Consider the following 60,948-nt stretch of genomic DNA (forward strand, 5'->3'; position numbering starts at 1 on the left):
ATTCACAGTTATGCCCTTTATAAAGTAATGCCCACACGGTTTACCAATTAACAAAAAAAATCCCTAATACTCCCCTCTGTCTTCCCTTCGTATCCTTTCAGTCTTCGGTGCAGGACGATCGGCGGTGACGTCATCACATCTCGTCTCCTGCTCCCGGCTGCTGTATTGAGCCGCATGAAGCAGGAGACGCGATGTAGTCCTGCTCTGTGTAGTGCTGCAGGGACCTGACGGCTCCGTGCACCATTACACTATCCATCTCTGTGTCCTGATGACACAGATAGAGATGAGTGAAAAAAATCTCCCCAGACAGCGGGACCAGCTGATCTGGGGAGATCCGGGGCTCCGGTCAAAAGACCCGGGGCACGAGCCACGGATCTTTTGACCTAGCGACGCCCCTGTGTGATGCCACAGAAAATGTGATATATATGGAGGAAGTTTTTTAGAATATATACCAGCAGTGAATATCTGTCTGGAATGTGCGACGTCAACACAGAAAATACAGTAAATGCTAATACTTTACTCCTGGAGACTGTATGTAATTGTGAGGCATCATCACAGCAAATCTTGAGGATGGGGGGGGGGGGGGTGACACAAGAGCTTACAGTCTATGAAGAGGAGGGATGCTCCTATGTCCAAGAATTATAACTACTATAATACTGCCCCCTATGTCCAAGAATTATAACTACTATAATACTGCCCCCTATGTACAAGAATATAACTACTATAATACTGCCCCTATGTACAGGAATATAACTACTATAATACTGCCCTCTATGTACAAGAATATAACTACTATAATACTGCCCCCTATGTACAGGAATATAACTACTATAATACTGCCCCCTATGTACAAGAATATAACTACTATAATACTGCCCCCTATGTACAGGAATATAACTACTATAATACTGCCCCCTATGTACAGGAATATAACTACTATAATACTGCCCCCTATGTACAGGAATATAACTACTATAATACTGCCCCCTCTGTACAAGAATATAACTACTATAATACTGCCCCTATGTACAGGAATATAACTACTATAATACTGCCCCTATGTACAAGAATATAACTACTATAATACTGCCCCCTATGTACAGGGATATAACTACTATAATACTGCCCCCTATGTACAGGAATATAACTACTATAATACTGCCCCCTATGTACAGGAATATAACTACTATAATACTGCCCCCTATGTACAGGAATATAACTACTATAATACTGCCCCCTATGTACAGGATATAACTGCTATAATACTGCCCCCTATGTACAAGAATATAACTACTATAATACTGCCCCCTGTGTACAAGAATATAACTACTATAATACTGCCCCCTGTGTACAGGAATGTAACTACTATAATACTGCCCCCTATGTACTGGAGTATAACTACTATAATACTGCCCCCTATGTACAAGAATATAACTACTATAATACTGCCCCCTATGTACAGGAATATAACTACTATAATACTGCCCCCTATATACAGGAATATAACTACTATAATACTGCCCCCTATGTACAAGAATATAACTACTATAATACTGCCCCCTATGTACAGGAATATAACTACTATAATACTGCCCCCTATGTACAGAGATATAACTACTATAATACTGCCCCCTATGTACAGGAATATAACTACCATAATACTGCCCCCTATGTACAGGAATATAACTACTATAATACTGCCCCCTATGTACAAGAATATAACTACTATAATACTGCCCCCTATGTACAGGAATATAACTACTATAATACTGCCCCCTATGTACAAGAATATAACTACTATAATACTGCCCCCTATGTACAGGAGTATAACTACTATAATACTGCCCCCTATGTACAAGAATATAACTACTATAATACTGCCCCCTATGTACAAGAATATAACTACTATAATACTGCCCCCTATGTACAGGAATATAACTACTATAATACTGCCCCCTATGTACAAGAATATAACTACTATAATACTGCCCCCTATGTACAAGAATATAACTACTATAATACTGCCCCCTATGTACAGGGATATAACTACTATAATACTGCCCCCTATGTACAGGGATATAACTACTATAATACTGCCCCCTATGTACAGGAATATAACTACTATAATACTGCCCCCTATGTACAAGAATATTACTATAATACTGCCCCCTATGTACAGGAGTATAACTACTATAATACTGCCCCCTATGTACAAGAATATAACTACTATAATACTGCCCCCTATGTACAAGAATATAACTACTATAATACTGCCCCCTATGTACAAGAATATAACTACTATAATACTGCCCCCTATGTACAGGAATATAACTACTATAATACTGCCCCCTCTGTACAAGAATATAACTACTATAATACTGCCCCCTATGTACAAGAATATAACTACTATAATACTGCCCCCTATGTACAAGAATATAACTACTATAATACTGCTCCCTATGTACAGGAATATAACTACTATAATACTGCCCCCTATGTACAGGAATATAACTACTATAATACTGCCCCTATGTACAAGAATATAACTACTATAATACTGCCCCCTATGTACAGGAATATAACTACTATAATACTGCCCCTATGTACAAGAATATAACTACTATAATACTGCCAATTACTGTAAGTGAACAGATTCTTGTAACAATATGGATACACTGCAGCACAGAGCATTTTAGCAGATAGGTGGGGTGGGGGGTAAATTATAAGATGAAGTTATGGGGTGACTTAGGATGTCTTCTCCAGAAAGCAACTAGAGGAGTGAAGACTAGCGCAACCCCAGAACCAGATATTTGGATCAACAAGGGACGTTGACTACAGCAAGTCATCTGAGAATCATGGGGGAAGGTCTGTTCTGCCACAGGGAAAAATCCTCCTCTACTAATCTCTCATCAGGGTCTTCGTTTTCCTTCTACCGAGACCAAACCCCTCAAATTGATACATTTAGCTGGGGAACATCAATCTCATGAAATCACAAGCAGAAACATTGTATACACAGAGCTCCCTCTAGTGGTGGCTGTCATTACAGGGTTATACATTGTATACACAGAGCTCCCTCTAGTGGTGGCTGTCATTACAGGGTTATACATTGTATACACAGAGCTCCCTCTAGTGGTGGCTGTCATTACAGGGTTATACATTGTATACACAGAGCTCCCTCTAGTGGTGGCTGCCATTACAGGGTTATACATTGTATACACAGAGCTCCCTCTAGTGGTGGCTGCCATTACAGGGTTATACATTGTATACACAGAGCTCCCTCTAGTGGTGGCTGCCATTACAGCGTTATACATTGTATACACAGAGCTCCCTCTAGTGGTGGCTGCCATTACAGCGTTAAACATTGTATACAAAAATTTATTACATCTTCTGAGCGTCAAATTTCCCATAAATAGAACGTGTTGCTTTATAGCTTGGTTTTTAGATTTGACACCATATGAGGAATAAGTGTTAACACTCGGAGAACCCCTTTAACTTTGTTCGGTTGTTGCACCATTGAACACAAGACACAACTCGGATTGCAATCATTGTTTATTCAAGCCACCGATTCCTTCCGACACCAGTACAAAGTCACTACACACCATCATCTGTGACAACATCTTCTCCAAGTATTCTCTCACTCCTGGCTTCATCCATGGTCAGTAGCATCACAACGGTGGAGGAACTTGTTGCATCTGACCTCTAGAAGTCTCTGAACCAGTTTGGTCCTTTATGGAATCTGAACAAGCACCAACCATTCACCGATTGCACAGCTCATCCCCACATCCGGCCCGGAAGCACATCTAGTCAGTCCTGATACAGTAAGTACCCGGAGAAGGTGGAGTATTTCCAGCTGCTGCCATAAATGGCTCCTCTGTGTAACCTCAGCCAGATCTGGTCACCTTGGAAGAGTTGCAGGACCGCGTGGTTACTGGCGGTCTCGTGGTCGGGGGCTCCATCGTTGGCATAGGCCGATACCATTACCTCCTCGTTCTTCATCAGGTTCACATACAGAGGAACATTCACGGCCAGCTTCAACATGTGAAATATAAAGACATAGGTGCCGTTCACCGGGCACATGAAGCGGCCTACCTGGAAGTCAAAGGTGTCCCCAAGATTGTTGAGCAAAAGGTCAAACACTATTGGTTGATCCAATGTACCAGGAGCAAAATTTGATGTTCTGGCTGCGGAGAACGCTACCCTCATCTGCTGCGGAAGGGGGTAGACGTGGACTGGCAAAATGGTGGCAGCTTGACTGCTCATGGACATATCTACTGAGGTCATGCTCCGAGAGTCGCCCTGCCCAGAATCCGTACTGTTGAAGCTTTCCTCCATCTCTGGGCTCCCGAGCTGGGCTGAATCATTCCAACCTGTAGGGAGGACCAAGTGTTACACAAGGAAGGATAGAGATACAGTCACTACATCAAAACGTAGAGACTCCTCAAGACATCAGGTGACCAGGACATGCATCTACAAGACATCTACTAGATCTTTACCCAAAGATGGAATAGCTCCAACTAAAGCTCCATACAAGACAGGATTATTACATACACAAGCTGCAGTACTCACTTCTTGGGGTAGAGCGACCAGCCGGAGTGATGGACCCTCTCTTGTAGCAGAGGTGGGAGTTTGCATCCTAGAAAGTGCAAGACATGATGTTGTCTAGTAAAGGGTCATACTCAAGTCCATGTTGTATATATACACTTCTCCTGCTCTACAGAAAGGCCATGCAACCTCAACAAGTCCACGGAGAAGAGGCATCAGCTCAGGTTGGCTCCATCCCATTGGTAGGGAAGAAATGGGGCCATGGAGCTAGGGATACTGCCATGACACATGCCTTAGGACTTACCCGTGGGATGTACTGGGGTACTGGATAGTCTCGCCCAGGGTAGGGTACAGGTCCATAGCTTCCACTGGAGGGACATGGAGTTCCTCTATAGGTCTCAGGCCCTAAATAAAAAGCTGATCTCATGTCAAGCACCAAATCACAAAACCAGATAAAGTATAAAAATATTTAAAAAAAGGGACCAACTTGCCTTTAAAGCTCGTCTGTCGATAGCCATTGGTCATCACCCGCGCTCCACGGCTCACTCCTCTTATGATTCCACCTCGAGTACTTGTGCATTGCTGAGGAATGCGGGGCACAAGGTTGGGGGTGGAGGTGTAACATGGGAGGTTTCCATTGGTCACTGGAGGCATTGCCGAATTATATGGACCCCCTAAGATAGGAAATCAACATGTGTCAGCAAGCACACAACTCCATGCCAATGGATGGAGTTTCCCCATCAGTATCGCCACATCCATATGTCCACTACCAGTACGAGGCAGCATTGTCTGATAAGTTGTGTACGAGTAGAAGATCACAAGGAGTTCAGTGTTCAACCACACTAACAATTGATGATATGAGTCCTTCACTCACCAACTAATGGCTCCTGAATGAGAGTGTGTGGTTCTCCACCATTCAGGTCCAGTAAGCCATGAGGAAGGGTCTGAGTACTCGCAGTGCTGAAGGTCTGCTGATATTCCGGGGGATATGGTGGATCATCTTTGATATCAATCTCCTTACGGGAAGGCAGTGGAGGGTTCACTTTAAATACCTGGTGGAAGAGGCCATGCTTGAAAGTTCACTAGTGGTTTCAAGTACAACCATAGGCAAGGGTAAAAAAAATTGTCCAAGACTGACCATACAGTTGTGTCCATGAACCAGAACTTACTAGGAGGTAATGAGATCTAAAAATCAACACATCAAGACTCACCGCCTGCATTCCCTGGAAGGGAGAAGCTTGGGGCGTGCTCCTGGTAGACAATGGTGTCCCTTCCCGTTTAAGCTGCAAGAGCGGCACGCTGGTCGGAGTCTTTGGAGACTGAAGTGGTTCAGTTTGTAGAGGCACAGGAGTCTGGAACGACATGGCCATATTCAAACAGTATAGACCCAAAATTGTGAATTAGACTCACCGGTAATTCGGTTTCCATCTAGTCCTCCATGACGGCCCACTAGGAGGATGACCCTTGACCTCTGTAGGGACAGGAAGCAGAGAGGTTAAAAGCCTCCCCCCACATCCTCCCGCCAGTGTCTACCAAATAACTACACCAGTGGAAGATACAACATATTTTTATTCTGTCTTGTTAGAATCACATACAGAATTTTCAAAGAAGTGAAAGAAACATGGGAGGGAAAAATATATAGGCCGTCATGGAGGACTAGATGGAAACCGAATTACCGGTGAGTCTAATTCACAATTTCCATAACGTCCCCCATGACGGCCCACTAGGAGATCTACAAAATTAGTAGAGTTAGGGTGGGACCACAGCCTGGAGAACCTTCTGACCGAAGGCGAGATCCTGTGAGTTGGGTAAGTCCAGCCGATAGTGTTTTGCAAAGGTGGATGAAGAAACCCAGGTGGCGGCTCTGCAGATTTGTTCAAGAGAAGCGCCCCTCTTCTCTGCCCAGGAGGCGGATATGGCTCTGGTGGAATGGGCTTTAAGGTTAGGAGGAACTTCCTTCCCTTGTTCTGTGTAACAGGAGGCTATGGCAGTCTTTAACCATCTGGCGATCGTGGTTTTGGATGCCTTTACCCCTTTGTTCTTCCCCTGAAACTGAACAAAGAGATTGTGATCTTTGCGCCAAGGTTTCGTAGCTTTTAAGTACTCTAAGACCGAGCGCCTTACATCCAGGGAATGCCACTCCAATTCCTTGCTTGAAGAAGGATTCCCGTAGAATGATGGAAGAATTATTTCTTGGTTCTTGTGAAACCTGGACGCCACTTTAGGAACAAAGCTTGGATCCAGAGTCAAAGTTATCCTGTCAGGGAGAATACACATATAGGGTTCTCTAATAGAAATGGCTTGGAGTTCCCCCAGCCTTCTAGCTGAGGTCACAGCTACTAATAAGGAAGTTTTTAAGGTTAGGTTTTTTATACTAGCGTCTTTTAAAGGCTCAAAGGGAGGCCTGGAGAGAGCATCTAGAACCAGGGAGAGATCCCAGGAGGGAACCCGTTTCAGAACCTGAGGCCTAATTCTATTTGCAGCAGCAATAAATCTTTTGACCCACCTGTGGTCCGCCAGGGGTTGGTCGAAGAATGCGCTCAGAGCCGAAATTTGGACTTTCAAAGTGCTAGTAGAAAGACCAATTTCTAGTCCTTTTTGCAGGAAGTCTAGTACCTGTAAAATATTTGGGTTAGACTGAGAGGGGGGATTAGCCCCACAAAAGGTCACAAACTTTTTCCATATCTTATGGTATATGGCGAAAGTAACCTTTTTCCTACTTGCCTTCAACGTAGTTATTACGGCCCGAGAGAGACCTTGGGACCTTAGGAACTCGAACTCAGGATCCAAGCCGCCAGACGGAGTCTTCCTGGATCGGGATGGAAAATCGGACCTTGGTATAGCAGGTCCTTCTGAATCGGTAGAATAAAGGGTTGCTGGACAGATAGGGACCTCAGCAGTGGGTACCAGCTTCTTTTTGGCCAGTTTGGGCAGATCAGGATCACCCTTGACCGGTCGAGCAAGATTTTCCTGAGTACTCTCGCAATTAGGGGAATTGGGGGAAAGGCATACATAAGACTTCCGCTCCAACGATGGCTGAACGCGTCCAAGTGATCTCTGGACTCGCCGGCCTCCAGAGAGAAGTATTGTTGGCATTTTGAATTCTCCCTCGTGGCGAATAGGTCTATTTGGGGCATGCCCCAGACGCTGGTTAGATGTAGGAAGATTTCCTGGTTGAGACACCATTCGTTCGGTAGGATCTCTCTCCTGCTGAGATAATCCGCTTCTCTGTTGAGGGATCCCTTCAAATGGGTGGCAGAGATGGAAAGGATGTTTTCTTCCGCCCACTGGAAGATGGTACGAGCCAGACTCGATAATACTGGAGATCTTGTACCCCCTTGTCTCCTTAAATAGGACACTGTCGAGACGTTGTCCGAGAGAATGTGGATATGATGATCCCTCAGATAGGCTGTGTTCGATCTTAGCGCTTCCCAGACCGCTCTTAACTCCCTGTAGTTTGAGCTGTTTTTTGCTTGGGCTAGAGTCCAGGACCCTTGCTCGTAGTGGGAAGGAAGGATTGCTCCCCAGCCTGAGCTGCTTGCGTCCGTCACTATGGTGATGGTTGGGAGGTGGTGCCAACATACTCCTTTCTCTAGGTTCCTTGATTCCATCCACCACAGCAGGTCCCTCTTTACAAAGGAAGGAATCCGGATCTTCTTGTCTAGACCTGAAGACTTCCTGTTCCAGAAGGTTAGGATCCAACTCTGAAGGATCCGAGTATGGCTCTGACTCCAGGCGACCGCAGGTAGGCATGCTGTGAGGAGCCCCAGGATCTTCATCGCCTGTCTGACTGGTACAGAGTCCTTCCGTCTGAATGAACGAATCTGATGCCTTATGTTGGATATTTCCTCCTGAGGAAGAAAAGACATTTGGTGAGTTGAGTCTAGAATGATCCCTAGAAAGGTCTTTCGAGTGGAGGGTACTAAACTTGATTTTTTCAGGTTGATTAACCACCCCAACTCTGTTAAAATTCTTAGGGAAGACTCTCTTGCCAAGATTAGTTTTTGTTTGTCTTTCCCTATAATTAGCAAATCGTCTAGGTAAGGGATGATTGATATGTCTTGTAGTCTTAAAAAGGCTACCACCTCCACCATGATCTTGGTAAAGACCCTTGGAGCCGATGAAATACCGAATGGAAGTGCACGGAATTGAAAGTGTAAGACAGAGCCCTCGGGAGAGAGAACCGAGAATCTTAGGAATCTCTGAGATGAGGGGTGAATAGGTACATGGTAATATGCGTCTTTTAGATCTAAAGTGCACATATAGGAGCCTGTGTGAATAAGTTGGGTAGCTGTTCTTACCGACTCCATGCGAAATCTTCTGTAAACGATGAAGCGGTTTAGCTCTTTCAAGTTGATAATTAGGCGATTTGATCCGTCTGGTTTTTTGACAAGGAACAACGGGGAGTAGAATCCCAATTTTTCTTGTTCTTGAGGGACCGGCACCACCACTCCCATGTGGATTAGATGAAACACTTCCTGCCAAATGAAGGAATGTGTAGAATGAGAGGGAGAGGGTAAGGGAGCGACAAACCTTGGAGAAGGGGGGGGTGATGAGAATTCTATCCTGTAGCCTGATTCCAAGATAGATAGTACCCAGGGATTCGAGGTGACCTTTGTCCACTGGGATAGGAATCCCAGGAGACGCCCCCCCACTCTGGCGTCATTGTTTCTTGTTTCCTGGACCCTCTGGGAGGTTAGAGAAAAGGAACCCCCTTCCCCTTCCTCCTTTGGGATAACTCCACCGTCCTTGCTTACCTTTGCCACGGTAAGTCTCTCCGGTGTTCCTAAAAGGACGAAAGGAAGATTTCTTGGGTACTGTTTTGGACTCTGGAAATCCCCTTTTTCTGTCGGACGCCTTTTCGAGTATAGCGTCCAATTCGGGTCCGAACACAAAGTCTCCGGAGAAAGGAATGCTGCACAATTTGGATTTAGAGCGGATGTCCCCGCTCCACTGTTTCAGCCATAAGGCCCTCCTGGTGGCATTGGTAAGAGCTCCTTCTTTTGCAGCAAACCTTATTCCTTCGGCAGATGCGTCAGCAAGGAAGGCAGTAGCAGATCTTAACAATGGTATGCTTTCCAGTAAGTCTTCTCTGGGAGTACCCTCCCGGATATGGGACTCTAATTTCCCCAGCCAGAAATATAGTGTTCTTGCTACCGAAGTGGCTCCTAAGTTCGATTTTAGGCTTAGCATGGAAGTTTCCCACGCTTTCTTTAAAAGGGCTTCTGATTTCCTGTCCATTGGGTCTCTTAACTGAGCCGAATCTTCAAAGGGCAGGTCCATCTTCCTAGCGACCTTGGAAACCTGTACATCAACTTTGGGGAACGAGTCCCAATCCTTTGACTCTTCAGGGTCGAAGACTAAGCGTTTCCTGAAATTCTTAGAGACCGCGATTTTCCTCTCAGGGTCTCTCCATTCCTGACTAATTAGACCCCTAAGGGTATCATTGAGGGGAAAGACACGCTGTTTCCTGGCTTTGAGTCCCCCAAATAGTTCATCTTCGCGAGAAAGAGGGGGTTCCTCGTCCTCGAGGTTCAATGTATCTCTCATAGCTTTCAGAAGATCGTCCAGATCCTCATTTTGGAATAAGTAGCGGGAACATGTTGCTTGCTCACGATCCTGATGATCCTGGTCTCCCGCCAGAGAGCAGGAGGGAGAGTCTGAAATACACCCCTCTTCTTCCTCTGAGGAGGAAGCCGATACTATCCGAGCTTTCTTACGTGGGGGTGGGGCTCCCTGCGTAGCCGCCGCCACTGAAGAAACCACCTTCTCGTCTATAAAGGACTTAAGCTCGTCCATAAAAGACGTTTTCTCCTCCCGCATGAATTCTTCTATGCAGAGTCTGCAGATCGGTTTCTTATAGCCCTCTAGTAGTGTACGGAAGCACATACTGCATTTTTTAACAGGAATCCTGCTTTTTTCAGGTTTTTCTCTACTCTTTTCCTTTCCTGATTTCTCTTCCTTGCCTTTCCCCTTAGAAACTTGCTCCTAGGGAAGGAAGGCAAGGAGACAATGACTTGGAGCTCACACAAAAAACAGTTGTATATGTTGCCATACAGCACCACTCACGTGCACCGGGGGGTGGAGTAGGCCCAAGTCTGCCTCATCAGCCATTATGATGTCTGGGACGGCCGGCCAAGAAGAAAACGAGTCATAGACCTCAGACCAACTGACTACCCGCTATTTGAGGATTTAAATACCTGCATGGGGAGCCCATCCCCCTGTCGGTGGCTCCTACTGCGTCCCGCGCCCGGTCCGCGGTCACTTCCGGTCGCGACCGGAAGTCGTCATCGAACAGGGGGAATTCTGGGAAACGTAGTTTCCTGCGTCCGCGCGAGAGTCTGGTGACCAGCCCGCCGGAGAGGACGCCAGCCGGAACGAAGATAACTTCCAGGGAGAGCCCGCAGCCGCCGGGCTAACCGAGGATCTGTCCGGAGGGGAACTTGGACCGCAGTCGGCGTAACCCCAGGTAAGGCTTGGTGAGTATGGAGATCCTTCTCCGTTTTTTTTTTTTTTTTTTCAAAACGTCCCCCCCCCCCCCTTAGGAGGAGAGAGACCCTCTCTTGACCTGACCCCTGTAGGGACAGGAAGACACTGGCGGGAGGATGTGGGGGGAGGCTTTTAACCTCTCTGCTTCCTGTCCCTACAGAGGTCAAGGGTCATCCTCCTAGTGGGCCGTCATGGGGGACGTTATGGAAATAGAAGGTCTCCAGGTCCCTACCCAGTAGAGCTCCACAGTTCTTAAACTGCTAGCATATCCCAAAGTTTAGAACTTGTCAGTGCACAATAAAAGTTTGTTTCAAGACTAGTCAAAAGTGGGTGGACCCCATTGTCTAGATCTTTTATAAAACGGTCTAAAAGCCAAGCATCAACTGCAAAACTCACCAGACTTCTCTCTGGAAGAGGCTCTGGAAGTGGAGGGCTAGGAACATAGATTGGCTCTGGCACCAATGGCTCCACCTTACGGGGTGGTGAATCAGGAACCTGCTGGAGATAAAGGTAACCAAATCCAAACACATGTTTTTTGGCAACATTAATTTTATTCCAGAAATTTTATACTTACCTTTACGGGGGAACTCAATGGTAGCGGAGAATCTGGTTCCAATATAAGGCAAACTGGGTCAACTATGGATTCCACCAACACTGGCGGGGTGGAAACCTAGAAATGAAGAAACATTCAGTAGACCAAGGCAACCATATAGATCTACTACATCAACCATGAGCTTTCTAGTTACCTTTCCATTTGGCAATGTTGGTTCCTTTGGGCTTTCTATGGGCTCAGAGGGCACAACTGGAACTAGAGTTAACAGCATTAGCTTTCCACACCAATCTGCTTTTTCTCGTGATCACTAGTACATCTTGGTTACTAACCTTCTATCAGAATTCCTGGTGAAGCTGCTCTTGAAGATTGAGAATCAAAGTCCAACATGGAGTCCTGAAAAAAAAATTTTGAATTTTAGGTTGCAACTCACCCCAAGACTTCATTGCCTTAGAAGAATCTCCAGAATTCTCTCACCTGCATGAAGTTGTAGGTTCCCTTGATCTGATCGATAAGATCCTCCAGTTTTTGCTTCCGTAGTTCTGGGTCCTTCGGGAGGGTTGGCGAGTAGCAGAACTCCGATGCTGGTTGGGCAGTCACACGATGTGGCTGAAAGGGCAAGAGCATTGGGTTGTCACCTTCGATGACGTGTTGAGGGCTAAAGTGGATTGTGGTAATGACAGTATAGCATGCAGTCAAGTCATTTCTTAAACTTGTGCTTGGAGGGTTTATGAAGCTCCAAGGAGGCGGCGCTTGGAGTTTCAAGAACCATCACCGCCCCCACAGAACACAACATCCTGATTTGAGAGTTCCTTCCCAAAACAACTCAACTATGTTACATTATGGATAAACCTCAACTCTAGGTCCTCCATAAATATTCCATTCTAGCTCAACACCACTCAGACCTGAGCATTGGTCACAGCTGGGGACAAGTGGTTGATACAGATGGGTGCAGGGATGTCCCTCTTTTTCACTGTAATTTGCACACTGGGAACAGGTGGCATCTTTGGATCCTGTTCGAGGGACAAATACAGAAGGTCAGTAAGACAACCCCACCCTGTGCTGATGGGGGTCGGACAACATGTATCTAAAAGTTGGACATCTCTGGTTTGGCTGCTCACCTTTAGTTGGGTCACAGCTTTTACTTCCTGTTGAGGCTTTGGTGCTCGTTCGCGTCTCTAAAAGACAAACCAGGTTTGTTTTTTTTCATCTTCTGACCACCACATTTTGTGAAAGCATCCAAATACATTCACAATATAAAGGTTACCAAGCTGCAAAACCCAAGTAGATGAAAGTTTTGTCAACCTTCTTCCAGAAACTACACGTTTTATAAGGTTACGTCTACCACAAGCCCTTCACAAACCATTGCAATAGCAGTGGTCAGGTATCAATGGCCTCCGGTCACGGAAGTCCACGTTTTTCTTATCTCAATAATAAGACATCTTCCAAGGTTGGACACAGCAAATCAAATTAGATCTGAGCACCATTCCATGGAGGTCCACACCTCCATGTGGTCCTCCACATAGCTTCAATAAGTTCATCCTGCGTGGGACACACCGTTAACCACAGTCCAGAGCAGGTTCTACTTATTATAGTCAATAAAAGAAAAATGAAGTCACATTACCTCCTTTGGGGTCTCCAGTTCACCTTTTGGTTGTGGAGCCGCAGGTTGGGGGACATTGGTAGTTTGCCAGGTTTTGGTCAGGGGTGTCAATGATGGAGACTGCCATCTCTTTGGTGGCTCCTGTAGCTTCACATTAGTAGCCACCGTCCAGGGCTTTATGGGCTCTGGCGACATGTATTTTACTTGCACTGGTTTTGGCATCTCAGCAGCTTTGGGCACCTGCTCAACCTTTGGCACACAATGCCTGATGGGAAGCTAGGAAGAAAAAGAGGATCATTGACAGCACAAAGCAACCAAGGACTCGATGGAATAGAGACAACGGAAAGTACAACATGACAACAGAGAATATAAGTATTGTCAAAGATCAAGTCTACATGTAGTAGACCCCACCACCAGCTGAATACCATTACCTCTCGGGGAGACTTGGGGTCCAGTTTTAGGTGTTCTTTAAAGGGTTCTGGAAAGAAAACATTAGATGAGAACTTATTGATGCCAGCCTGCCCTTTAGGTTCTTCTGGGTGAAGATACTTGAGCTCAAGACTCTTGAAACTTGGAGATAGATGGCACAGGAGTACAGTCTAAAAAGACTTCGTTTCCACCATCATGGGGGTACCAGGAATATGGACAAGGGAAGCCACTGTAGGATGCGATACAAACATCCAGCAAGATGGACCCAATTGATGTTCCATGTACCTGGCTCAACTCTGGTCACTTTGCAGGTTTCAGTCTTCGGTGGTTCTACCAGTACAATTTGTGGCTCTTTACGTGGAGGATCAGGGACACTTTCAAAATAACCACAGTCCAGCATCCTGGATACCAGATCCTTCAGGAATTTGTCTAAGAAGGTATGTATACAGAAGGAAGAGCATTACTTTGATGAAGAACTTCAACAAGTCACCCGATAGTTTTAAGCACTACTCACAATTGGTCCCTGCCACTGTCTTCTCATTGCCTTCCACCAGGTTCCACAGGTAGACCGACATCTGATCCATTTCATCTTCAAGACTTTGGGAAAGAAAAAGTTATGCATGAAACACAGCTGCGGTCATGAAGTCCTGGAGACATGTCCATTTCTGGCCAAAAGCAAGGGATAAATACCACACCTCGAGGTCTACATGAGAAACTTCACTGCCGACACCTTCCTCCACCAAGAAAGTGCTCACCTACTACGCCCCAGAGCTGCACTCACCATTCCGCTGGTCAAGGTACAAATCCATACATTGAACAAGTAGGGAACCCTGGAAGATTTCACCTCCAAGGCATAGAAGAATAGTGAGTGCAGCTCTGCAGTAGCATACTACAGCGTCTCACCTCATGTGTTGAAACCTCTTGTGACAGAGGAGTTTGGAGAACTTTGAGAGTCCATCCAACTCCTTGGAGGTGATGTTCATGGCGCCGTTGAGTCCATCCTTGAAGTCTTGCTGAACGTGATCCTGGCAGAAGGACTGCAGCACGTACTGGATCTGCAGGACCATGCGCAGGCGCTTCTTCTCCGCCTCCGTCTTCTGGATCTGCTCCCGCCTCTGCACCTTCTTCTGGGCCTTTATTAACTAAAGGGAAGTTTGGTAATTAAATAAAGAAATGTAACAAAGTTGTAGAGAAAGCTGGTATAGACTGGTACAGAGCTGAGGGTTCGTTATGGCGTTTCAGTGTCTAGTGTGCCCGTCTGTCCGGAGATCAAAAGAGTTCCCAGTGGTGCAGAGCATTTACGGAAAAAAGTGTACCAATTATGTCAGGGGCCAGAGTAACCACATGATGTAATATTGGCAGGTAAGTCGCACTTACGTCTTGGCTGAGAGCTGCAAATACTTTCTGAAGTTCCTTTGCAAATTCCAGATTGTGAAGGACCTCGCTGTAGCGCTCGACCGCTTCCTGCAAGACCACGTCCCTTTAAATCAGTCATCACCCACATGGCAGACGACTCAAGCACCAACATGTTATAATCACATTCAGGACAGAAAGAAACAAGAACATAGGATCTGACTACACAAGTCGTAGTCTGTTACCATGGTGACATGAGCTTTAGACAAATGTTAGTCATTTAGACGTCAGCAACACACCAGTTGGTCCTGATTCAGGTCTTCGCCATTATGGAGACGGTCTCTGTAATCTTCTAGTTTTACCTGAATGGAAAAATACATTATCAAAACCTTCACAATTGGTGCCCGTAACGACCCACCACTTTTCTTCAGAACTGTTCAGGGCATGGAGGCGCGATCAATAAAGTTTTTAAATCTTGACTATTGAGCCGGCCATTTTGAATTTAGCCAATTACCACAGTAAATCTGTTCTCCGCTTTCCAGTACTAACCCCGTCCACTTCCTAGAGTGGACACCCCATTACACACTAAAGTTTGATAGATTAGTCAGTCAGAGCGGTCTTTCGGAAGGCGGGGCCATTTAACAGGAAGCTTCGTTTGTCACTTCCTGTGAAAACAATCTGGTCCCTGGTCATGTCATATCACACTGCTCCGATAAGGCTGCCATTACACGTGGCTTTTGAACACGTTTTTAAGCAGTCCATTGAAAAACGCATCCGGTTTTTGACAGATTTTACCAATTATGTTAATTAAAACTGGTCAAAAACGGATGAGTTTTTTAAAAAACGGACCAAAAACAGGTTAAAAACACCACGTGTGACCGGAGCGTTACTCATACTAACGAGCCGCGGGCCCATGTGTGAGGCCGGGGACTGGCGTTTATCCTCCGGCAGTAGACAATGAAGCTTCCTGTAGAATGACAGCAAGCAGAGATCTAGAGAAATGTGACGAATTGAAGAATTCTACAACTTTCCAATATACTTTGTCTTGTTAAACAATATCAATTAGCTGAAACAAGACAAAAGGGGTTCTCCGGTGAAAACAACCTCTGGATTGGGGCTAACTTGCCGATCGGTGAGGTCTCCGATGGGACCCCCATGGATCATGAGAATGCAAGTCAGCTGTACTCCCCCCCCCCCCCCCAATGGAGAGCAGGGGGTCGCACAGGTGCCGAATGCTCTATTCATCTCCATCAGCATCATAGATTAATCAAACAGCGGACTCTCCATCTATGGGTACCACTGACCCCAGATCTCATGGACCCCAGGTCCCATCACGGAATCCCCCATCCTCTGGTTAGGGGCTAACTTGTCTCTTAAGCAGCCTTTAAAGGGCATCTACCACCAGTATGTAGGACTGTATGCAAATGAGCCTGAGGGGCTCCAGGCTCCATTAACATCTATGGAGCCTGGAGCCCCCAGGCTGATTTGCATACAGTCCTACATCCTCCCAGGTTAAGTCTTCTGACCCCAATAGATACCTGTAACCACCAAGCACACGGTGCCACCCCTGCCACCGATGAGTGGACCCCTTAACCCCTTCCTCCATGCTACCTTCTTTTTCTCGATGTTGCGGATCTTGTGCTTCAGGCTGATGAATCCGTTCTCTAGGTAAGTCTCGTAGACCTGGAGCGGAGTGGCCGTGGAAGACAGCGAAGACTGCAAAGAACTGAGACCTCGCTCAGACTGGTGCTTGGCGACTCCCGAGAGGTGAACATTACCCCCGGGACTCGATGGTGACAGCTGGACCATTGCGCAGGATTAGCCTGGGGCGGAGACATCAGGTCAGTATCACAACCCTCACTATGCCGCTGTGAGCACGCTGGGGGTTGTAGTGGCACACAACAGAAAAAAGGCCTCAGATGGACCTAACACTTCTCACAGCTGAGAGTTTGTTACAGTTGTGCCCAACTTGACTAATCACACAAGTCTCACATGTGCTGATTGTTTGTTACAATGTATCAGCCTGGACTAGTGAGTTTATAGGAGGATTACAAAGACAGAGTACAACTGTAACAAACCCTCAGCAGTAGGTCTCTAGATACAAAAAAAATTCCTAGGATCCCAGCCTGTGTGACGTAGAGCATGTGGCAGATCGGGGCCACTGTTCCAAAATTTGCCCATGGACCCACATAAGACCAACACACAGATCAGTACCAGGAGAGACTAAAGTAACGGATCAGCATTTATTGACTTGAGATCCATGGACGCCATACAATCTAACTATTAAACCATGTGATACTCTATTACTCACAGTTATCAGCCACATTACCCCAAATCCACAGGCTTAACCATCCCCTGCCCCATATGACTACACACTGCACCTATTCAAAGCACCATGGGGCGAGCACATCCAGAAAAATTACAACCAAGAGTGGATCAACCAAGCCAATTGGAACAAATGTGTTCACTGTCACCAAAATTTAAGGAAACTACTAACCGTCCGCGTCCAACACCCCCCGCGATACCTCTCCAAAGCCAAAACGTCCTCCAATTCCCACAACCAAATTCAAGTGGCTGTAAAAGCCGCCGCCTGACCTTCAATATATACACCTGTGCTAGGCGGGGCTCTACCAGAGCTGTAGCCACTCCCACCTGGATGATTAGCAGCAGGTATTGGGGGGCTTTACATGTTTCATGTCCCTATGGATAAATACATCTTAAAGGGGTTGTACAATATTAAAAGAACACGGCTGCTCTGTTCTGAAAACGGCACCACTCCTCTGAAAAGGACAGAAAAGCTGAGCTGCAATACCACACACAACCTACAGACAGGTGTGGCGCTGTTTATAAAGGAAAGCAGTCATCGTTTATAAATCCTGGACAACCCCTTTAAGTAGCAGTGTAAATGAAAGAAAAAAATCTCTTAATGATTTTTATTTTTCCGTTTATTATTTTTACATCAGCTCCATCTTTATACAACACAATAAATCCGTACAAAATTGGTCCAAACATTTCTCCGTACACGTCGCCTCGTTCCGTACAATCTGTCCCCTGCCACTACCCGTACTGTACTTTATTGCTCGTAGTGCCTGTAACAATTGCGTTCCGTACAGTGTTATCGCCTGTCAGTTTTGCGACGGCCGTAAATGAAGGCTGAGAGATGATGTGCCGTTGCTTTACGGCCGTTTGAAGCCGTTTCGTTTCCTTTCTGTTGTTGTCTATTCGGGTTCGTCATGGATCCGAACCGGATTATCCAGGCCCTGCGGGGAACCATCGACCCCAAAATGCGCCTGGCGGCCGAGACTGAGCTCAACCAGGTGAGATGCACCACTAATTACCCCCCGGGAGTCATAATGAGCTGCTCCAAAAGAATACAAATGTCTGAGAGCCGGAGGAGGGAGAGGCCACATCTCCATAGTCTTGGGGGGTCTGGAAGGTGGTGGAACAGTAATTAAGGGGTACAAGACTGTGGAGCTGGGAGGGGGCATTGTTTAGGTCTCATCATGTGTATCACACAGGGTATCACCGTATCTAAGCCCGGGGTACAGGATGTGCAGATAATAATATTCAGAAATCATTTCATCCTGATCTCTCCATCTCTTCCAGTCCTACAAGATCATCAGTTTTGCACCAACATTATTACAGATCATTGTGTCTGATGAGGTGGAGTTCCCTGTACGTCAGGCGGGTGAGTATCTACTGCACATCCATGTACTCCAGAGCTGCACTCACTATTCTGCTGCTGGTGCAGTCACTGTGTACATACATGACATTACTTATCCTGTACTGATCCTGAGTTACATCCTGTATTATACCCCAGAGCTGCACTCACTATTCTGCTACTGGTGCAGTCACTGTGTACATACATGACATTACTTATCCTGTACTGATCCTGAGTTACATCCTGTATTACACCCCAGAGCTGCACTCACTATTCTGCTGCTGGTGCAGTCACTGTGTACATACATGACATTACTTATCCTGTACTGATCCTGAGTTACATCCTGTATTATACTCCAGAGCTGCACTCACTATTCTGCTGCTGGTGCAGTCACTGTGTACATACATGACATTACTTATCCTGTACTGATCCTGAGTTACATCCTGTATTATACTCCAGAGCTGCACTCACTATTCTGCTGCTGGTGCAGTCACTGTACATACATGACATTACTTATCCTGTACTGATCCTGAGTTACATCCTGTATTATACCCCAGAGCTGCACTCACTATTCTGCTGCTGGTGCAGTCACTGTGTACATACATGACATTACTTATCCTGTACTGATCCTGAGTTACATCCTGTATTATACTCCAGAGCTGCACTCACTATTCTGCTGCTGGTGCAGTCACTGTGTACATACATGACATTACTTATCCTGTACTGATCCTGAGTTACATTCTGTATTATACTCCAGGGGCTGCACTCACTATTCTGCTGCTGGTGCAGTCACTGTGTACATACATGACATTACTTATCCTGTACTGATCCTGAGTTACATCATGTATTATACCCCAGAGCTGCACTCACTATTCTGCTGCTGGTGCAGTCACTGTGTACATACATGACATTACTTATCCTGTACTGATCCTGAGTTACATCCTGTATTATACTCCAGAGCTGCACTCACTATTCTGCTGCTGGTGCAGTCACTGTGTACATACATGACATTACTTATCCTGTACTGATCCTGAGTTACATCCTGTATTATACCCCAGAGCTGCACTCACTATTCTGCTGCTGGTGCAGTCACTGTGTACATACATGACATTACTTATCCTGTACTGATCCTGAGTTACATCCTGTATTATACTCCAGAGCTGCACTCACTATTCTGCTGCTGGTGCAGTCACTGTGTACATACATGACATTACTTATCCTGTACTGATCCTGAGTTACATCCTGTATTATACTCCAGAGCTGCACTCACTATTCTGTCTCTTCCTCTCTCCGGGGTAGCTGCCATCTACCTGAAGAACATGGTGACTCAGTTCTGGCCGGATAGGGAGCCGATGATCGGTGAAGTTGTGTTCCCCTTTAACATCCATGAGAATGATCGGCATCAGATCCGGGAGAACATAGTTGAGGGCATCATCCGCTCCCCGGACCTTGTCAGGTGTGTAGTCCTCTGTGTCTCCTGAGGGGGCGCTCTCGGGCAGGATGTGGGGTGTAACCCTCTTCTCTGTCCCCAGGGCGCAGCTGACGCTCTGTCTACGTGTCATCATTAAGTACGACTTCCCGGGGCGCTGGACCGGCGTGGTGGATAAGATCGGCTTGTACCTGCAGTCATCGGGCTCGGGGAGCTGGCTGGGGAGTCTGCTCTGCCTCTACCAGCTGGTGAAGACCTACGAGTAAGGACACAAACATGGCGCGGGAAGAGGGGGCAAGGGCAGAACATGGACAGGGGATGGTCAGGGAGAGTAGGGATCAGTGAGTAGTGTATTAGGGAGCAGTCAGTACTGTGATAGAGGGGGCAGTAGGGAGCAGTGAGTAGTGTATTAGAGGGGGGTATTAGGGAGCAGTCAGTACTGTGATAGATGAGGCAGTAGGGAGCAGCTAGTAGTGTAATTGAGGGGGCAGTAGGAAGCAGTGAGTAGTGGAATAGAAGGGGTAGTAGGGAACAGTTACAGGTAAAATGTAGGGAGCAGTGAGTTGTGCAATAGAAGGGGTATTAGGGAGCAGTGTGTAGTGGAATAGAGGGGGCAGTAGGGAGCAGTGAGTAGTGGAATAGAGGGCGCAGTAGGGAGCAGTGAGTAGTGTACTAGATGAGCAGTGAGTAGTGGAATAGAGGGGGCAGTAGGGAGCAGTGAGTAGTGGAATAGAGGGGGCAGCAGGGAGCAGTGAGTAGTGGAATAGATGGTCAGTAGGGAGCAGTGAGTAGTGGAATAGATGGTCAGTAGGGAGCAGTGTGTAGTGGAATAGAGGGGGCATTAGGAGGCAGTCAGTACTGTGATAGAGGGGGAAGTAAGGAGCAGTGAGTACTGTGATAGAGGGGGAAGTAAGGAGCAGTGAGTACTGTGATAGAAGGGGAAGTAAGGAGCAGTGAGTAGTGGAATAGAGGGGGCAGTAGGGAGCAGTGAGTAGTGGAATAGATGGTCAGTAGGGAGCAGTGAGTAGTGGAATAGATGGTCAGTAGGGAGCAGTGAGTAGTGGAATAGATGGTCAGTAGGGAGCAGTGAGTAGTAGAATAGAGGTGGCAGTGAGTAGTGTAATGGAGGGGGATGTAAGGAGCAGTGAGTAGTGTAATGGAGGGGGATGTAAGGAGCAGTGAGTAGTGGAATAGAGGGGGCAGTAGGGAGCAGTGAGTAGTGGAATAGAGGGGGCAGTAGGGAGCAGTGAGTAGTGGAATAGAGGGGGCAGTAGGGAGCAGTGAGTAGGGGAATAGATGGTCAGTAGGGAGCAGTGAGTAGTGGAATAGAGGGGGCATTAGGGGGCAGTCAGTACTGTGATAGAGGGGGCAGTAGGGAGCAGTGAATAGTGTGCTGGAGGGGGCAATAGGGGGCGCTCTGTAGTCTACCCTGACATCTATGACCTATACTGATTCCTGGTGGTCTCGGTCTCTCAGGTATAAGAAGGCGGATGAGCGGGCCCCCCTGGTTGCGGCCATGCAGATGTTCTTGCCCCGTCTGCAGCAGATGATGGTGCAGCTGCTCCCGGACCCGTCCCACTACTCGGTGCTGATGCAGAAGCAGATCCTGAAGATCTTCTACGCCCTCATCCAGGTAGGAGGAGCTGGCGATGGCGGCCCCCTGGTACTGGACCCTGGATGGTCCTGCATGACTATCTCACCCCTTGTGTATCCCCGCAGTACACTCTGCCGCTGCAGCTGGTGAACAATCAGATGATGACGCACTGGATGGGAATATTCGGCAGCGTCGCTGACCGGGACGTCCCTCCGGTAAGTGCCCCATGAACCCCACTTGTTACCCTCCCTCATTGTACACCCCTTCTGTGTAGTCTAATGCATCTAATCTAGACAACCCCTTTAAGGGAGGACCTGATAAGAGTGTAACCATTTCCTCCTCCCGTCAGGAGACCTTGCAGGTGGACGAGGACGACCGGCCGGAGCTGGTGTGGTGGAAGTGTAAGAAGTGGGCCATGCACATCATCACGCGCCTCTTTGAGCGGTAACGTTAGTGCTTGTATTACTCCCAGGGGTCCAGGGAGGGTCCAGCACAATTGACAAAACTGGACGTCTTCCCATTGATCTAACATTTTTTTTAAAGGGGATGTGCCAGGCCTCTATCTGAGGGTGTGGGGTTATAGAGGAGACTACGCCGAGCGCACAGATATATGGGTTTCTATGGTTCCGTTCAGGATTTCATGTGAAAAGATGTAGAAATGAAGCAAATGCCAAAAGCCTGTGAGTCCTGCTTTGTCTCCGCCCACAGACACTAAGAAATGTATCCATCAGGTGTGGGCGGGGCCAGCAGGACTCACAGGCTTTTCCCTATTAACAGCTTTTTACATGGAAATACAGACACAAATCATGGAGAGTTATATATCCCTGAACTCGGCAGCTATTGCTCTATATGATGCTGCACTCACATGTAGACTCCAAACATCCCCTTTAAGATCAGTTAACCGTGTAGTGTTTCTTTACTTATGGAGGTTCTTTCTGTTCAGGTACGGAAGTCCTGGGAGCGTCACCAAGGAATATATTGAATTCTCCGAATTCTTCCTCAAGACGTATGCAGTTGGGGTCTTGCAGGTAAATGTGGATACTTGATGCGAAATCCGTCTCTAGTTCTCTGTTATCAGCCACTTTGTCACAAGTCTCCTGTACTGGGGGTCATGTGACACAGGAGACATTAACCTAAGATGTTTCTGCTCCAGGTTCTTCTGAAAGTCTTGGAGCTTCACAGACAGAAGCAGTATGTGGCCCCCCGAGTACTACAGCAAACCCTGAATTACCTCAATCTGGGGGTGTCACATGCCGTCACCTGGAAGATACTGAAGCCAAACATGCAGGTGAGTTCTAACAAAACACAGTGACTGCACCAGCAGCAGAATAGTGAGTGCAGCTCTGGAGTATAATACAGGATGTAACTCAGGATCAGTACAGGATAAGTAATGTCATGTATGTACACAGTGACTGCACCAGCAGCAGAATAGTGAGTGCAGCTCTGGGGTATAATACAGGATGTAACTCAGGATCAGTACAGGATAAGTAATGTCATGTATGTACACAGTGACTGCACCACCAGCAGAATAGTGAGTGCAGCTCTGGAGTATAATACAGGATGTAACTCAGGATCAGTACAGGATAAGTAATGTCATGTATGTACACAGTGACTGCACCAGCAGTAGAATAGTGAGTGCAGCTCTGGAGTATAATACAGGATGTAACTCAGGATCAGTACAGGATAAGTAATGTCATGTATGTACAGTGACTGCACCAGCAGCAGAATAGTGAGTGCAGCTCTGGGGTATAATACAGGATGTAACTCAGGATCAGTACAGGATAAGTAATGTCATGTATGTACACAGTGACTGCACCAGCAGCAGAATAGTGAGTGCAGCTCTGGGGTATAATACAGGATGTAACTCAGGGTCAGTACAGGATAAGTAATGTCATGTATGTACACAGTGACTGCACCAGCAGCAGAATAGTGAGTGCAGCTCTGGAGTATAATACAGGATGTAACTCAGGATCAGTACAGGATAAGTAATGTCATGTGTGTACACAGTGACTGCACCAGCAGCAGAATAGTGAGTGCAGCTCTGGGGTATAATACAGGATGTAACTCAGGATCAGTACAGGATAAGTAATGTCATGTATGTACACAGTGACTGCACCAGCAGCAGAATAGTAAGTGCAGCTCTGGGGTATAATACAGGATGTAACTCAGGATCAGTACAGGATAAGTAATGTCATGTATGTACACAGTGACTGCACCAGCAGCAGAATAGTGAGTGCAGCTCTGGAGTATAATACAGGATGTAACTCAGGATCAGTACAGGATAAGTAATGTCATGTATGTACACAGTGACTGCACCAGCAGCAGAATAGTGAGTGCAGCTCTGGGGTATAATACAGGATGTAACTCAGGATCAGTACAGGATAAGTAATGTCATGTATGTACACAGTGACTGCACCACCAGCAGAATAGTGAGTGCAGCTCTGGAGTATAATACAGGATGTAACTCAGGATCAGTACAGGATAAGTAATGTCATGTATGTACACAGTGACTGCACCAGCAGTAGAATAGTGAGTGCAGCTCTGGAGTATAATACAGGATGTAACTCAGGATCAGTACAGGATAAGTAATGTCATGTATGTACAGTGACTGCACCAGCAGCAGAATAGTGAGTGCAGCTCTGGGGTATAATACAGGATGTAACTCAGGATCAGTACAGGATAAGTAATGTCATGTATGTACACAGTGACTGCACCAGCAGCAGAATAGTGAGTGCAGCTCTGGGGTATAATACAGGATGTAACTCAGGGTCAGTACAGGATAAGTAATGTCATGTATGTACACAGTGACTGCACCAGCAGCAGAATAGTGAGTGCAGCTCTGGAGTATAATACAGGATGTAACTCAGGATCAGTACAGGATAAGTAATGTCATGTGTGTACACAGTGACTGCACCAGCAGCAGAATAGTGAGTGCAGCTCTGGGGTATAATACAGGATGTAACTCAGGATCAGTACAGGATAAGTAATGTCATGTATGTACACAGTGACTGCACCAGCAGCAGAATAGTAAGTGCAGCTCTGGGGTATAATACAGGATGTAACTCAGGATCAGTACAGGATAAGTAATGTCATGTATGTACACAGTGACTGCACCAGCAGCAGAATAGTGAGTGCAGCTCTGGAGTATAATACAGGATGTAACTCAGGATCAGTACAGGATAAGTAATGTCATGTATGTACACAGTGACTGCACCAGCAGCAGAATAGTGAGTGCAGCTCTGGGGTATAATACAGGATGTAACTCAGGATCAGTACAGGATAAGTAATGTCATGTATGTACACAGTGACTGCACCAGCAGCAGATAGTGAGTGCATCTCAGGTGTATCTCGTCAGCTCGTTATCTCTGTCTGTTGCTGTGAGAGGCTGTGTGCTGCTGCTGCTCCTGAGCTCCAGGGAAAACCACCTCCACCTGGGGCCTGCTCTCTCCTCTCCCAGGGAGGGAGTGGGTTTTCAGGCATGAGCCAGGGCAGCAAGTCCCAGGCTCCTGCTTCCCGGTCTAGGCCGGCGGGAGGCAGGGGTAGCCAGGAACCGGCCAGCGCTGCGGAAGCCTTGGGGGTAAGAAGATCTGCAAGGAACAGCAGCAATGCTGCTCCAAGTACCCCCAGGCCAGCTAAGGCTTCAAAAAGCAGCAAGACCTCAGAAAAGATGAATACCTCAGGAAAGCTGGATACCTCGGGAAAGCTGGATACCTCGGGAAAGCTGGATACCTCGGGAAAGCTGGGTACTTCGGAAAAGCTGGATACCGCAGGAAAGCTGAGTGCTCAGAGAGGTGAGGCTGACCTCAGTGAAGAGGGCTGGGGAATGCTGAGGACCCGGGAGTCTATTTCCAGCTATGCCTCCCGGGCTCTGGGCCACCTCTCTGAGTACGAAGAAGCCAGCAAGACGGTGAGGAGACTGCGGGAGGAGCTCAGGTGCGCCCATGCCAGGGCAAGCTCTGCCCCAAAGAGGAAGAAGGAGCAGATTATGGCAGAGATATCCAGGCTCCAGACTGACATCCAGGCCTTGGAAGAGAGGAAGGCTTACCTGCTGGAGAGGAGCGGGCCGTTTAAAGAAAAGATCCTTAATGATGAGAGATTCCGGGAGATGGAGGAGGAAAAGCAGAGGCGGCTGATGGGGCTTCAGCCTGAGAGTCAGATGGAGGAGGAAAGTTCGGTACCGTGCAGTGGGCCCCCTGCAGGACAAGCGGCTATGTCATCTGGCTGCGGTTCTGCCGGCCCGGGTGAGGATAGTGACAGCCACCAGGGAGGGGCGCTGATGGAGGAGATCCGACGGCTCGAGTCCCCTGTGCACCTCCAGGACTTTACTTTTGGAGACGATCTGCCGGAGGATGCACCGGGGGGCAGCAAACCGCGAAAGAAGAAGACCAAATCCGTGGAAGTGGTGAGTCTAGTTTACAGCCCCCTCCCCGTAAAACCCGAGTCGGCCGCAGGGTCAGCTCACTGTGCGAGCCCCGTTACCCAGCCCAGCACGGGTCCTGCAGTGGACTCAGTGCCAGGGAGCGGGGAGATTACAGGTGTGACATCTGATGTGGCGATGGGCTCCGTCTCTGTTTGTGGTAACAGTGGGGGAGCAGGGGAGGCATCGGCCGCGAGGCCGGACAGTAAGGGCGGCTCGGCAGTGGCGATACCATCGAAATCCAGTGCTGTGGTGCGTCCCCCAGTGGGAGGGGGGGATAGCCCGGCACTGGTGGCAGCTTCCGGTGCCTCGGCGCCTCTTCATGCTGTTGCCGCTGATCACTTGGTTATGGAGCGGCGGCAGCGTGGAGGGGTCGCTGAGGCTGAGGGCTCCGGACCTCCCAAACCTAAAGTCCTATTTTGTGTTGGTGTTGGAGACAGTCTGCAGAGGAGTGCTGAGGAAGGTGGGGATCAGCGGTGCCACATACCAGCCAAAGATCAGCGGCGACTCCTACCTTCCTCTAAGAAAAGTAAAATAACATCTGCTACCGATGATGTGGAGGGCACAAGTGTGACACAAGTTGGGGTTCCCTCTGGGCGATGCGCTGCGGGGGGACCCCCGTCCCTTGTGCCTGAAGATGCGGAGGTGGTCTTGTCTGCTAATGTTGTTGCTGGTCCAGCCAGTGTGAGTGGAGTCAGTGATGTTGTGGTGGATAATGTGAATGGTGTGAGTGGTGGAGAATCTTTTCCAGCTTTGGGGGTGGGTGATGGAGGGACTGGTGGTGTGAGTGGCGCGGCTGAGTGTAACATGCAGGTGGGTAGTGTTAATGTGGTGGGTGCAGGGGTTGGTCCGGTTGCTCCCCCAGTGGCGGCCCCTATTAAGAGCTATGCCAGTGTCGCTGCTGGGGGACGTAGGGTTCCATCATCCTCGTCTCTGGGCTCTGGGGACGGCTTTTTGCAACGGCGCCTCCTGCAGGCCTTACAGAAAGGAGAAAGGACGATCAATGTAGCGGGGCAGGAGGTTGATTTGTCGTTTTGGATAGAGAGGCACGGCCTGTCTGCCTTCCGAGAGCAAAGAGGCAGGGAGACATCATGGTCGCTCCCGACAACCGGGCCGGGTGCTAACCGTAGGAATGTGGTCCGTCTTCGGTGGCGTGGCAGTGATGTGTGTCCCCCTCGGGCACGGGTAGTTGAGCTGCTGCTGAAGATGGACTTCAAGGCGGCTGACATCTTTGCCTTGATCCATCCCTATGGTACATCTGAGTTTGATGTCAGCTTTGTTCGGCCGGAGGGGCTTGAGCTCTTCTGGTCCAACTATGAGCTGAGATACAACGAGCCCGAGTGGCGGGACTTTGCTGTGCAAGCAGTGTCCCGCCAGAGCGAACTCAAGAAAGTGACCGTTCTTACCCGTAACGAATCACTATCTTGCTTTGACATCATGACCTGGATGAATCGTTATGGAGAGGTACTGGGAGTACCCGAGAAAAATCGTGACGAGTATGGTATCTGGTCAGGGGCCTGGACCTTTATGGTGAAGTTGAGGCGTTCAGGTAACTCAGTCGCCCACATCCCTTCATCAGCCTTCCTGGGGAGGGATCGGATCCTGATCTTCTACCGGGGGCAGCCTAAGCTGTGTCACAGGTGCGGTGACCCCACACATTTCAGCGCAAACTGCACCGTGCAGAAGTGTGCGTTGTGTGGGGGTGTCGGCCATCTCGCTGCATCCTGTACAGGGCAGATTAGGTGTAACCTGTGTGGTGATCTCGGTCACCCGTACAGTCGTTGTCCTCTTTCCTTCGCTAATGCGGGCTCAGCCTCAGCGGATGAAAGCCATGAGGCTGAATCTGCTGGGGAGGGGACTAGCAGAGGTGGAGGAATGGAGGGGCCAGGGAAGAAAGACAGGAAAAAGACGCCTGCCCAGCTAAGGCGTCTAGAGAAGCGTCAACAGGAGAGAGAGCGGGGGGAGTCTCGGGCTGCTGGGACAACCTCTGGCGCTCTCCTAGAGACCACACCTGTCGCTGAGGCCCCAGGGGATGATGTACTGGATGAGGAGGTCAGGAGGATCGAGAGAGAGGAAGGTGCCACGTCCTCAGACTCCTCCCATTATGAGAGTATGGACGAGGATAATAGGGCGTGGCTAGAGGAAAAGCGTAAGCGTGGCGCCAAAAAGAAGAAAAAGGGTAAAAAGAAGGGAGGTGTAAGATCTTCTCCCTCCCTGACTAAGGTACCCAAGGAAGGTGCAACCGACCCCCCGCTGGTCGAACTTTCAAATCGATTCCTGGCCCTGGATGGAGCGCCTCCTGCCGATGGAGGGGCTGAGGGTGAAGGGCCAGAGGTGGGGGAGCCTGCAGGAGGTGCCGAGTCTCCCCCTGGGGAGTCAGGGTCCTCAGGAGGGGAGACTGGCCCAGAGTCTGGAGACGAGGATGAGGGGGCAGGTCCTGGATCTGCCCCTGAAGCATCAGAGGTGCGGGAGATGGACACCACAATATGTCTAAAAAGGGGGTGTTCATTTCCCGAGGGTGGTGGTAAGATGGGTAAAAAGAAAGCCGTCTAACTCAATCACTCATGATGGCGGCACCCACTCCGTTGACGCTGGCGTCCATTAATGTCGCCAGCATTAAGTCTGATGCGGCTAGATTTGCGGCCTTTGATTTTCTCGGCCGTGTTGAAGCCGACATTTTATTTTTGCAGGAGACCAGGCTGCCAGATTTGGCGGCCGTGTTTAAAGCTAAGAGGGAATGGAGACACGGGCCTTCCTATTGGTCTCTTGCGGCCGAGCCGTATAGCGGAGTGGCGGTACTTTTTACCGCACCGGTAGAATGCCGACGAGTTATTGAGTTAGAAATGGGGAGGTGCCTGATCCTGGATGTCCTCATGAAGGGACAAGAACTTCGTCTTATTAACATCTATGGTCCCCAGTCCAAGTGGGACAGGAAGTGTCTCTTTATGAGGATCAAGCCCTACCTTTTTACAAGTCGGCAGGTGGTCTTTGGAGGGGACTTCAATGCTGTCACGAGGTCCCAGGATAGGGGAGGTTCCAGAGACAAGCTGACTTATGATAGCGTCGCTCTTAATAGCATAGCTAGTGAGGCTCGCCTGGTGGATGTCCACATCCGGCACACCCCAGGCCACGCGGGGTTCACCTATTATAGGGGTAGCTGCAGGTCTGGAATAGACAGGTTTTATTTAAAGGAGGAAGCCATTTCTTCACCAGTGTCCGTTGTTGAGGTGGAGTTCTCCGACCACTGTTTAATTTTGTTTTCTCTGAATGTTACAGAGACCCCCCGGATGGGAAGAGGCTACTGGAAGCTCAATTCGTCTCTCCTGGAGGAAGCGGAGATAAGACAATCCTTTGAGGACTTTCTTCAGAGCCAGGTACCATTGCTGGGCCTTTGTAGCAGTAAGTCAGAGTGGTGGGAGATGCTCAAGAAAAGGGTGGCGAGATTCTTCCGCCAGCTCTCGAGCCTCAGGAGCCTGGACAGGTACCGCCTGTATCAGGGCCTGAGGAGGAAACTCGAGCATCTCGTCTCGACTGGAGGTAGTCGTGAGGACATCTCCAGAGTGAAATCCTTGCTGAAGAGGTGTCAGTACGATAGACACGCATCTTTGGTTTTTGAGAGGGATTACGGGAAATACCGCTCGCCCGACCCTTACAGAAACTGCAAGATGTCAGTGAATGGTAAAGTTGTCACGGGACTGGTTGACAGTACGGGATCCCTGAAAAGGTCCAGATCAGGGATCCTGGAGGTCGTCAGATCCTTCTACTCGCACTTCTTGGGCAGGAAGGATCTAGATCGGGATGTGATGTCGGGTTTCCTGGCTGAAACTGTCCCTGAGCCAGGAGTAGACCCCTCTCTTGATGTTTTGACAGAGATGATCAGGGAAGAGGAAGTCAGCCGGGCGATTGAAGGGCTCGCCCTCAAGAAATCGCCAGGCCCGGATGGCTTAACATCTGAGTTTTATAAGACCTTTAAGGACGCCTTGGTTCCCCTCTTGACTGAGGTATTCAATGAGTGTCTTTCCTCGGGCGCTCTGCCGAAGTCAATGAGGAGGTCTGCCCTGATCATCCTGTCAAAGGGTAAGGACCGATCTCGTATTGAGAACTGGCGTCCCATAGCGCTTCTCAATACAGACAGAAAGGTTTTGGCAAAGGTGCTGTTTAATCGGCTGGTGCAGTTTGCGCCCCGGCTCCTTTCGGGGACCCAGCACTGCTCTGTTCCAGGCTGTAGTACATTTAGTGCTGTGCTTTGTGTCCGGGAGGCAGTGGAGCAGGGCAGGGCTGGTAACTGGAAGGGGTACTTGCTGTCCTTGGATCAGGCAAAAGCGTTTGATCGGGTTAACCACGAGTACCTCTGGTCTGTCCTTCTGAGGTATGGCCTGCCGGGTGGGTTTGTCAATTGGCTAAAGGTTTTGTACGCAGGGGCAGAGAGTTTCCCGCTTGTGAATGGCTGGATTGGCCGCTCTTTTGAGGTCGGGTCTGGTGTTCGCCAGGGTTGTCCTCTGAGCCCACTTTTATACGTGTTCGCGATTGACCCATTCCTTAGGAGGGTTGATCGTGGGCCGTTGGTGGGAGTCGGGATGGATCGGGCAGCACCGGAAGCCACTCTAAGGGTGGTAGCGTATGCTGATGATGTCACCGTTTTCGTGTCCTCGGGAGGGGAGGCGCAATGGGTGATGTCAGAGGTTGACCGCTACTCAGAGGTTTCTGGGTCCAAGATCAACCGGGATAAGTGTGAGAGTCTCTGGCTGGGAGAGGGGGATCCAGGCTTTGATCTCCCGGACACTCTTCCAGGGCCCCAGGACTCCGCCAAAGTTCTCGGCATCGAATTCGGCCAGGGGGATTACCCCATGCAAAACTGGGACGGCAGGCTTAAGATCGCCGCTCAGAGGGTGGACCAGTGGAAGGGTTGGTCTTTGACCCTCAGAGAAAGGGTTAATCTGATCAAAACTTACCTGCTCCCGTTACTGATTTATCTGGGCAGTGTGTGCATGTTGCCAGAACCCCTCTGGACTCGGGTCTACAGTCTGTTCTTCCAGCTGTTATGGGGGAATAGGCTGAACCTTATCAAGAGGGAGGTTACTTACCGCACGAGGAGACAAGGAGGGTTGTGTATGGTCAACCCTGTGGTGTTCCTAGTGAATACCTTTCTTAAGATCAATGTAGCAAACCTCTGGAAAGAGAGGGCTCCTCCGTGGGTATACTCCTGCAGGGGATGGGCTCCTCCGTGGGTATACTCCTGCAGGGGATGGTTTCGGCCTTTCTTCCAGGAATGGGAGACAGGAGGGCAAGTGAAGGATCTTCGTACACCGCATGGGCATCTTCCGGCTTACGCTACCCCGGTTCTGAAGGTGATTCGCCGGTGGGGTCTGGGAATGTGGGAGATCAGGACCTTGTCGAGGAAAGTCCTTGACAAGAGGGTTCTGTTGACCCATTTCCAGAAGCCTCTGGCCCTCAGGGATTGCCCAAGTCGGGATCTGGGGGTGGGTTTGAGTTTATTGAATTCCATCAGGATCCCCTTGAAGTTTTGGGACGTGACTTGGCGCTGCTTCCATGGAAAGCTGTGTGTGAGGGACAATCTGAAGTGTAGGAGCTCTGAGGAAAGGGGTTGTCCCCGGGAGGAGTGCGGTGGCCTGCTGGAGAGCATGGACCACTTCCTGCTTCAGTGCCCCTTTAACACAGAGGTGTACAACAGGGTGGGCGCTTCCATCCATTGGCCCGGGTTGGCCAGTCTCTCCTATGCGGAGTGGGCCTATGGAGCATTCAGAGGCCTGGGTGGCCGGGACCGCTGCACGTTATTCCTAGTTAGCCTAGTGGTCAGGTACCACATGTGGAACGCACGGTGTTTAGTATCGACGCAGCGTAAAATCCTCCCGGTGGATGAGGTGGTTAGGAACATTCTGGGTGACCTGGTGAAGGTGCGCTCTCTGGAGTATGAGAGGCTGGGCACGGGGAGGGCCTCTCTCCTTAGTGTCCCTTAGTCTGTCCTCTCCCCTCCTGGTGAAGGTGCGCTCTCTGGAGTATGAGAGGCTGGGCACGGGGAGGGCCTCTCTCCTTTGGAGGGGGTTCTCCTTTAGTGTCCCTTAGTCTGTCATCTCCTCCCCTGGTGTTGGGCTGAAGCTGACACAGTAGATTTTTGTTTTGTATCTGAGCGTGTAGTGATGTGGGGCTTGCAGGCGCCGAACCTGGGCTTCATGTGGTTTGTATTTATGTTGTTTAGACTTTATTTGTATTCTGTTTTCTTTGTTATGTTGTAAATACTGTATATAGTGTATATATTGTATATAGTGGGGTTTGGGACATAGTGTTAGGTTGGGAGGGGGGTGATGGTGGTGGGACTTATGAACTGACCTTGGGCACTGGTCTGGACTACTTAACGCAAACTTTGGACGTTAGACCAGTGTCTGGGGGGAAGGGGAGGGTGCGGGCGAGGGATCTAGTTTAGTGTAGTGTTGTGTGTATTATGTGTTTGTTGTTATATATTTATAAAAAAAAAAAAAAAAAAATGGGTGTGGGGTGGTTTGTTATTAGAGGGTGTGGGGTGGGTTTATGTATATTTATAGTCATTTATGTTTATTTGTGGGTGTGGCTTGTCTTATTGTTTATTGGTTTGGTTGAGGGTGTGACAATCGGTTGGGTGGGGGTTGTAGTATTTGGTGTTTATACATTTTGGTGTATTTTAAATTATTATTTTTGCTAGGAGTGAATGTGGCTGGACCAGCAGGTAAGATATTGTATATATTTTGTATATATTATGTTTGGTTTGTATTGTTATGTTTTTTATTTTTATATAAAATAAAAGATCTACAGGATGTAACTCAGGATCAGTACAGGATAAGTAATGTCATGTATGTACACAGTGACTGCACCACCAGCAGAATAGTGAGTGCAGCTCTGGAGTATAATACAGGATGTAACTCAGGATCAGTACAGGATAAGTAATGTCATGTATGTACACAGTGACTGCACCAGCAGCAGAATAGTGAGTGCAGCTCTGGAGTATAATACAGGATGTAACTCAGGATCAGTACAGGATAAGTAATGTCATGTGTGTACACAGTGACTGCACCAGCAGCAGAATAGTGAGTGCAGCTCTGGGGTATAATACAGGATGTAACTCAGGATCAGTACAGGATAAGTAATGTCATGTATGTACACAGTGACTGCACCAGCAGCAGAATAGTGAGTGCAGCTCTGGGTATAATACAGGATGTAACTCAGGATCAGTACAGGATAAGTAATGTCATGTATGTACACAGTGACTGCACCAGCAGCAGAATAGTAAGTGCAGCTCTGGGGTATAATACAGGATGTAACTCAGGATCAGTACAGGATAAGTAATGTCATGTATGTACACAGTGACTGCACCAGCAGCAGAATAGTGAGTGCAGCTCTGGAGTATAATACAGGATGTAACTCAGGATCAGTACAGGATAAGTAATGTCATGTATGTACACAGTGACTGCACCAGCAGCAGAATAGTGAGTGCAGCTCTGGGGTATAATACAGGATGTAACTCAGGATCAGTACAGGATAAGTAATGTCATGTATGTACACAGTGACTGCACCACCAGCAGAATAGTGAGTGCAGCTCTGGAGTATAATACAGGATGTAACTCAGGATCAGTACAGGATAAGTAATGTCATGTATGTACACAGTGACTGCACCAGCAGTAGAATAGTGAGTGCAGCTCTGGAGTATAATACAGGATGTAACTCAGGATCAGTACAGGATAAGTAATGTCATGTATGTACAGTGACTGCACCAGCAGCAGAATAGTGAGTGCAGCTCTGGGGTATAATACAGGATGTAACTCAGGATCAGTACAGGATAAGTAATGTCATGTATGTACACAGTGACTGCACCAGCAGCAGAATAGTGAGTGCAGCTCTGGGGTATAATACAGGATGTAACTCAGGATCAGTACAGGATAAGTAATGTCATGTATGTACACAGTGACTGCACCAGCAGCAGAATAGTGAGTGCAGCTCTGGAGTATAATACAGGATGTAACTCAGGATCAGTACAGGATAAGTAATGTCATGTATGTACACAGTGACTGCACCAGCAGCAGAATAGTGAGTGCAGCTCTGGGGTATAATACAGGATGTAACTCAGGATCAGTACAGGATAAGTAATGTCATGTATGTACACAGTGACTGCACCAGCAGCAGATAGTGAGTGCATCTCTGGTGTTGCTCGTTACCTCGTTAGCTGTCTGTTGCTGTGAGAGGCTGTGTGCTGCTGCTGCTCCTGAGCTCCAGGGAAAACCACCTCCACCTGGGGCCTGCTCTCTCCTCTCCCAGGGAGGGAGTGGGTTTTCAGGCATGAGCCAGGGCAGCAAGTCCCAGGCTCCTGCTTCCCGGTCTAGGCCGGCGGGAGGCAGGGGTAGCCAGGAACCGGCCAGCGCTGCGGAAGCCTTGGGGGTGAGAAGATCTGCAAGGAACAGCAGCAATGCTGCTCCAAGTACCCCCAGGCCAGCTAAGGCTTCAAAAAGCAGCAAGACCTCAGGAAAGCTGGATACCTCAGGAAAGCTGGATACCTCGGGAAAGCTGGATACCTCGGGAAAGCTGGGTACTTCGGAAAAGCTGGATACCGCAGGAAAGCTGAGTGCTCAGAGAGGTGAGGCTGACCTCAGTGAAGAGGGCTGGGGAATGCTGAGGACCCGGGAGTCTATTTCCAGCTATGCCTCCCGGGCTCTGGGCCACCTCTCTGAGTACGAAGAAGCCAGCAAGACGGTGAGGAGACTGCGGGAGGAGCTCAGGTGCGCCCATGCCAGGGCAAGCTTTGCCCCAAAGAGGAAGAAGGAGCAGATTCTGGCAGAGATATCCAGGCTCCAGACTAACATCCAGGCCTTGGAGGAGAGGAAGGCTTACCTGCTGGAGAGGAGCGGGCCGTTTAAAGAAAAGATCCTTAATGATGAGAGATTCCGGGAGATGGAGGAGGAGAAGCAGAGGCGGCTGATGGGGCTTCAGCCTGAGAGTCAGATGGAGGAGGAAAGTTCGGTACCGTGCAGTGGGCCCCCTGCAGGACAAGCGGCTATGTCATCTGGCTGCGGTTCTGCCGGCCCGGGTGAGGATAGTGACAGCCACCAGGGAGGGGCGCTGATGGAGGAGATCCGACGGCTCGAGTCCCCTGTGCACCTCCAGGACTTTACTTTTGGAGACGATCTGCCGGAGGATGCACCGGGGGGCAGCAAACCACGAAAGAAGAAGACCAAATCCGTGGAAGTGGTGAGTCTAGTCTACAGCCCCCTCCCCGTAAAACCCGAGTCGGCCGCAGGGTCAGCTCACTGTGCGAGCCCCGTTACCCAGCCCACCACGGGTCCTGCAGTGGACTCAGTGCCAGGGAGCGGGGAGATTACAGGTGTGACATCTGATGTGGCGATGGGCTCCGTCTCTGTTTGTGGTAACAGTGGGGGAGCAGGGGAGGCATCGGCCGCGAGGCCGGACAGTAAGGGCGGCTCGGCAGTGGCGATACCATCGAAATCCAGTGCTGTGGTGCGTCCCCCAGTGGGAGGGGGGGACAGCCCGGCACTGGTGGCAGCTTCCGGTGCCTCGGCGCCTCTTCATGCTGTTGCCGCTGATCACTTGGTTATGGGGCGGCGGCAGCGTGGAGGGGTCGCTGAGGCTGAGGGCTCCGGACCTCCCAAGCCTAAAGTCCTATTTTGTGTTGGTGTTGGAGACAGTCTGCAGAGGAGTGCTGAGGAAGGTGGGGATCAGCGGTGCCACATACCAGCCAAAGATCAGCGGCGACTCCTACCTTCCTCTAAGAAAAGTAAAATAACATCTGCTACCGATGATGCGGAGGGCACAAGTGTGACACAAGTTGGGGTCCCCTCTGGGCGATGCGCTGTGGGGGGACCCCCGTCCCTTGTGCCTGAAGATGCGGAGGTGGTCTTGTCTGCTAATGTTGTTGCTGGTCCAGCCAGTGTGAGTGGAGTCAGTAATGTTGTGGTGGATAATGTGAATGGTGTGAGTGGTGCTGAATCTTTTCCAGCTTTGGGGGTGGGTGATGGAGGGACTGGTGGTGTGGGTGGCGCGGCTGAGTGTAACATGCAGGTGGGTAGTGTTAATGTGGTGGGTGCAGGGGTTGGTCCGGTTGCTCCCCCAGTGGCGGCCCCTATTAAGAGCTATGCCAGTGTCGCTGCTGGGGGACGTAGGGTTCCATCATCCTCGTCTCTGGGCTCTGGGGACGGCTTTTTGCAACGGCGCCTCCTGCAGGCCTTACAGAAGGGAGAAAGGACGATCAATGTAGCGGGGCAGGAGGTTGATTTGTCGTTTTGGATAGAGAGGCACGGCCTGTCTGCCTTCCGAGAGCAAAGAGGCAGGGAGACATCATGGTCGCTCCCGACAACCGGGCCGGGTGCTAACCGTAGGAATGTGGTCCGTCTTCGGTGGCGTGGCAGTGATGTGTGTCCCCCTCGGGCACGGGTAGTTGAGCTGCTGCTGAAGATGGACTTCAAGGCGGCTGACATCTTTGCCTTGATCCATCCCTATGGTACATCTGAGTTTGATGTCAGCTTTGTTCGGCCGGAGGGGCTTGAGCTCTTCTGGTCCAACTATGAGCTGAGATACAACGAGCCCGAGTGGCGGGACTTTGCTGTGCAAGCAGTGTCCCGCCAGAGCGAACTCAAGAAAGTGACCGTTCTTACCCGTAACGAATCACTATCTTGCTTTGACATCATGACCTGGATGAATCGTTATGGAGAGGTACTGGGAGTACCCGAGAAAAATCGTGACGAGTATGGTATCTGGTCAGGGGCCTGGACCTTCATGGTGAAGTTGAGGCGTTCAGGTAACTCAGTCGCCCACATCCCTTCATCAGCCTTCCTGGGGAGGGATCGGATCCTGATCTTCTACCGGGGGCAGCCTAAGCTGTGTCACAGGTGCGGTGACCCCACACATTTCAGCGCAAACTGCACCGTGCAGAAGTGTGCGTTGTGTGGGGGTGTCGGCCATCTCGCTGCATCCTGTACAGGGCAGATTAGGTGTAACCTGTGTGGTGATCTCGGTCACCCGTACAGTCGTTGTCCTCTTTCCTTCACTAATGCGGGCTCAGCCTCAGCGGATGAAAGCCATGAGGCTGAATCTGCTGGGGAGGGGACTAGCAGAGGCGGAGGAATGGAGGGGCCAGGGAAGAAAGACAGGAAAAAGACGCCTGCCCAGCTAAGGCGTCTAGAGAAGCGTCAACAGGAGAGAGAGCGGGGGGAGTCTCGGGCTGCTGGGACAACCTCTGGCGCTCTCCTAGAGACCACACCTGTCGCTGAGGCCCCAGGGGATGATGTACTGGATGAGGAGGTCAGGAGGATCGAGAGAGAGGAAGGTGCCACGTCCTCAGACTCCTCCCATTATGAGAGTATGGACGAGGATAATAGGGCGTGGCTAGAGGAAAAGCGTAAGCGTGGCGCCAAAAAGAAGAAAAAGGGTAAAAAGAAGGGAGGTGTAAGATCTTCTCCCTCCCTGACTAAGGTACCCAAGGAAGGTGCAACCGACCCCCCGCTGGTCGAACTTTCAAATCGATTCCTGGCCCTGGATGGAGCGCCTCCTGCCGATGGAGGGGCTGAGGGTGAAGGGCCAGAGGTGGCGGAGCCTGCAGGAGGTGCCGAGTCTCCCCCTGGGGAGTCAGGGTCCTCAGGAGGGGAGACTGGCCCAGAGTCTGGAGACGAGGATGAGGGGGCAGGTCCTGGATCTGCCCCTGAAGCATCAGAGGTGCGGGAGATGGACACCACAATATGTCTAAAAAGGGGGTGTTCATTTCCCGAGGGTGGTGGTAAGATGGGTAAAAAGAAAGCCGTCTAACTCAATCACTCATGATGGCGGCACCCACTCCGTTGACGCTGGCGTCCATTAATGTCGCCAGCATTAAGTCTGATGCGGCTAGATTTGCGGCCTTTGATTTTCTCGGCCGCGTTGAAGCCGACATTTTATTTTTGCAGGAGACCAGGCTGCCAGATTTGGCAGCCGTGTTTAAAGCTAAGAGGGAATGGAGACACGGGCCTTCCTATTGGTCTCTTGCGGCCGAGCCGTATAGCGGAGTGGCGGTACTTTTTACCGCACCGGTAGAATGCCGACGAGTTATTGAGTTAGAAATGGGGAGGTGCCTGATCCTGGATGTCCTCATGAAGGGACAAGAACTTCGTCTAATTAACATCTATGGTCCCCAGTCCAAGTGGGACAGGAAGTGTCTCTTTATGAGGATCAAGCCCTACCTTTTTACAAGTCGGCAGGTGGTCTTTGGAGGGGACTTCAATGCTGTCACGAGGTCCCAGGATAGGGGAGGTTCCAGAGACAAGCTGACTTATGATAGCGTCGCTCTTAATAGCATAGCTAGTGAGGCTCGCCTGGTGGATGTCCACATCCGGCACACCCCAGGCCACGCGGGGTTCACCTATTATAGGGGTAGCTGCAGGTCTAGAATAGACAGGTTTTATTTAAAGGAGGAAGCCATCTCTTCAGCAGTGTCCGTTGTTGAGGTGGAGTTCTCCGACCACTGTCTAATTTTGTTTTCTCTGAATGTTACAGAGACCCCCCGGATGGGAAGAGGCTACTGGAAGCTCAATTCGTCTCTCCTGGAAGAAGCAGAGATAAGACAATCCTTTGAGGACTTTCTTCAGAGCCAGGTACCATTGCTGGGCCTTTGTAGCAGTAAGTCAGAGTGGTGGGAGATGCTCAAGAAAAGGGTGGTGAGATTCTTCCGCCAGCTCTCGAGCCTCAGGAGCCTGGACAGGTACCGCCTGTATCAGGGCCTGAGGAGGAAACTCGAGCATCTCGTCTCGACTGGAGGTAGTCGTGAGGACATCTCCAGAGTGAAATCCTTGCTGAAGAGGTGTCAGTACGATAGACACGCATCTTTGGTTTTTGAGAGGGATTACGGGAAATACCGCTCGCCCGACCCTTACAGAAACTGCAAGATGTCAGTGAATGGTAAAGTTGTCACGGGACTGGTTGACAGTACGGGATCCCTGAAAAGGTCCAGATCAGGGATCCTGGAGGTCGTCAGATCCTTCTACTCGCACCTCTTGGGCAGGAAGGATCTAGATCGGGATGTGATGTCGGGTTTCCTGGCTGAAACTGTCCCTGAGCCAGGAGTAGACCCCTCTCTTGATGTTTTGACAGAGATGATCAGGGAAGAGGAAGTCAGCCGGGCGATTGAAGGGCTCGCCCTCAAGAAATCGCCAGGCCCGGATGGCTTAACATCTGAGTTTTATAAGACCTTTAAGGACGCCTTGGTTCCTCTCTTGACTGAGGTATTCAATGAGTGTCTTTCCTCGGGCGCTCTGCCGAAGTCAATGAGGAGGTCAGCCCTGATCATCCTGTCAAAGGGTAAGGACCGATCTCGTATTGAGAACTGGCGTCCCATAGCGCTTCTCAATGCGGACAGAAAGGTTTTGGCAAAGGTGCTGTTTAATCGGCTGGTGCAGTTTGCACCCCGGCTCCTTTCGGGGACCCAGCACTGCTCTGTTCCAGGCCGCAGTACATTTAGTGCTGTGCTTTGTGTCCGGGAGGCAGTGGAGCAGGGCAGGGCTGGTAACTGGAAGGGGTACTTGCTGTCCTTGGATCAGGCAAAAGCGTTTGATCGGGTTAACCACGAGTACCTCTGGTCTGTCCTTCTGAGGTATGGCCTGCCGGGGGAGTTTGTCAATTGGCTGAAAGTTTTGTACGCAGGGGTAGAGAGTTTCCCGCTTGTGAACGGTTGGATTGGCCGCTCTTTTGAGGTCGGGTCTGGTGTTCGCCAGGGTTGTCCTCTGAGCCCACTTTTATACGTGTTCACGATTGACCCATTCCTTAGGAGGGTTGATCGTGGGCCGTTGGTGGGAGTCGGGATGGATCGGGCAGCACCGGAAGCCACTCTAAGGGTGGTAGCGTATGCCGATGATGTCACCGTTTTCGTGTCCTCGGGAGGGGAGGCGCAATGGGTGATGTCAGAGGTTTCTGGGTCCAAGATCAACCGGGATAAGTGTGAGAGTCTCTGGCTGGGAGAGGGGGATCCAGGCTTTGATCTTCCGGACACTCTTCCAGGGCCCCAGGACTCCGCCAAAGTTCTCGGCATCGAATTCGGCCAGGGGGATTACCCCATGCAAAACTGGGACGGCAGGCTTAAGATCGCCGCTCAGAGGGTGGACCAGTGGAAGGGTTGGTCTTTGACCCTCAGAGAAAGGGTTAATCTGATCAAAACTTACCTGCTCCCGCTGCTGATATATCTGGGCAGTGTGTGCATGTTGCCAGAACCCCTCTGGACTCGGGTGTACAGTCTGTTCTTCCAGCTGTTATGGGGGAATAGGCTGAACCTAATCAAGAGGGAGGTTACTTACCGCACGAGGAGACAAGGAGGGTTGTGTATGGTCAACCCTGTGGTGTTCCTAGTGAATACCTTTCTTAAGATCAATGTTGCAAACCTCTGGAAAGAGAGGGCTCCTCCGTGGGTATACTCCTGCAGGGGATGGTTTCGGCCTTTCTTCCAGGAATGGGAGACAGGAGGGCGAGTGAAGGATCTTCGTACACCGCATGGGCATCTTCCGGCTTACGCTACCCCGGTTCTGAAGGTGATTCGCCGGTGGGGTCTGGGAATGTGGGAGATCAGGACCATGTCGAGGAAACTCCTTGACAAGAGGGTTCTGTTGACCCATTTCCAGAAGCCTCTGGCCCTCAGGGATTGCCCAAGTCGGGATCTTGGGGTGGGTTTGAGTTTATTGAATTCCATCAGGATCCCCTTGAAGTTTTGGGACTTGACTTGGCGCTGCTTCCATGGAAAGCTGTGTGTGAGGGACAATCTGAAGTGTAGGAGCTCTGAGGAAAGGGGTTGTCCCCGGGAGGAGTGCGGTGGTCTGCTGGAGAGCATGGACCACTTCCTGCTTCAGTGCCCCTTTAACACAGAGGTGTACAACCGGGTGGGCGCTTCCATCCATTGGCCCGGGTTGGCCGGTCTCTCCTATGCGGAGTGGGCCTATGGAGCATTCAGAGGCCTGGGTGGCCGGGACCGCTGCACGTTATTCCTAGTCAGTCTAGTGGTCAGGTACCACACGTGGAACGCACGGTGTTTAGTATTGACGCAGCGTAAAATCCTCCCGGTGGATGAGGTGGTTAGGAACATTCTGGGTGACCTGGTGAAGGTGCGCTCTCTGGAGTATGAGAGGCTGGGCACGGGGAGGGCCTCTCTCCTTTGGAGGGGGTTCTCCTTTAGTGTCCCTTAGTCTGTCATCTCTGTTCCTGGTGTTGGGCTGAAGCTGCACTGTAGATTTTTGTTTTGTATCTGAGGTTATAGTGATGTAGGGGCTTGCAGGCGCCGAACCTGGGCTTTATGTGGTTTGGATTGATGTTGTTTAGACTTTATTTGTATTCTGTTTTCTTTATGTTATGTTGTAATTACTGTATATATTGTATATATTGTATATAGTTGGGTTTGGGACATAGTGTTAGGTTGGGAGGGGGGTGATAGTGGTGGACTTATGAACTGACCTTGGACTCTATAACCCTGGGCACTGGTCTGGACTACTTAACGCAAACTTTGGACGTTAGACCAGTGTCTGGGGGGAAGGGGAGGGTGCGGGCGAGGGATTTAGATTAGTGTAGTGTTGTGTGTATTATGTGTTTGTTGTTATATATTTAAAAAAAAAAAAAAAAAAAAATGGGTGTGGGGTGGTTTGTTATTAGAGGGTGTGGGGTGGGTTTATGTATATTTATGTATATTTATGGTCATTTATGTTTATTTGTGGGTGTGGCTTGTGTTTGTTATTGGTTTGGTTTAGGATGTAATAATCGGTTGGGTGGGGGTTGTGGTATTTGGTGTTTATTCATTTTGGTGTATTGTAAGTTATTATTTTTGCTAGGTGTGAATGGGGCTGGACCAGCAGGTAAGAATTTGTATATATTGTATATTATGTTTTGTTTGTATTGTTATGTTTTTTACTTTTATATAAAATAAAAGATCTACAGGATGTAACTCAGGATCAGTACAGGATAAGTAATGTCATGTATGTACACAGTGACTGCACCAGCAGCAGAATAGTGAGTGCAGCTCTGGAGTATAATACAGGATGTAACTCAGGATCAGTACAGGATAAGTAATGTCATGTATGTACAGTGACTGCACCAGCAGCAGAATAGTGAGTGCAGCTCTGGGGTATAATACAGGATGTAACTCAGGATCAGTACAGGATAAGTAATGTCATGTATGTACACAGTGACTGCACCAGCAGCAGAATAGTGAGTGCAGCTCTGGAGTATAATACAGGATGTAACTCAGGATCAGTACAGGATAAGTAATGTCATGTATGTACACAGTGACTGCACCAGTAGCAGAATAGTGAGTACAGCTCTGGGGTATAATACAGGATGTAACTCAGGATCAGTACAGGATAAGTAATGTCATGTATGTACAGTGACTGCACCAGTAGCAGAATAGTGAGTGCAGCTCTGGGGTATAATACAGGATGTAACTCAGGATCAGTACAGGATAAGTAATGTCATGTATGTACAGTGACTGCACCAGCAGCAGAATAGTGAGTGCAGCTCTGGGGTGTAATACAGGATGTAACTCAGGATCAGTACAGGATAAGTAATGTCATGTATGTACACAGTGACTGCACCAGCAGCAGAACAGTGAGTGCAGCTCTGGTGTATAATACAGGATGTAACTCAGGATCAGTACAGGATAAGTAATGTCATGTATGTACACAATGACTGCACCAGCAGTAGAATAGTGAGTGCAGCTCTGGAGTATAATACAGGATGTAACTCAGGATCAGTACAGGATAAGTAATGTCATGTATGTACACAGTGACTGCACCAGCAGCAGAATAGTGAGTGCAGCTCTGGTGTATAATACAGGATGTAACTCAGGATCAGTACAGGATAAGTAATGTCATGTATGTACACAGCAGAATAGTGAGTGCAGCTCTGGGGTATGATTATTTCCATAGGTTGATGCTAGTGTTGTTGTGTCCTGTAGAGTATTTCGGAGGAGGTCATCTTCCCCCTGATGTGTTATAAAGATGAGGATGAGGACTTGTGGCAGGACGACCCCTATGAGTACATCCGGATGAAGTTTGGTAAGTCCCGCCCCCCCTCCTGCAGTCTCTGCCCCCCCTACCCCGCTCCTCTCACCGCTGCCTCTTCTCCCCCTTGGTAGATGTATTTGAGGATTACGTGTCTCCCGCCACAGCGGCTCAGAATTTCCTGTATACGGCCTCTAAGAAGAGGAAGGAGGTAGGTGGGCGCACCGGGGGGGGGCGGGGGGAGGGTCCGGCCCGCTCCCGGGACACGTGTGACTGTCTCTCTGCTCCAGGTCCTCCCGAAGATGATGAACTTCTGCTACCAGATCCTCACCACCCCGGCCGTGGACCCCCGCAAAATAGACGGGGCCCTGCATGTCCTGGGGTCCCTGGCGGACATATTATTGAAGGTAAGTAGTGGTCTGGGTAGGTGGCTGCGGATCACGTGACCAGAGAATCCTACAGATGGCAGGATGTTTCTCCTTCCAGAAATCCGTCTACAAGGACCAGATGGAAGTCTTCATCCAGAATCACGTCTTCCCCCTCTTCATGTCGGAGCTGGGCTACATCCGGGCGCGGGTGCGTGTACACAAGTGTATGATCCACCCTCCTACCGCTTTGTCTTTCATCCCATTCCAGTTAGTGTTGCCCTGTTCATCTCCTTCCTTACACTTCTACATTGTTAACCCTCCTTTAACTTTGTGGATTTTTTTATATCTCCAATCTATACAAATTCCCCAGTGGCGTCGGCTTATTTGTGCGCCATTCTTCAACTTTGTTTTTATTTCCTGTGTAAAATGTTGACTTTTTTATGTCACCCTCCTTCCACTTTGTATCTCGTCAGCTTAAATAGATGTTCTTAACACCGTCCTCGGTCCTACCCTTTCTCCTTCACTACTGATTTTGCTCAGTTATGCCCCATGGCACCCTCCATCTACTTTGTTGTTATGTCTTTGTACTCCAGTATGTTAAATCCTGGACGTTCACTGTTATTTTCCCACAATTTTGTCTCTCATGTTCCATTCCTGCAAATGTATCCTCAAGTATTATCCCTCCCTCCAGTTATGTCCTATATATGCCGCCCTCCTTCGATTTTAACATCTTTTTACCCCCAATGTTGTGTTATATTTTCCCTTACGCTCAGTATTAATGTCCCTGATTCTTGTCCTGTATGTGTCGCCTTCCCTTCACTTTGCTTCATTCCACATATCCTATTTGATATACAGAGCGTTTTCCATACATGTCGCCCTCTGTTAACTTTGTTTTTTTTTTTCCGCTTTCTTTCAATTTGTCATTTAGAATTTATTTCTCCACTGTTTTGTCCTGTATGTGTCGCCTTCCTTTCACTTTGCTTTATTCACTCCATTATATATGTGAAGCGTTTTTGTTGTATGTCTCTTATTTTTTTTTTTTCTCAGCTTGCATCCACTTTGTCATCTACTCCCACCATAGCGTTGTCATATGTTGCCCTCCTTCCACTTTGCCTTGTACACTTCATTCACTACATGGGATTAGTCTTCTCCTACATGTCACCCTCTGTTCGCTTTGTCTTGTAGACCTCATCCACCCCATGTCTTCTCATACACGTCACCCTCTGTTCGCTTTGTCTTGTAGACTTCATCCAGCCCATGTCTTCTCCTTCATGTCACCCTCTGTTCGCTTTGTCTTGTAAACATCATCCACCCCATGTCTTTTCCTACACGTCACCCTCTGTTCGCTTTGTCTTGTAGACTTCATCCACCCCATGTCTTCTCCTTCATGTCACCCTCTGTTCGCTTTGTCATGTAGACTTCATCCACCCCATGTCTTCTCCTTCATGTCACCCTCTGTTCGCTTTGTCTTGTAAACATCGTCCACCCCATGTCTTTTCCTACACGTCACCCTCTGTTCGCTTTGTCTTGTAGACTTCATCCACCCCATGTCTTCTCCTTCATGTCACCCTCTGTTCGCTTTGTCATGTAGACTTCATCCACCCCATGTCTTCTCCTACATGTCACCCTCTGTTCGCTTTGTCTTGTAGACTTCATCCACCCCATGTCTTCTGTCTTCTCCTACACGTCACCCTCTGTTCGCTTTGTCTTGTAGACGTCATCCACCCCATGTCTTCTCCTACATGTCACCCGCTGTTCGCTTTGTCTTGTAGACGTCATCCACCCCATGTCTTCTCCTACACGTCACCCTCTGTCCACTTTGTCTTGTAGACTTCATCCACCCCATGTCTTCTCCTACACATCACCCTCTGTTCGCTTTGTCTTGTAGACGTCATCCACCCCATGTCTTCTCCTACATGTCACCCTCTGTTCGCTTTGTCTTGTAGACTTCATCCACCCCATGTCTTCTCCTACACGTCACCCTCTGTCCGCTTTGTCTTGTAGACTTCATCCACCCCATGTCTTCTCCTACACGTCACCCTCTGTCCGCTTTGTCTTGTAGACTTCATCCACCCCATGTCTTCTCCTTCATGTCACCCTCTGTTCGCTTTGTCTTGTAGACTTCATCCACCCCATGTCTTCTCATACACGTCACCCTCTGTTCGCTTTGTCTTGTAGACTTCATCCACCCCATGTCTTCTGTCTTCTCCTACACGTCACCCTCTGTTCGCTTTGTCTTGTAGACGTCATCCACCCCATGTCTTCTCCTACATGTCACCCGCTGTTCGCTTTGTCTTGTAGACGTCATCCACCCCATGTCTTCTCCTACACGTCACCCTCTGTCCACTTTGTCTTGTAGACTTCATCCACCCCATGTCTTCTCCTACACATCACCCTCTGTTCGCTTTGTCTTGTAGACGTCATCCACCCCATGTCTTCTCCTACATGTCACCCTCTGTTCGCTTTGTCTTGTAGACTTCATCCACCCCATGTCTTCTCCTACACGTCACCCTCTGTCCGCTTTGTCTTGTAGACTTCATCCACCCCATGTCTTCTCCTACACGTCACCCTCTGTTCGCTTTGTCTTGTAGACTTCATCCACCCCATGTCTTCTGTCTTCTCCTACACGTCACCCTCTGTTCGCTTTGTCTTGTAGACTTCATCCACCCCATGTCTTCTGTCTTCTCCTACACGTCACCCTCTGTTCGCTTTGTCTTGTAGACTTCATCCACCCCATGTCTTCTGTCTTCTCCTACACGTCACCCTCTGTTCGCTTTGTCTTGTAGACTTCATCCACCCCATGTCTTCTCCTACACGTCACCCTCTGTTCGCTTTGTCTTGTAGACGTCATCCACCCCATGTCTTCTCCTACACGTCACCCTCTGTTCGCTTTGTCTTGTAAACATCATCCACCCCATGTCTTCTCCTACACGTCACCCATCGTTCGCTTTGTCTTGTAGACTTCATCCACCACATGTCTTCTCCTACACGTCACCCTCTGTTCGCTTTGTCTTGTAGACTTCATCCACCCCATGTCTTCTCCTACACGTCACCCTCTGTTCGCTTTGTCTTGTAGACCTCATCCACCCCATGTCTTCTCCTACATGTCACCCTCTGTCCGCTTTGTCTTGTAGACTTCATCCACCCCATGTCTTCTCCTACATGTCACCCTCTGTTCGCTTTGTCTTGTAGACTTCATCCACCCCATGTCTTCTCCTACACGTCACCCTCTGTTCGCTTTGTCTTGTAGACTTAATCCACCCCATGTCTTCTCCTACATGTCACCCTCTGTTCGCTTTGTCTTGTAGACTTCATCCACCCCATGTCTTCTCCTACACGTCACCCTCTGTTCGCTTTGTCTTGTAGACTTCATCCACCCCATGTCTTCTCCTACACGTCACCCTCTGTTCGCTTTGTCTTGTAGACTTCATCCACCCCATGTCTTCTCCTACACGTCACCCTCTGTTCGCTTTGTCTTGTAGACTTCATCCACCCCATGTCTTCTCCTACACGTCACCCTCTGTTCGCTTTGTCTTGTAGACTTCATCCACCCCATGTCTTCTCCTACATGTCACCCTCTGTCCGCTTTGTCTCGCAGTGCTGCTGGGTGCTCCACTCGTTCAGTACGCTGAAATTCCACAACGAGCTGAACCTGCGGAGCGCCATTGAGCTGGCCCGGAAGAGTCTTCTGGAGGACAAGGAGCTGCCGGTGAAGGTGGAGGCCGCCATCGCCATGCAGACGCTGATCAGTAACCAGGGCGCAGGTAAGTGGCCGCCATATTGGTCTGGAGCAGCGCAGGAGCCGCTGAGTAACGTGTCCCCTGCTTCTGGCAGCCAAGGAGCACATGCGCCCGTACATCCGCGCCGTCATGCAGGAGCTGCTGCACATCGTCCGCGAGACCGAGAACGACGACCTCACCAACGTCATCCAGAAGATGATCTGCGAGTACAGCCAGGAGGTGGCGCCCATCGCCGTGGACATGACACGTCACCTGGTACTAGGGGTAGGGGGCGCTACAGCTTCCCCTGTAAGGATTATGCACAGTCCTGACCCCGCCCCGTTGTCCATTACAGGCCGAGATCTTTGTGAAGGTTCTGCAGAGCGAGGAGTACGAGGAGGTGGAGGACAAGACGGTCATGGCCATGGGGATCCTGCACACCATCGATATCGTACTCACCGTAGTGGAGGATCACACGGAGGTAAGTGTCCACTCCACCAGCCAATGGCTATAATCTCCGGGTCTTATAATATATCACATGTTCTGTATCATTATATATCTATAGGTCAAGCCGCAGCTGGAGGCGATCTGTCTGCAGATTGTGGGACTAGTACTACAGAAGCACATCATAGGTAGTAATCCTGTATTATACCCCAGAGCTGCACTCACTATTCTGCTGTGTACATACATGACATTACTTATCCTGTACTGATCCTGAGTTACATCCTGTATTATACTCCAGAGCTGCACTCACTATTCTGCTGCTGGTGCAGTCACTGTGTACATACATGACATTACTTATCCTGTACTGATCCTGAGTTACATCCTGTATTATACCCCAGAGCTGCACTCACTATTCTGCTGCTGGTGCAGTCACTGTGTACATACATGACATTACTTATCCTGTACTGATCCTGAGTTACATCCTGTATTATACTCCAGAGCTGCACTCACTATTCTGCTGCTGGTGCAGTCACTGTGTACATACATGACATTACTTATCCTGTACTGATCCTGAGTTACATCCTGTATTATACTCCAGAGCTGCACTCACTATTCTGCTGCTGGTGCAGTCACTGTGTACATACATGACATTACTTATCCTGTACTGATCCTGAGTTACATCCTGTATTATACCCCAGAGCTGCACTCACTATTCTGCTGCTGGTGCAGTCACTGTGTACATACATGACAATACTTATCCTGTACTGATCCTGAGTTACATCCTGTATTATACTCCAGAGCTGCACTCACTATTCTGCTGCTGGTGCAGTCACTGTGTACATACATGACATTACTTATCCTGTACTGATCCTGAGTTACATCCTGTATTATACCCCAGAGCTGCACTCACTATTCTGCTGCTGGTGCAGTCACTGTGTACATACATGACATTACTTATCCTGTACTGATCCTGAGTTACATCCTGTATTATACCCCAGAGCTGCACTCACTATTCTGCTGCTGGTGCAGTCACTGTGTACATACATGACATTACTTATCCTGTACTGATCCTGAGTTACATCCTGTATTATACCCCAGAGCTGCACTCACTATTCTGCTGCTGGTGCAGTCACTGTGTACATACATGACATTACTTATCCTGTACAGATCCTGAGTTACATCCTGTATTATACTCCAGAGCTGCACTCACTATTCTGCTGCTGGTGCAGTCACTGTGTACATACATGACATTACTTATCCTGTACTGATCCTGAGTTACATCCTGTATTATACCCCAGAGCTGCACTCACTATTCTGCTGCTGGTGCAGTCACTGTGTACATACATGACATTACTTATCCTGTACTGATCCTGAGTTACATCCTGTATTATACCCCAGAGCTGCACTCACTATTCTGCTGCTGGTGCAGTCACTGTGTACATACATGACATTACTTATCCTGTACTGATCCTGAGTTACATCCTGTATTATACTCCAGAGCTGCACTCACTATTCTGCTGCTGGTGCAGTCACTGTGTACATACATGACATTACTTGTCCTGTATTATACTCCAGAGCTGCGCTCACACTTCTGTTCCTCTGCAGAGTTCTATGAGGAGATCCTGTCGTTGGGTTACAGTCTGACCAATCAGAGCATCTCCCCGCAGATGTGGCAGCTCCTGGGGATCCTGTACGAGGTCTTCCAGAGGGATTGCTATGAGTACTTCACAGGTCTGCAGCCTCCTCTGTGTCTTGCTGTATGTCACCAGGAGGTGGCGCCGCTCTGATGACTCTGATCTTCTCTTCCCGCTGCAGACATGATGCCGCTGCTGCACAATTACATCACTGTGGACACGGCCATGCTGCTGTCCAACCCCAAGCACCTGGAGATTATTTACACCATGTGTAAGAAGGTAAGTCGTCCAATCCACAATCATCATATGGCCCAAAATGTAATGTTGTGTATGGGAAACCATCAGCAAGTGCGACCATATGCAGAGAGAGCACAGAGCACAGCAGTGTGAGGACACACCCAGTACAATCCTGGAGTATAATTCCATGTATCACAGTCCTGCTGCTACTAACAACATACACAGTGGTCTGAGAACATATCTCTCCAGGGACAATACATAACACTGGCTGCAGAGAGCACAGAGCACAGCAGTGTGAGGTCTGATTACACATCTCTCCAGGGACTATACATAACACTGACTGCAGAGAGCACAGCAGTGTGAGGTCTGATTACACATCTCTCCAGGGACAATACATAACACTGGCTGCAGAGAGCTCAGAGCACAGCAGTGTGAGGTCTGATTACACATCTCTCCAGGGACAATACATAACACTGGCTGCAGAGAGCACAGAGCACAGCAGTGTGAGGTCTGATTACACATCTCTCCAGGGACAGTACATAACACTGACTGCACAGAGCCCAGCAGTGTGAGGTCTGATTACACATCTCTCCAGGGACTATACATAACACTGACTGCAGAGAGCACAGCAGTGTGAGGTCTGATTACACATCTCTCCAGGGACAATACATAACACTGGCTGCAGAGAGCACAGAGCACAGCAGTGTGAGGTCTGATTACACATCTCTCCAGGGACAATACATAACACTGGCTGCAGAGAGCACAGAGCACAGCAGTGTGAGGTCTGATTACACATCTCTCCAGGGACAATACATAACACTGGCTGCAGAGAGCACAGCAGTGTGAGGTCTGATTACACATCTCTCCAGAGACAATACATAACACTGGCTGCAGAGAGCACAGAGCACAGCAGTGTGAGGTCTGATTACACATCTCTCCAGGGACAATACATAGCACTGGCTGCAGAGAGCACAGAGCACAGCAGTGCGAGGTCTGATTACACATCTCTCCAGGGACAGTACATAACACTGACTGCAGAGAGCACAGAGCACAGCAGTGTGAGGTCTGATTACACATCTCTCCAGGGACAATACATAACACTGGCTGCAGAGAGCACAGAGCACAGCAGTGTGAGGTCTGATTACACATCTCTCCAGGGACAATACATAACACTGACTGCAGAGAGCACAGAGCACAGCAGTGTGAGGTCTGATTACACATCTCTCCAGGGACAATACCTAACACTGGCTGCAGGGAGCACAGAGCACAGCAGTGTGAGGTCTGATAACTCATCTCTCCAGGGACAGTACATAACACTGGCTGCAGAGAGCACAGAGCACAGCAGTGTGAGGTATGATTACACATCTCTCCAGGGACAATACATAACACTGGCTGCAGAGAGCACAGAGCACAGCAGTGTGAGGTCTGATTACACATCTCTCCAGGGACAGTACATAACACTGACTGCAGAGAGCACAGAGCACAGCAGTGTGAGGTCTGATTACACATCTCTCCAGGGACTATACATAACACTGACTGCAGAGAGCACAGAGCACAGCAGTGTGAGGTCTGATTACACATCTCTCCAGGGACAGTACATAACACTGACTGCAGAGAGCACAGAGCACAGCAGTGTGAGGTCTGATTACACATCTCTCCAGGGACAATACATAACACTGGATGCAGAGAGCACAGAGCACAGCAGTGTGAGGTCTGATTACACATCCCTCCAGGGACAATACATAACACTGGCTGCAGAGAGCACAGAGCACAGCGGTGTGAGGCCTGATCACACATCTCTCCAGGGACAGTACATAACACTGGCTGCAGAGAGCACAGAGCACAGCAGTGTGAGGTCTGATTACACATCTCTCCAGGGACAATACATAACACTGGCTGCAGAGAGCACAGAGCACAGCAGTGTGAGGTCTGATTACACATCTCTCCAGGGACAATACATAACACTGGCTGCAGGAGGGGGCGTGGCCTGATGCCGAACTAGGAGGACGTGCGCCGCGGAGCTCCCGGGACCCGGCACCCCATCACCCTCCCTAGGCAGCCATCCTCCACCTGTGCCCCCTCCAGCCTGCTCCCCGGTGCCGCGGGTACCTGCCTCCACGCTCCGGTGCCGATATCACGGAGGTCTCCGGCTCCCTGCGGCCCCCCCGCACTCCAGCTCCTGCAGCTCCCACGTGCCCAGCGCGGCGGCGGGACCGTAGCCGCCCGACATCGCGGCTGCACACCGGAGCGGTGAGGGAAACCCCCCCCCCCCCCGCCTCTGGACATACGGAGCCGCCGACCCACTTGTAGGATCGCGGCAGCGCTCCAGTCACCCCTGCAGCCTGCCGGAGGCGACATTCTACTGGACTCCCCTGCGCTGCCTGAGGCCTAGGCGCGCAGGGTTAACCTCTCCCTTGCCGGACTGCAGCCAGGAGTAAGGTAGGGAAGTAATTCCCCTGCTGCTGCCCACTTCTCACCTGGGGACCCCAAGCTGTGCAGCCCAGCACTGAGTCCTCCATACTCCCAGTGACCCCCTGCCCGGGTTCTGTTTTGTATTAACCCTTGCAGTGCCGCTGCAATTTCCCACGTGGGCCCTGATTCTATTTCTGCTAATTACTGGACGCTAGGCTCCTCGATTGTTTACCACTGGCCCCCTCTGCCCAGACGCCATGGGTAACCGGAGGAAGACGGCTAAATTGCTCAAAGCAGCGTCCGGGGTGTCTGCGCCTCCATCGGATGATGAATCCGTCCATGAAGATCCTCCATTCCAGTCCCTGGAACCCCTGGATGCGCAGGAATGCTCCACATCACAAGCCGTTCTGGAGCAGATACAGTCAAACGCTGCCAAAAAGTTGGGGAGATTCTCCCGCACACAGCCCTGCTCTCCTCAGGGGTCCCCAAACTCCTCTCCCTCCCTCTTTGAAGGCTCCCAGAGCCCGCCACAGCTTGTAAGCTATGAAGAGGGCGCTGATCCGCCTGACGTGGCCACTGAACTGGACCGCAAATTTGCAGAGGTGCTGGCGGCCATTAACGGATGCCAATCCAAACTGGTCACCAAGGTGGATGAGCTGCGACAGGACTTTGTTCTTTTAAGACACGATGTCCATAAAGCTAAAGAGCGAATAACAGAAACTGAGCGCAGAATATCTGAAGTGGAGGATGTCCAGAGGCCTATGCCGACACAGATCAGAGAGCTTCAGCGCCAAATGTCTGCATCCATCGACAGAGCTGACGACTTCGAAAACCGCCTGCGACGGAACAACGTCAGAGTGGTTGGCCTCCCCGAAAAAGTGGAGGGGTCTGACCCGGTATCCTTTTTTGAAAATTGGCTCAAAAATTTGCTTCCTGCAGATACCTTTTCCCCGTTCTTCACAGTGGAAAGGGCCCATCGTGTGCCATCCCGCCCTGGCCCTCCAGGGGGCAATCCAAGACCCTTCCTGGCCCGGCTGCTGCACTTTAGGGACAGGGACTCTATCCTCAGGGCTGTCCGTACCAAGGGAGAAATCCTCTATGCCAACAGCAGAGTGTCCTTCTACCCTGATTTCTCTGCATCCGTCAGGAAACAACGCGCACAATTCACTGAGGTCCGTGCCCGTCTCCGTGACAAGGGGTATAAATACTCCATGATGTATCCTTCCAAGCTCCGAATTGTGGACGGACAGAAGACTCGATTCTTCACCTGCCCAACCGAAGCACTTCACTGGGCTGATGCAGCTCCACGGGCTCCCGCTGCAAGGCCCGCACCTCCTGAGTGACTGGACTCATATATCCTTTTATCTGATGAGCTATGACATTGCTGGACTTAGTCCTGTATTGATGCTTAGGGGTCCTAAATCATTGCTCTAATTTTCTAATATTGCTCTACATTGGGGCGCACGCCTCGTATATGGTGCCCCATAACTGATGTGCTATCTCTTTTGGTCAATTTGGCCTGTGCGCCACATATGGCACTTATTTCTCTTTCCCCTCCCCTTCCCCTTCTTTGTACCTACTCCCCCCCCTCCCTTATCCTCTTACCGCTCCCCTCTACATATTACTCTTCCCTTATCCCCTCCTTTGCTCTCTTTAAACATGGCTGCCTAAATACCTCCTGTTTATATATACTCTGAGGGTTAGGGGTCCCGGGACAAATGGTGTAGGTTTGTCTTGAGTTAGGGACCACTGTTCTACTCTTTGATTGTTATTGGGTATAGGTCTGCACTACTGCTGTTAGGGTGTTAGACAGGGGGTTTATATTCTTGGGATTGTTAGTACAGTTCTGGTTATATTTGTTATGCTCACTGTTGTCTGTCTGTCTATGTCTCTGTGGTATGAAAGGATGAATGCTTGGTTGCTCACGTCTCCTTCCCCACACCCCTTTCCCTTCCGCTAAGATGTCTTCACTTAAGGTAATGAGCTGGAATGTGAGGGGACTCAACTCCAAATTCAAGAGGGCTCTGATGTTAGACGTCATTAAGCGTCAGGCCCCTCACATTGTATGTATCCAAGAGACACACCTTACGGGTCAGAAGGTCCTCTCTCTGAAGCGGGCCTGGGTGGCTAGAGGTTATCATTCCTCCTACTCTGTCTACGCCAGGGGAGTATCCATACTCATATCCAAAGCGCTTCCCATAGAGGTCATACAGGTAGCACCGGATCACTTTGGCCGGTACGTAGTCATACATTGTGCCTTGTGGGGCTTTACTTTCACTATAGTGTCGGTCTATGTCCCACCTCCCTTTGATCCAGCTGTATTGCACCTAATCTCCGGTAAACTTGCTTCTATGCCTCCTAGTCCGATCCTCTGCATTGGTGACTTCAATGCAGTCCCTAATCCCTCCCTGGATCGCACAAGCGGCCTAGACACAGGCTCGGTCCGTCTGAATGAGTGGCTCACCTCTCTAGACCTCGCCGATGTTTGGCGTAGTAAACATCCTCAAGAGAGAGAATATTCATTCTATTCCTCTGTGCACAAGAGCTTCTCTCGGATTGATCTGGCCTTTGTCTCCCCTGATATGATGCAGCATGTTGATCAAGTATCCTATTGCCCGCGCAGTGCATCTGACCATTCCGCCTTGCTTATCAGTCTCCTTATAGGCCCCCCCAGCGACTCCCGCTTATGGCGCCTGCACCCGGCCTGGCTCCTATCCCCAGCGGTCCAGAGTACTGTTAGGGCAGCGCATAGCGAGTTCTGGGATGTACACTCAACCCATCCTGATCCTCTTCTAGTCTGGGACTCGTACAAGTCCTCAGTGCGGGGAGCATTCATGTCGGGTGTAGCTGGCCATAGGAAGTTATTAAATGCGCAGGAGGAGAGGCTGACCGCTGCACTGGTGACTGCAGAAAAGGAATATCTAGAGAAACCTACTCCGGGGAATAAAAAGACCTGGGCCCAAGCGCAGAGGAACCATCTAGCTGTAGTGAAGGAGCGCACCAGCAAGCGCCTGCAAGCCAGGGAAGCGTCCATCTTTGAATTCGGAGATAAAAATGGGAAGCTGCTTGCATATCTCTCGCGGGCTGAACGTCCGTGTGCATCCGTTCCCTCTATCCTTGACAGTAACGGAGCCTTAAACACAGAACCCCGGGCCATAAACATGGTTTTTCACGAATTCTACTCTTCTCTTTACAGCTCCAGATTGTCCGCCTCTTCCGTCGAGATTTCCAGATTCCTTGACAGTCTTCCACTTTGGAGGCTCACACAGGCACAGTCATCGGAGCTTGATGCTCCGCTCTCGGCGGAGGAGGTGGAACTGGCCATCCAATCGTTGCCCCCCGGTAAGACACCTGGACTTGATGGGCTGGGAGGTGAGTGGTATAGGGATAACTGTGAGACCCTGGTCCCTCATCTACTTAGCCTGTACTCCGATGCGCTCGACAGCGGTTCCCTCCCTGATTCTATGCGAGAGGCCCTTATTGTAGTTATTCCCAAGCCTGGTAAGGACCCTCTGCATCCCGACTCATACCGTCCAATTTCCCTCCTAAACTCAGATGTCAAAATACTAGCAAAAATTCTGGCAACAAGGCTTAATAAAGTAATATTATCCTTGGTGCACCCAGACCAGACAGGCTTTATGCCAGGGAGGGGAACTGACATAAATATTCAAAGACTACACCTGAACATTGCAGAGGCAGAGCGGTCTCCAGACCCTGGGTTTATATTATCCTTAGATAATTGCAAGGCGTTTGATTCTGTGGAGTGGCCCTATTTGTGGACCCTCCTGCCCAGGCTGGGTATTGGCCCTCGCTTCACAGCACTGGTTAGGTTATTATATAACGACCCTAGGGCTAGGGTAAGGACCAATCTTAATATCTCACCTACTCTCCCTATGGCCAGGGGCACTAGACAGGGTTGCCCACTATCTCCCCTCCTCTTCGCACTTGCCATTGAGCCCCTTGCTGTGGCGATCCGCCACTCTGAGGGCATTAAGGGCATAACTAGAGGTACTATTATTGAAAAGGTATCTCTCTATGCCGATGATACACTTGTATACCTTGGGGATGTGGGCCCCTCTCTGGAATCCCTTCTGTCCCTGATAGAATGCTATGGGGGGTTCTCAGGTCTCCGGGTTAATTGGGACAAATCGGCCCTCTTTCCCTTATCAGATATAGGGGTACACTCCCTCCCCGTCCCAGTCCAGGTGGTGTCCACCTTTAAATATCTGGGAGTCCAGGTGTCACGCAGGGTCCAGGCATATACAGAGCTAAACATCACACCCCTGATAGCTGCAACGGAATCGCGCCTAAAAGCCTGGTCCACTCTCCCCTTGTCCCTATACGGGCGTATTAATATATTCAAAATGATCTTCCTCCCCAAATTTCTATACCTTTTTCATGCTTGTCCTATACTGCTCCCTAAGAGTCTGTTCAAACGCTTGGACGGCATTCTCAGGTCCTTCTACTGGCAGAGTAGTGCCCCGCGATTCAGTCTAGCGCTGCTTCAGGCTCCCAAGTCTAGGGGTGGACTGGCTGCCCCGGATCTGTATCTTTATTACCTGGCTTCCCAGCTAGTATATGCCCAGTGGTGGATAGATATAGACATGGGTAATGCAGCTACTGCACTGGCTGGTGCCCTGGTCGGTTCCTACGAGGCCCTTACAAACCTGCTGTACAGGTATAAGTCCCCATCTGATACCCCACTTCCCCTACGTACGGTAGCGGTGTGCTGGCGTAGGGCACAATCCCTGGTAGAACCGAGCAGCTCTCCCCCTCTCTCGCCTAGGACTCCATTGTGGCTCAATCCGTGGCTTTCTCACTTCCTCTCCCTCCCGGGCTGGACAATGTGGGGGGCGGCGGGGGTGAAATTTGTAGGCCAGCTCTTATCCCCGGAAGCAGAGTTACTCAGCTTTAACGAGATAAGGGAGAGACATACAGTACCCGATACGGCTAGCTTCCATTACACGCAACTGCGACATGCATTCAAAGCCCAATTCGGCTCCTTCAGCCTGACAGTGAAATTCTCCAAACTAGAGACTCTGATGAGTACCCCGGACCTCCCTAAGCCACTCACTCAGTGCTATGCTCTCCTGCAAGAGCAAAAGTCCAGACCATTTGATAGAGCCCGTGAACGCTGGAGACAGGATATCCCTGACCTGTCAGATGATGACTGGAGGGAGGTCGAACTGTCCTACTTCACATCTGTAGTGAGTGCGAGGGACTTCCTGATCCAATCTAAATTCCTCCATAGAGTATACTTCACCCCTGCTAGACTATTCCGCATGGGAGCAATGCCCAATGATCTTTGCTTTCGCTGTCAGGCTGAAGTCGGATCCTTCCTGCATTGTGTCTGGTCCTGCCCTAGGGTCCATGTCTTCTGGTCCGAAGTGCTGGAGTTCCTAAATGTACACTTTGATTTCCCACGATTACTATCTCCCTCTGTGTGTCTCCTCGGTATCATAAATGAAGTCATCAATGGCCACTATGACAAAATTTTCTTTAGGTTTGTATTATACTACGCCCGAAAAGTGGTGGTGATGACCTGGAAGGACCAGGAGCCCCCTCCATTAAAAAGATGGATATTACTTATTAACAGCGTCATTCCCCACTACCGGTCCCTGTATGTCAACAGGAAGTGTCCCCAGAAGTTTGACCGCATCTGGTCCAGATGGTGCGAGACTCCCCATACAGCCTTATAATCACATGTGATATATACTCCTCTCCATGATGACGGAGACTGAGCGTGCTGGTGTGTGTGTGTGTGTGTGACTCCCCATACTGCCCTATAATCACATGTGATATATACTCCTCTCCATGATGAAGGAGACTGAGCGTGCTGGTGTGTGTGTGTGTGTGACTGATTGTCTATGTGTCAATAGTTATTTGTGTTGTATCAAGATGTCTGGTTACAATATCTGCTGTCACTTATCGCGATATATCCCTTAGCTAATATTGGAACGCAATAAGATCCTGTTCATTACCACGGATGCTATTCAATTATTCTGTATTGTGGGGAAGAAAGTATGTAACAGACAATCTTGTTCCTTGGTTTGTTTATTGCAATTGTTAAAAAAAATTTTCCAAAAATTTGCAAAAATAAATACTTTTAAAAAAATAACACTGGCTGCAGAGAGCACAGAGCACAGCAGTGTGAGGTCTGATTACACATCCCTCCAGGGACAATACATAACACTGGCTGCAGAGAGCACAGAGCACAGCAGTGTGAGGTCTGATTACACATCCCTCCAGGGACAGTACATAACACTGGCTGCAGAGAGCACAGAGCACAGCAGTGTGAGGTCTGATTACACATCTCTCCAGGGACAATACATAACACTGGCTGCAGAGAGCACAGAGCACAGCAGTGTGAGGTCTGATTACACATCTCTCCAGGGACAATACATAACACTGGCTGCAGAGAGCACAGAGCACAGCAGGGACAATACAGGGGCTGCTGATGGTTTCCTGATGCTTGTGTTGTGCAGGTGCTGATGGGTGACGCGGGTGAAGATGCTGAGTGTCATGCGGCGAAGCTCCTGGAGGTGATTGTGCTGCAGTGTAAAGGCAGAGGGATAGATCAGGTAAGTAGTCTGGGGCGGGGCAGTCAGGCTGTGCAGGTATATCACTGGCGTTGTGTCTCTGCAGTGTATCCCGCTCTTCGTGGAGGCGGTGCTGGAGCGGCTGACGCGGGGGGTGAAGTCCAGCGAGCTGCGCACCATGTGCCTCCAGGTGGTGATCGCCGCCCTGTACTATAACCCGCCGCTGCTCATCAACACCCTGGAGCAGATCCGATTCCCCCACAGCGCCGAGCCCATCACAGCCCAGTTTATTAATCAGTGGGTCAACGACACTGACTGCTTCCTGGGGTAAGTACCTACCTACCTCCTGCACATCTGAAGTGTCTGTATGTGACCCTTAAAAGGGAAACCATCAGCAGCTGTGACCTAACAATACCTAACATTGGTATGTTAAGTCTCGTGGCCCCGCCTCCAGGACTCCTGACATACGTGTGACTTCCCCGCAGGCTCCATGACCGTAAGATGTGTATAATCGGGCTGAGTATCCTGATGGAGCTGCCCGGGAGACCCCCCGCAGTGACCGCCGTGGCCTCCGTCATTGTGCCTTCCATCCTCCTCCTGTTCCTGGGAATGAGACAAGTGTGCGCCCACCGGGACCACCCGGACCGCCGGACCTCCTGCCGCACCAGCAAGGCGGACCCGGAGGAGAACGGTGAGTGCCCCGGCAGTGGTGGGAGGTGACCATGTCCTGTCATGTCTGACTGTGCGTCCTGTGCAGAGGAGATCCCCAGCGATGAGGAGGAGGCCGGGGGTCCGGCCATGCAGGAGAACCCGGACCACCAGGACCAGGAGGACGATGACGAGGACTGGGACGACGAGGCGCTGGAGGAGACGGCACTGGAGGCCTTCAGCACCCCGCTGGACTGCCCCGAGGCACTGGACGAGTATCAGCTCTTCACTGACGCCCTGCTGGGTGAGTGTCCACAGTACTTACCTCACTGTCCTGCCCTCAGAGATCCTCACCCTCTCCTCCCCCCCCACAGGTGTCCAGAGCCGGGACCCCACCTGGTATCACTCCCTGACCGCAACGCTCAGCAACGACCAGAAGAAGCAGCTGCAGGAGATCTACACCTTGTCAGAGCAGAGGAAGAGCGCAGCCGGTGAGTACTGGGGGCGTGTCCTCACACTGCTGTGCTCTGTGCTCTCTGTAGCCAGTGTTATGTATTGTCCCTGGAGAGATGTGTAATCAGACCTCACACTGCTGTGCTCTGTGATCTCTGCAGCCAGTTCTATGTATTGTCCCTGGAGAGATGTGTAATCAGACCTCACACTGCTGTGCTCTGTGCTCTCTGCAGCCAGTGTTATGTATTGTCCCTGGAGATATGTGTAATCAGACCTCACACTGCTGTGCTCTGTGCTCTCTGCAGCCAGTGTTATGTATTATCCCTGGAGAGATGTGTAATCAGACCTCACACTGCTGTGCTCTGTGCTCTCTGCAGCCAGTGTTATGTATTGTCCCTGGAGAGATGTGTAATCAGACCTCACACTGCTGTGCTCTGTACTCTCTGCAGCCAGTGTTATGTATTGTCCCTGGAGAGATGTGTAATCACACCTTTTGTGTATGTAGTTAGTAGCAGCAGGACTGTGAAATATGAAATCATATTCCCAGAGTGGTACTCGAGGTGTGTCCTCTATGATCCAAAGCCTCCACAGAGCACAGCAGTGTGAGGACGTGTCCTCGGTACAATCCTGGAATCTTTGTAAATGGAAACATTCCCTTTCCCCATCCACAGAATCCTTTTCCTGCACTGATACATTGTAACGCAGCAGAGATTATATTTCTGCTCTAGGATATTTTATTCCTAATTTGTTTTTCTTCCTCCCGCAGCGTCCAGAAAGCTGGAACAGCACCCGGTTTGCGCCGCCCATCTCGTAGGCCAGTGATGGGGATGCTGCAAGGAACTCTGGGACATCATCATTTACATATTTTGTAAAGCTCATTGACTCTGTGAAGGGGAAGGACGCGGCAGTGACCTATGAGAAGAGGAGAATCTGCCACGTCCCGGACAAAGCGGTTTTTTTTCAAGGGGGATTTGGGTAAATGTGACTGCGGGAAAAGCCGGAATCCTGTTAGTTTCGGTTTCTGCACTTTTACTCATTCCTCGTATTTGCCACTGATCTGTGACAGACTGTAACACTGCAGCTGATGGACTGCTGACCCCGCCCCCGAGGAGCCAGAGGAGGAGGAGCCTGTGTCACACGTCTAATACTGATGTAACACTGAAGACCTTCACCATCTGCATCTATAAATAAAGAAATGTGTTCAATCGCAGCACAAAATCTAAACTCCGATCCATGTCATTATGTCCTGGAGAACCTGAGAGAATACTGCCCTCTATGTACAAGAATATAACTTCTATAATACTGCCCCCTATGTACAGGAATATAACTACTATAATACTGCCCCCTATGTACAGGGATATAACTACTATAATACTGCCCCCTATGTACAAGAATATAACTACTATAATACTGCCCCCTATGTACAAGAATAT

At 49.6% G+C, this 60,948-nt stretch overlaps 3 protein-coding genes across 9 annotated transcripts; 1 reads left to right on the forward strand and 2 right to left on the reverse strand.

The window, feature by feature from the left end:
• Positions 1-3,531: 3,531 nt before the first annotated feature.
• Positions 3,532-17,610, reverse strand: CAPRIN2 (caprin family member 2). 4 transcript variants are annotated; one of them, XM_072144972.1, is made up of 22 exons: positions 17,464-17,610; positions 16,578-16,789; positions 15,266-15,328; positions 14,991-15,077; positions 14,517-14,755; positions 14,128-14,210; positions 13,899-14,042; positions 13,616-13,662; positions 13,206-13,460; positions 12,703-12,759; positions 12,487-12,594; positions 12,059-12,190; positions 11,914-11,977; positions 11,778-11,839; positions 11,606-11,701; positions 11,428-11,526; positions 5,754-5,894; positions 5,417-5,594; positions 5,034-5,216; positions 4,847-4,947; positions 4,567-4,633; positions 3,532-4,367 (listed from the first exon to the last, which is right to left on the reverse strand). In XM_072144972.1, the coding sequence occupies exons 2-22, from the start codon at positions 16,773-16,775 to the stop codon at positions 3,805-3,807; spliced, it is 2,967 nt and encodes a 988-aa protein (XP_072001073.1). In that variant the 5' UTR covers positions 16,776-16,789; positions 17,464-17,610; the 3' UTR covers positions 3,532-3,804. The 4 variants fall into 4 exon arrangements, with proteins under 4 accessions (XP_072001073.1, XP_072001072.1, XP_072001075.1 ...); XM_072144971.1 differs by having other exon boundaries at positions 11,428-11,529; XM_072144974.1 differs by lacking the exon at positions 5,754-5,894.
• On the reverse strand, positions 6,013-8,295 carry LOC140125971 (uncharacterized). 3 transcript variants are annotated; one of them, XM_072144976.1, is made up of 2 exons: positions 7,267-8,295; positions 6,013-7,158 (listed from the first exon to the last, which is right to left on the reverse strand). In XM_072144976.1, the coding sequence occupies exons 1-2, from the start codon at positions 8,293-8,295 to the stop codon at positions 6,292-6,294; spliced, it is 1,896 nt and encodes a 631-aa protein (XP_072001077.1). In that variant the 3' UTR covers positions 6,013-6,291. The 3 variants fall into 3 exon arrangements, with proteins under 3 accessions (XP_072001077.1, XP_072001076.1, XP_072001078.1); XM_072144975.1 differs by having other exon boundaries at positions 6,014-6,594; positions 6,667-8,295; XM_072144977.1 differs by having other exon boundaries at positions 6,015-6,799; positions 7,049-8,295.
• A 445-nt stretch (positions 17,611-18,055) lies between the features above and the next one.
• Positions 18,056-60,739, forward strand: IPO8 (importin 8). 2 transcript variants are annotated; one of them, XM_072144978.1, is made up of 25 exons: positions 18,056-18,283; positions 18,573-18,654; positions 19,927-20,083; positions 20,160-20,318; positions 21,533-21,689; positions 21,776-21,865; positions 22,000-22,094; positions 22,594-22,678; positions 22,804-22,938; positions 43,016-43,115; positions 43,196-43,272; positions 43,352-43,468; positions 43,548-43,637; positions 47,028-47,193; positions 47,264-47,424; positions 47,504-47,629; positions 47,714-47,780; positions 49,198-49,323; positions 49,408-49,505; positions 58,361-58,456; positions 58,521-58,741; positions 58,900-59,105; positions 59,172-59,366; positions 59,437-59,553; positions 60,282-60,739. In XM_072144978.1, the coding sequence occupies exons 1-25, from the start codon at positions 18,200-18,202 to the stop codon at positions 60,335-60,337; spliced, it is 3,063 nt and encodes a 1,020-aa protein (XP_072001079.1). In that variant the 5' UTR covers positions 18,056-18,199; the 3' UTR covers positions 60,338-60,739. The 2 variants fall into 2 exon arrangements, with proteins under 2 accessions (XP_072001079.1, XP_072001080.1); XM_072144979.1 differs by lacking the exon at positions 18,056-18,283 and adding an exon at positions 18,381-18,424.
• Positions 60,740-60,948: the final 209 nt, after the last annotated feature.

The sequence above is a fragment of the Engystomops pustulosus genome, chromosome 4 (genome assembly GCF_040894005.1).
Source record: "Engystomops pustulosus chromosome 4, aEngPut4.maternal, whole genome shotgun sequence".
Taxonomy (NCBI): Eukaryota; Metazoa; Chordata; class Amphibia; order Anura; family Leptodactylidae; genus Engystomops; species Engystomops pustulosus.

Excerpts from the sequence above, each read along its gene's own strand:
- LOC140125971 (XM_072144975.1), bottom strand. The coding sequence starts at position 8,295 with ATGCCTACCTGCGGTCGCCTGGAGTCAGAGCCATACTCGGATCCTTCA. Across the intron at positions 6,595-6,666 it reads TGGAGTGGCATTCCCTGGAT|TTTCAGGGGAAGAACAAAGG; the intron begins GTAAGGCGCTCG and ends CTCTTTGTTCAG.
- CAPRIN2 (XM_072144971.1), bottom strand. The coding sequence starts at position 16,775 with ATGGTCCAGCTGTCACCATCGAGTCCCGGGGGTAATGTTCACCTCTCG. Across the intron at positions 13,663-13,898 it reads AGTGACCAGAGTTGAGCCAG|AACCCTTTAAAGAACACCTA; the intron begins GTACATGGAACA and ends TTTTCTTTCCAG. Across the intron at positions 5,595-5,753 it reads CCTTCCAGGGAATGCAGGCG|GTATTTAAAGTGAACCCTCC; the intron begins GTGAGTCTTGAT and ends CTCTTCCACCAG.
- IPO8 (XM_072144978.1), top strand. The coding sequence starts at position 18,200 with ATGGATCCGAACCGGATTATCCAGGCCCTGCGGGGAACCATCGACCCC. Across the intron at positions 43,116-43,195 it reads GTACATCCGGATGAAGTTTG|ATGTATTTGAGGATTACGTG; the intron begins GTAAGTCCCGCC and ends CCCCCTTGGTAG. Across the intron at positions 47,630-47,713 it reads TAGTGGAGGATCACACGGAG|GTCAAGCCGCAGCTGGAGGC; the intron begins GTAAGTGTCCAC and ends ATATATCTATAG.